General features: G+C 42.4%; 2 protein-coding genes and 1 pseudogene across 2 annotated transcripts; 1 reads left to right on the top strand and 2 right to left on the bottom strand.

The window, feature by feature from the left end:
- Positions 1 to 15,480: 15,480 nt before the first annotated feature.
- Positions 15,481 to 17,256, bottom strand: LOC136479553 (uncharacterized). Its single transcript, XM_066477384.1, has 6 exons — positions 17,225 to 17,256; positions 16,887 to 17,147; positions 16,410 to 16,803; positions 16,103 to 16,325; positions 15,940 to 16,025; positions 15,481 to 15,864 (listed from the first exon to the last, which is right to left on the bottom strand). The coding sequence occupies exons 1-6, from the start codon at positions 17,230 to 17,232 to the stop codon at positions 15,481 to 15,483; spliced, it is 1,356 nt and encodes a 451-aa protein (XP_066333481.1). The 5' UTR covers positions 17,233 to 17,256.
- Positions 17,257 to 22,126: 4,870 nt separating this feature from the next.
- LOC136483604 (F-box/WD-40 repeat-containing protein At3g52030-like) lies at positions 22,127 to 30,758 on the top strand (annotated as a pseudogene).
- A 1,282-nt stretch (positions 30,759 to 32,040) lies between these two features.
- On the bottom strand, positions 32,041 to 49,308 carry LOC136481630 (uncharacterized). Its single transcript, XM_066478963.1, has 9 exons — positions 48,685 to 49,308; positions 48,313 to 48,568; positions 47,944 to 48,166; positions 47,717 to 47,837; positions 47,111 to 47,320; positions 44,400 to 44,737; positions 43,995 to 44,196; positions 42,140 to 42,390; positions 32,041 to 32,192 (listed from the first exon to the last, which is right to left on the bottom strand). Exons 1-9 carry the CDS (start codon positions 48,844 to 48,846, stop codon positions 32,171 to 32,173), a joined length of 1,785 nt encoding a protein of 594 aa, XP_066335060.1. The 5' UTR covers positions 48,847 to 49,308; the 3' UTR covers positions 32,041 to 32,170.
- Between the last annotated feature and the right edge of the window lie 22,781 nt (positions 49,309 to 72,089).

Raw genomic sequence — 72,089 nt, 5'->3', positions numbered from 1 at the left:
CACCCTTATCCGCTTCTAAGCCACCTAACTACATGCCTTTTATTTTTCTAGAGAGTTATATTTCTTTATTAGTGCGTTATAGCTAGATGATGATTATCATGGTAGCTCCAAAATGAGTGTCCAAAAGTAATATTAAGATTGATAATAACAGACATTTTGCCTTGGTGTTTTATTTTTTTAGAAAAGTTAAAACAAATAAATAAAGGTTAAGATATAGAAAGATTTGAAATTTGCACAGTAGCAAAAACTTTAATTTGGTTTATTTCAAGGTTGATGCAATTTATTTGTTCTCACCTAAAATTATAAGATTCTTTTATTTTAAAGAAAGGTGGCGTGTCCCGTATTTTTGTGGCACTTGTGTCGCCGTGAAATCAGTTATTGTAAGTACAAGTGTTCCAATAGAAGGCATCACGACGGGGACATGCTTGGAAGTCTCTTTGACGTTGCTTTCCCAGAAGAAGCCATCTACGTTTGATCTGAATATTGACCGTTCAAATAGCCAGCAAAGTCGCCACACGGGTATACAGCCTGTTCGTTTGGATGTGGCTTGTCGTAAATGATCGTAAATTTTCAGCTGGAACAGTATTTTTCTCTCATACAAACCAACTAACAGTACTTCGTCACGAACCAGTAATAAAACGAACCAGCCAACCAAACTAGCTGATAGTTGGTCAAAAGGTCGGTGGGCCAACGGTCCGGGCATGGCATTCTGGCTCGGGCTAGGTATGGCATGGTCCAAAGGCCATCTGGCCTGTGTCGGCCCAACGTGCCTAAGCTTCGTCGCCACGGTGTGCTGATCTGGCCTGGCCTGACGAGCCAAGCATGCTGTGTCACCCCCGACCCTCATCGAGTCCTGCCCTCTGTGGGCCCATACCATGTCAGGTCGAGCGGCGCATTTGGTCGTCTATACATGGTGTACGATTGCAGGCAGGGCAGGTTGTTAACATAACCAGCCCCGCCTGCCTCGCAAAATTTCCCTTTGCGGCTGTTGTGGACTAACTACAATTTTTGTGTGGTCCAACGTGTTTGAACCCACCAAGCCCGTTGGGCAAGAGACAAAGCCTGCTAGAACCCGCAAGGCCCGCAAGAATCACAACAGATGAATGTCGTATCGCGTGCCGAAGACGTTGCCCATGATGTTGTTGAGAGCGGCAGCATGGAGGTGCGGGCGGCGGACGAGGTTGACTGCTCGGCGGCGACGGAGTGAAGCATGGTCTCTGTGTCGCCCCGGCGTCCCGGCTCGTGCACAGCGACGCGGCGCGGGGAGAAGAGTGTTGGAATGTGATCGGTTCGGCTAATCCCGAACTTAATTACGAGATTAATTAAGAGTTAAGCTTTCGGTCCACCCACTCGTCACTTATTTTCAACTAAATAAGAACTGTCGTGATCGGCGGCAGCCCTTAGAATTCTAAGGGTTTGGCCCCTGGCTCATAGCGCGATTATAAATAAGAGAGGCGCCCCTGGCGTCACACTCTCTCTAATCCACATGACTTTTCACATAACCGATCACTTAGGCGCTAGAGGGTCTAGGAAGGTCCGTTTCCTATCCAGGTCAGTGCCGGTGGCAACCAGGAGGGCGCTGCTACCTGGCATGTCGAGTTCGTCACCTGCAGAGGGTTCCCAAATCCTTGGCCGGTGATCTTCCGTCATCTATGTCATCACCAACAACTACATCACCACCGGAGGCGCTGATGGCGACTGCCAACACTGGTCTGGCACTATCTACTTAAGTATTTCCGCATTATATGAGTTGTGGTCATGTGTTAGACTATGTATCAGATCCTGTGTACATGTGCTACATGTTTTATGCTAAGATTAGATTCAGCAATCGGTATCAAGAGCCTACTTAGATCTACCATGACCCTGTTAAGTGCTAGTTCATGATTAGTTCATGGGCCATTTGCTAGGCAAATTTTGTTTTAAGTGCCGAAATTTGAGTTTTATTTTTTCCATAATTAAGTTTCATTTATTATTTATTATCAGCACATTATTTAAGCATTTTATTAAGTTTTGAGTTAATTAGTGTTACTTTCCATTATTATGAATTTATTTTCTATTTATTTAAACTTGCTCAGTGAGATATAGATCCACCCTGTACTTTTAAGATGGTCTCTGATTAAATGGAACCAACACAGAAGTTTGATCGGAGATTTCGCTCATAATTAATTTTGACTAACGTTGATTTAATTATGAGCTATTTAAGATGAATTTCGTTTGTTTTCTGCCCAACGGTGATGCAAATTGAAGTTCTTAAGCATGATTTTATTTCTAACCAACGTTGACTTAATTTCATGCTTTTAAGTTAACATCTTTTCTATACAGTATTAACTGAGACATTTTTGACATAATTTTTCAGTGAGCAATGTTGCGGGCCTCGTTAACACCATCGATCCCATCAATGGCACCAACTTTCCTGTATGGAAGGAGAAGGTGTTAGTCGTGCTCGGGCTCTCAGAGTACGACCACGCACTACGTGAGGATAGGCCTGTTGCACTCGATGAAAATGCAAATGCTGATGTATTAAGAGAGTACCAAACTGAGCTTAAAAAGTGGGAAAAGAGCAACATGATTGCTAGCATGATCATGAAGGCATCGATCTCGCCTGGCATAAAGGGAGCAATCCCTGATAAGAAGGAAGATGGTGAGGAGCTGACTGCAAAGGAGTTCTTGGCCTCTGTTGTGGAAAATTTCAAGAGCTCATCTAAGATTTATGCCAGCACTCTCATCATGAAAATGTGTACCTCACGCTATGATGGGCAAGGTGGGATTAGAGAACATATTATGAGCATGTGTGACATGGCTGCTAAGCTTAAGGCACTTGGTATGTCTATTTCTGAGGGCTTTCTTGTGCATTTTATTATGACTTCACTGCTAGCTCACTACACCCTGTTTAAGATAAGTTACAATACTCAGGAGGGGAAGTGGAGCATTTCTGAACTCATCAGCTATTGTGTTGAGGAGGAAGAAAGGCAAAAGTCTGAGAAGAAAGACATGGCTAACCTTGTTGCTTTTGGCAAGGGAAAGCATGCTAGCAAGAGCAAACAACCTAAGAAGAAGTTCAAGCCAAATAAGAATAACAACAACAATAACAATAACAACAACAACAATAATAATACTAAGAATTTTGGCAAGAACAATGGCAAGAACAATGCTAAGAATCATGCTCAAAATAATGACCCTAATGTTTGCAGCTTCTGTGGCTTGCCTAAGCACTTCCAGAAGAATTGCCCCAGCTTCAAGGAGTGGCTTAAGAAGAAGGGTAATGATTTTATCTCTTTTGTTGATGAATCATTTTTAGCTAATTATTCCCCTGATACTTGGTGGATTGACTCAGGTACCACTGTGCACATTTCCAATTCATTACAGGTGTTCAGTACGATGAGAACTATAAGAAGGGGGGAGTGAAGTCTTAGAGTCGTTGATGGACACGAAGTTGAAGTCAAAGGCATTGGGAGCTTCTCATTAGACTTAGCTAGGCTTCAATCTTCAGCTTGATGATGTGCTTTATGTTCATGGTCTTAAGAGGAACCTTATTTCAGTGTTAGCACTAGATACTTCTGGATACATTACTAAGTTTGGCAATAATAAATGCGTCATCAAGTTTAATTATATTCAGATTTTTGTCGCTCCTCTTGTTGATAAGCTTTATATGATATCTCCTGATTCTGTAATGAATGTGTGCGATAAGTCAAATAAGCGCAAGTGTAATAATGAGACATCGTTGAAATTATGGCACTGTCGTTTAGCCCACATTTCTAAGGGAGAATTGAACGTCTCATTAAAGAAGAGATAATCCAACCATTAGATTTTTCAGACTCAGAACAGTGCACCGACTGTATTAAGGGGAAATTCGCTAAGACAATTAAGAAAGGAGCTACTAGAAGTACGGGTTTATTAGAAATAATTCACACTGATATATGTGGACCCTTCCTAGTAACATCAGTGGATAGTTTTGATTCTTTCATTACATTCACAGATGACTTCTCTCGTTATGGACATATTTACCCCATACATGATCGTTCTGAATCATTAGAAAAATTTAAGATATATAAAGCTGAAGTGGAAAATCAGCACAATGTTAAGATCAAAGTTGTAAGATCAGATCGAGGTGGTGAATATTATGGGAGGCACGCTCCATGTGGCCAAATCCCAGGACCTTTTGCAAAGTTCCTCGAGGAGAATGGCATAATTGCCCAATATTCAATGCCGGGTGAACCTGAGCAAAATGGAGTGGCAGAGCGTCGCAACCGTACTCTTATGGACATGGTGTGTAGCATGATCAGCTATTCTAATTTGCCAGTTGGTTTATGGATGGAAGCATTAAAGATAGCAGCACACATCCTAAATAGAGTTCCTATTAAGTCAGTGCCCAAGACACCTTATGAATTGTGGATGGGGAGAAAGCCTACACTTAATTATCTGCGTGTGTGGGGTTGTGCTGCTGAAGCTAAGTTATTTAATCCACAGCTAAAGAAATTAGATCCTAAGACCGTGAGCTGTCACTTTATAGGATACCCTGATAATTCTAAGGGATACCGTTTCTACTGTCCTGATCGTCATACTAAGTTTGTTGAGACCAGGTAGGCTGTGTTCCTAGAGGATGCAAAAATCAGTGGGAGCTCGTAGAGGCGTGAGGTTAATCTTGATGAGATTAGGGCTGAATTACCTATACCTATGACTCAAGAAACAACACCAATAATACATGGCTTGTGCGAGAAGTTAGTGCACCTCCGCCTCAAACTACTAGCATTGAAATTCCAGTTGAGAATCCTAATGTGCAAATTGATGAACCACAGCAGGATGAGACAATAGTTGAGAATGAGATTTAGGCACATGAGCAGACTCAAGCCTCAACTAGTTGTGATCCCTAATGAACCCGTAAGGAGATCACAGCGGGAGAGGAGATCTGCTATCCCAGATTACTATGAGACTTATCTAAGTGAAGATCTATATGATGTTGGGAAAGTGGATGATCCGGCTTCTTTTAAAGAGGCAATAGCACATAAGAATTCAGATAAGTGGATTGAGGCTATGCAAGATGAGCTTAAGTCTATGAGCACTAACCAAGTATACGAATTAGTTGAAATTCCTGATGGGGTCAAACCAGTAGGCTGTAAATGGGTCTACAAGACAAAGCGTGATTCCAAAGGAAAAATTGGGAAATTTAAGGCTAGGCTCATAGCAAAAGGTTTTACACAAAAGAAAAGGGTTGATTACAATGAAACTTTTTCCCCTATCTCAAAGAAAGATTCGTTTAGAATCGTCATGGCGCTTGTAGCTCATTATGACTTAGAGTTACATCAGATGGATGTTAAGACTGCATTCCTAAACGACGACTTGCATGAGACAATTTTCATGGCACAACCGAAGGGTTTTGTTGTGAAAGGCAAGGAGCACATGGGGTGCAAGTTAAAGAAAGCTATTTACGGACTTAAGCAAGCGTCACAACAATGGTACTTGAAATTTGATGATGTCATTAAGAAATTTGGGTTCATTGAAAATCAGAAGGATAATTGTATCTACATTAAGACAAAAGGTGGACGATTCATTATCCTAGTACTCTATGTTGATGATATCCTATTAGCGAGTAACGATAAGAATATGTTATATGAGACAACGAATTTCTTGTCATCTAATTTTGACATGAAAGATCTTGGTGAAGCCTCTTATGTTCTTGGCATTGAGATACACCGAGATAGGACCAAAGGAGTATTAGGATTATTACAGAAAGCATATATTGAGAAAATGCTTGCAAGGTACAATATGGATAAGTGTTCTGCCACACCTTACCATTGGCCAAGGGTGATAAATTTGATGATTACCATTGTCCTAAGAATAAGTTGGAATTAGATGAGATCAGAGATAAGCCATATGCTTCTGCCATCGGAAGCCTTATGTATGCACAAGTTTGTACGCGTCCAGACTTGGCGTACGTAACCGGGATGCTTGGCAGATATTAGAAAAATCTTGGCTTGGTCCACTGGAAAGGTGCTAAGAAAGCTTTACGTTATTGTTAGGGCACCAAAGATTTAATGCTCACATATCGGAGGTCAGATACTCTTGAAATTGTGGGTTATTCAGATGCCGATCTAGGAGGGGGTGTGGATAATAGGAGGTCCACAACAAGCTATATTTTCACCCTTGCTGGAGGAGCAATTTCCTGGAAAAGTTGTAAGCAAAGTATTGCAACATCGTCGTCGATGCAAGCTGAAGTTATTGCTTGTTATGAAGCAGCAGGCTAGGCTGTTTGGCTTAAGAATTTTGTCCCGGGCCTAAGAATTGTAGACAACATTTCAAAACTTCGTACCATGTACCGCGACAATTAGGCTGTGGTACTATTTTTCGGTAACAACAAACCAATTGATGGGTCAAAACATTTGGACCTAAAGTACTATGTAGTGAAGGATAGAACCCAAGATCAGACTATTAAAGTTGAGCACATAAGTACTAAGCTAATGCTCGCGGATCCGCTTACGAAAGGTTTACCACGTAACCTGTTTAAACAACATGCACTAAGTATGGGTTTAGTGGAGAGCCTCTGAGACTGGGTAATAGGGCCATGTACTCTCAATAAGTAATAAGTGTTCTAACAAGGTATTACGGTGAACTATAGGTAATGGGGTCCCGGTGGCGATTAATGCTGCTGACGACGCATTGGTCTGGTCTTATTGTGGTACTAAGTGCGAACATAAGTGTAAAGCGAATATTAGTTACATAAGTGCATTAGCCGTGGTTGGAGAGTGAAAAATATGTAAAACGATTTTTATGCAGTTTTAGAGAGTAAAATTTAGAGTATAGGGGTGCCTTTTTTGTGTTCCGCTCCCGCGCCGCAAAGATCTAGCGCGTGTTTAGTTGAACCCAAATTTCCAAAAAAGTGCTACAGTACCCATCACATCGAATCTTACGATACGTGTATGGAGCATTAAATGTAGACGAAAAAAAACTAATTGCATAGTTTGGTTGGAAATTGCGAGACGAACGTTTTGAGCCTAATTAGTCCATGATTGAATACTAATTACTAAATAAAAATAAAAGTGCTATAGTAGCCCAAAATCCAAGCTTTACGCAACTGAACACGCGCCTAGGTATGGGCTGTCGATGCGGGACCCATAGGATACCCCGCAAGGGAGAGAGAAGATCTAGTCCAACTAAGATTCTTCCCATGTAATCTTAGTAGTATAACTATCAAGTAATCCTACTAGGAAATCTCATTATAAACCGACTAGGACTCTGGCCTCCTGACTATATAAAGGAGGGCAGGGCTCCTGAGACAGGGACGACAATTGTACAACACAACTCTTGACAATCAATCTAACGCAAAGGCTAACGCCGACTGGACGTAAGGTTATTACTCGATCCACGATCGAGGGCCTGAACCAGGATAAATCGACTGTGTCTTGCGTTAACCATCGAGTTCGTCATACGCCGAAGCCCGAACATACTGCCCCGGGTACCCCCGTGGCAGGCTATCGGTGGTGAAACATCGACAGCTGGCGCGCCAGGTAGGGGCCTTCGGCGACTTTGCATCCGAGAACTCGATGGACCTCGACAACATAATCTTCCCGACGGGATCAACTTTCATCTTCGGCTCATGGATCTGCGAGGCAGACAACAACGGCAAGCTTCAGAGCCATCTCCTCAAAGATCCAGATCATCATAAAGAACTTCATATTTCACCAAATACAACGGATCAGCTCACCAGAAGATTCGCACAGCTCACAGTATCCGATTCAAATCAGATTTCACGGCCACTCGTATCCGATTCGAATTCAAACATCAAGGCGAAGTTTCATCCGAGTGCTTTCAAGAAACCGAGTTCTTTTTTGGCAAGATTCCGGAGCACATCTCAAAACAACTCGGATTACCCTCAGAGTTCTTCCAAGAAGTCGAGTTCTTTTTTATTTGGGCTCGATAACATGGCAAAATCCTATCAAGGACAGTTCGAAAGACCTTTCAATCCAAGATGCGGGATACCACTGACAGGAGCTCAGGAGGGTCTCGTGCTAACAATAACATCCCAAGACTGCATCATCCACTGGCCAGGTTCTGTTCCTGAAGACAGCAGTACCCAACTAGTCGGCACGACGACGACAACAATTCTACCCTACCAAGAAGGAGACTCGATCTACGACACTGAGGCATCCACCAAAGTTATTAGCAACTCCGACAGCGTGAAAGCTAACGCCAATAACAGAGCGACTCATGCGCGAGAAGTGCTCATGGTTCGACGACCGCGGTCACCATTAAATCCCCCAGAAGCACCCGATGTCAGATCATCAGATGAATCTGAATCCAACATATCACCTTTTGCCCAAGGCTACGACGGAGAAACAGATAGTCAGAAACAAGCTAGAGAAAGAAAAAACAAGTTGAAGCAAGGGCGTCAACACCGTGCTAGGCAGCGCAGGGAAGCTTGGATCAGATACGAGTCAGAATTGGCTGAGTACGACAAAAGAAAATCGCAATGAGAAGTCGAAGGGAGACGCACGGCGAATACACCTTACGATAAGATTCGAGAAGCACTAGAAGAACTCGGAAAAACTTCACACCCCAGTGAGAAGTATGAACAGCTCCAGGACTTGCTCCGATCGACGATCCCAAAAACACACGAAGAGAGAGCTCGATCAAGACTACCCGCAAGATCAACAACCCACAGACAAGAAGATCAAAATCAAAGGAAATCCGCTTTCGAAAGACTTGGGCCAGGTGGAAGCCATGACGAAGGAAGTAGGAAGGAACATAATCAGGGCCACCGATTTGAACAACCCAGGAAGACTAGGAGTAAGGTACCTATCCAGACAATCTCGCAAGATTATCTCCGTCAGAACGACAACTGGCCAGAAGAAGGTGCCGAATCCGAATTCAAAGAAACCAAGACACACGACAGATTCCCCTGTTTCGCGAACAGGCTTGCATTAGTACGATTACCTCACAAATTCAAACCGTCTAACCACTCCAAGTATGATGGCAAAACCGAACCAAGGCAATGGCTCAGAATATATTCACAATCAATTGAACTAGCCGGAGGAGATGACGATATCAAAACCCTTTTCTTTCCCATGGCACTGGAAGCCATGCCTCTCCAATGGTTCGACAAACTAAACCCAGGATCTATCAGAAATTGGGAGGATTTGCAAAGAGTTTTTTGTGAGAATTTTGCAGGAATCATTACACATCCAATCACCCATGCAGAATTAAAAGGACTCAAGCAAAAGGGAGGTGAAAGTCTCAGAAATTACTATCGACGATTCGGCGAACTACGAGCTCAAGTGCATGACATAACCGAATGAGAAGTAATTGAAGCTTTCTCTCACGGAATCATGGCTAGGTGGCAATTTCAAGATTTCTGCAAAGAAAATCCGAGAAACAATGAAGAATTTAGACGAACAGTAGAAAAGATGATTACTGCAGAAGAAAAAACACGGGAAAGGTTCCCGGACAGAAACAACCCGGACAACTCGGACAAGCAAAATCATCGAAATAGCAGACATCAAGAAAGAAAACGTAGACCAGACAATACTGTGGCAATGGCCGACAAATCAAAGAAGTTTACCAAACCTAGAAGATATGATGACATTGAAAACATACGTTGCCCATTGCACCCTAGTGGGAGGCACACCATCGGAAATTGCTATACTTTCAAAGATCGATACACAAGAAAAAATAGTAAGGAAGACACCAAGGAGGACAATCAGAAAAGAGAAGAAGACAACCACGAGGACAAAGGATTCCAAAAACCTAGGGGAACGGTAGCAGTGATTTTCTCAGGGGCTCCGGATTGCAGAAGCAAACACCAAGAAAAACTAGCACTACGGACCATTATGACAGCAGAACCGGCTACACCAAGATACCTCAATTGGTCACAGTATCCTATCCAATTCACCAGAGAAGACCAATGGACTAGCGTAGGAAACGCAGGCCATTATCCATTGGTTCTGGATCCAACTATAGCTGGTATGACCGTCACCAAAGTACTAATCGATGGAGGAGCTGGGCTTAACATCATCTTTTTAGAAACTCTAAGGAAAATGGGACTACAACTCGCCGGGATGATTACACCAACAAGCACACCTTTTTACGGAATAGTACCCGGCAAAGCAGCCATACCACTCGGATAAATTACTTTACCTGTTACCTTTGGAACTCCTTCAAACTACCGAACAGAGTTTATCAAATTCGAAGTCGCCGACTTCGATTCATCATATCATGCAATCCTAGGACGTCCGGCACTAGCCAAATTCATGGCAATACCACATTATCCGTACTTACTGCTTAAGATGCCAGGACCCCACGGTATCCTTTCTCTTCGAAGCGATTTAAAGCGCGCTTTTGACTGCGACGTTCAGGCGATCCAAATTGCAGCCAAAGCACAAGCTGACAATGGAAGAAAAGAAATAGCCACAATCACGGCGGAAACAAGCCAAGAAGAATTAGAAATACCAGCTAAAAAACCCAGTATCATCGCACCACCAAAAGAAGCCGACGTCAAGCAAATCGACTTAGGCACGGGCGACACCTCCAAGACAGCAACTATCAGTGCTCACCTCTCGGAAAAATAGGAACTCACGCTCACCAACTTTCTTCGGGACAACAAAGATATCTTCGCTTGGAAGCCAGCCGACATGCCAGGAGTCCCAAGAGAGTTGGCTGAGCACAGAATTGATGTTAACAAAAGCTCCAAACCTGTAAAACAACGGCTACGACGATTCTCACCCGACAAGAAGGCAGCAATTAAAAAGGAAATAACAAAACTGATGGCAGCCGGATTCATCAAGGAGATCCTACATCCAGACTGGCTAGCAAACCCGGTCCTTGTACAGAAGAAAAACACGAACGAGTGGCGCATGTGCGTCGATTACACAGATCTCAACAAACATTGCCCAAAAGATCCGTTCGGACTACCACGCATTGACCAGATAGTTGACTCGACAGCAGGATCTGCGTTATTATCTTTTCTCGATTGCTATTCAGGGTATCACCAGATCGCACTAAAAGAAGAAGACCAGAGCAAGACATCTTTCATCACCCTATTTGGTGCCTACTGCTACAAGACCATGTCGTTTGGACTAAAAAACGCTGGCGTCACATACCAAAGAGCTATCCAGACTTGCCTTGGGAATCAAATCGGTGAAAATGTGGAGGCATACGTGGACGATGTGGTGGTGAAAACAAAAAACCCAGACACTCTAATTGAAGATTTACAGCAAACGTTCGAAAACTTGAAGAAATGGAGATGGAAATTGAATCCAAATAAATGTGTATTTGGAGTTCCCTCAGGGCAACTACTCGGATTTTTGGTCAGTCAGCGCGGGATTGAAGCCAGCACCAAGCAAATTCGAGCCATAACAGAAATGGGCCCACCTAGAAGTGTCAAAGATGTGCAGAAACTAACAGGATGCATGGCGGCCCTCAACCGTTTCATATCAAGACTCGGCGAAAAGGGGTTACCTTTCTTTAAACTACTAAAGAAGACAGACAAGTTCGAGTGGACAATAGAAGCCGACGAAGCTTTCAAAAAACTTAAAGAATACCTCACTTCATCGCCTATCCTAACACCTCCAAAGAAAGATGAAGATATGATGCTATATATCGCGGCAACTCCCACAGTAATCAGCACAGCAATAGTCATAGAAAGAGAAGAACAAGGGCGTGCGTATAAAGTACAACGTCCAGTATACTACATCAGCGAAGTACTGTCAGAATCCAAAATCCGGTACCCACATGTACAAAAACTACTCTATGCTTTACTCATTACCTCTCGGAAGCTTTGCCACTATTTCGAAAGCCACAAGATTACCGTAGTGACAGATTTTCCACTCGGAGACATCCTACACAACAAAGATGCCACAGGGCGCATATCCAAGTGGGCAGTTGAAATTGGAGCTTTGGACATCAATTTCACCCCACGGAAAGCAATCAAATCTCAAGCCCTCGCCGATTTCGTGGCCGAATGGACAGAGATTCAACAGCCCTTATCAGATACAATCCTCGACCATTGGAAGATGTACTTTGATGGATCACTCAAACTAGGCGGAGCCAGAGCAGGCGTTCTCCTCATTTCTCCAGAAGGAAAACAACTCAAGTACGTCCTTCAGATATTATGGCAAGCTACAAATAACGAAGCAGAATATGAAGCCCTCATCCACGGGCTACGAGTCGCGATTACCCTCGGAATAAAAAGATTACTCGTATACGGCGACTCAGCAGTGGTCATCAACCAAGTCAACAAAGATTGGGACTGCACCAAAGAAAACATGGGTGCTTATTGTGCCGAAATACGGAAACTTGAAAAACACTTCCAAGGATTAGAAATTTTACACGTTCTACGCGATTCCAACATTGCAGCAGATGTCCTTGCCAAGCTCGGATCAGACAGAGCAAAGGTTCCACCTGGCGTATTCATAGAAGAGCTATCAGTTCCCTCTATCAAACAGCCCGGTGAAACAACACATGAAATTCAGGCTAAAGGCGTTCAGATCTTGGTAATCAACACTTCATGGACTCAAGTTTTCATTGACTATATCAAAGAAAACAAATTACCAGCAGATAAGGCAGAAGCCACCCAAGTCATTCGCAGAAGCAAAAACTACGTTCTAGTAGGAGATAAACTTTACAGAAGAGCAGCATCATCAGGAGTACTCCTAAAATGTGTTTCGTTTCAAGAAGGTAAAGAGATCCTAGACGAAATACACTCAGGTTGCTGTGGAAATCATGCCGCTTCAAGGACACTAGTTGGCAAAGCATTTCGCACCGGATTCTACTGGCCAACCGCTTTGAAAGATGCAGAAGAGCTTGTCAGAAAATGCAAAGGTTGCCAAATGTTTGCAAGACAAGCCCATGTACCAGCTCACAATCTTATCTGCATCCCACCCGCTTGGCCTTTTTCCTGCTGGGGGCTAGATCAAGTAGGACCCCTGAAAAAAGCAAAAGGCGGCTTCGAGTACATCTTTGTGGCAATCGACAAGTTTACCAAGTGGATTGAATACAAACCACTGGCGAAATACAGCGCAACCAAAGCAGTCGAGTTCATCCAAGACATTATGCACCGCTTCGGCATGCCAAATCGAATCATCACAGACCTAGGCTCACCCTTCACGGCTACGGAATTCAAATGCTGGGCTCAAGACTATGGTTTCAGTATAGACTATGCGTCCGTTGCACATCCAGAAGCCAACGGACAAGTAGAAAGAGCTAATGGACTCATACTAGCCGGATTAAAACCAAGGTTATACGAAGAACTAGTGGACTATGGGTCCAAATGGATTGAAGAACTACCGAAAGTAGTGTGGGGGCTACGAACTCAAATAAGCAGAGCAACAGGCCACTCACCTTTCTTCCTAGTTTACGGGTCAGAGGCCGTACTACCCGCCGACTTGATCTGGACATCCCCGAAAATAGAACAATATGATGAAGGAGAAGCAGAACACACAAGAAGATTAGAACTCGACAGCTCAGAAGAAGTCAGAATAAACGCTACCCTCCAATCAGCTAGATACCTACAAGGTTTAAGACGGCACTACAACAAGAGTACCCAATCTCGATCACTACAAGTTGGAGACTTAGTGCTAAGAAGGATACAAAAGACTGATGGACGACATAAGCTACTCAGTCCTTGGGAAGGCCCGTTCATTGTCACAAAAGTCACTGGACCCGGCACATACAGGTTAATGACCGAAGATGGAAAAGAAGTCAGCAATACATGGCACATCAGCCAGCTAAGAAGATTCCATGCGTAAAAACAACTCAGGAAAAAATAGACATGCAAGCCACAAGGGACCTACGTTCACAATCAACGAAAGACAATACTCTCCAACAACATATGTATTAGTTTATACTCATGATCAATAAAGATGATATTCATCCACAGCATGTCTTGTCACGAACTCCAACGAGTTGTTTTCACAAAAAGCAAAATGGCTGAAAACATGCCTGAGCATTCCGGCCGAGAGCAAAATAGCTGAAAAGACGCTTGAGCCCGCCGATGAGGGTAGCTAAAAGCTAACACCCGAAACAAAAAGCAAAATGGCTGAAAACATGCCTGAGCATTCCGGCCGAGAGCAAAATAGCTGAAAAGACGCTTGAGCCCCGCCGATGAGGGTAGCTAAAAGCTAACACCCGAAACAAAAAGCAAAATGGCTGAAAACATGCCTGAGCATTCCGGCCGAGAGCAAAATAGCTGAAAAGATGCTTGAGCTCGCCGATGAGGGTAGCTAAAAGCTAACACCCGAAACAAAAAGCAAAATGACTGAAAACATGCCTGAGCATTCCGGCCGAGAGCAAAATAGCTGAAAAGATGCTTGAGCTCGCCGATGAGGGTAGCTAAAAGCTAACACCCGAAACAAAAAGCAAAATGGCTGAAAACATGCCTGAGCATTCCGGCCGAGAGCAAAATAGCTGAAAAGATGCTTGAGCTCGCCGATGAGGGTAGCTAAAAGCTAACACCCGAAACAAAAAGCAAAATGGCTGAAAACATGCCTGAGCATTCCGGCCGAGAGCAAAATAGCTGAAAAGACGCTTGAGCCAGCCGATGAGGGTAGCTAAAAGCTAACACCCGAAACAAAAAGCAAAATGGCTGAAAACATGCCTGAGCATTCCGGCCGAGAGCAAAATAGCTGAAAAAACGCTTGAGCCCGCCGATGAGGGTAGCTAAAAGCTAACACCCGAAACAAAAAGCAAAATGGCTGAAAACATGCCTGAGCATTCCGGCCGAGAGCAAAATAGCTGAAAAGACGCTTGAGCCCGCCGATGAGGGTAGCTAAAAGCTAACACCCGAAACAAAAAGCAAAATGGCTGAAAACATGCCTGAGCATTCCGGCCGAGAGCAAAATAGCTGAAAAGATGCTTGAGCTCGCCGATGAGGGTAGCTAAAAAGCTAACACCCGAAACAAAAAGCAAAATGGATGAGAACATGCCTGAGCATCCCGGCCAAGAGCAAAATAGCTGAAAAAACGTTTCAACTCGCCAATGAGGGTAGCTAACAAAAAGCAAATTGGCTGAGTCAACCGAAATTTAACTTCAAAGGATCCTCCAGCACTTCGTTCCGAAAAGCAAGAGGCTCGGGGGCTACATCCAGATAGGAATACTTTTTCCTCACAAAAGCACAAGCGCCACTCAAGAAAGCACTCGGACAACGAAGTTTGTCGAGGCAACTTTCTATACCGAGTCGTTTTCTATACCGAGTCGTTTTACACAGCGCAGGCGAAAGGTTGTTAACACAAAAGATCTACATCTAACAAGTCATAGCACGGACAAAGCACTCGACGAATCACAAAGGAAAGAAGAAAATAAAAGTACTCGACAAATCGAGGGGCCTCGTCAGAATAACACACAGAGTTGTCTTACGAAGCAGAGACGGGAACAAGACAAGATACTCAGCAAGTCAAGTAACTTCAACCACACCCATGCAAAGAATACATCAACAAAGATAAAGAATCTTCATTTAAAAAGAAGTGTAATATTACAAGAGGACGCTCAACCGAGTCAGGCGTTGTCATCAGAAAGAGAAATATCAATATTTAGACTATCTACAACCCTACTGGCTAGATCTTCAACCTCAGGTTCCATCCTTTCAATGGCGTCAAGATATTCTTGGCTTTCAGCTTCTTCTGCTATTTTGGAGAGAGGCGCTTCTGGAGCAAGGACCCGGACCTGGGCCAGCACATTCTTGGTACATACTTGGGCACACCTCTTCGCGAACTCTTGGAAACGAGTCGGAATCCGGGGAATAAACTGCGCCCAAGATTGCCCGTCATCCGCTGGAGTCCGAAGGACATCGGCCACCGAGCGAAAAGATTTCCACAAGGCATTCCAATTCTCGGTAGCCGTCGCCAGCTTCCCGGACAAGCCTTCAATGGTTTTTTGGGCCTGCACAAGATCTCTGTCAGCTCCACGCCTAATCAGCCTAGCAAAGGCGAGTTCTTCCTCAGCATGAGTGTTTACCTCCTCAGCTCTATTATGACTAGAACGGACAAGGGCCTTCATTTCATCAATACTCTCTGAGAGCTTTTGTTTCTCAACTCGGAGAGCTAAACAGAACATCAAAGAACAAGTCAGCGGAAAAAGAAGTCAAAATACAAGAAGAAACAGGCAGAACCCGCGGCACCTTTGCATTCATTCTTCACAGACTCCACCGCAGCATCTCTCTGTTTCTCCGTCTCCACTACCCGGGCGCGAAGGGCTTTCTCCTCCTTTTGGTGCAATTGACGCTCCGTTTCCAACTCAACCCGGAGAAGGTCAAGATCGGCTTTCAGAGCGTCCACCTCCGAAGACAACTTCCTCTCATTTTCAGATGAGAAAAAGAAGCCAGAATGATCACGAGAAAAAGACTGAGCAGAAAGAGGCAAAGAGAAACAAGGCGTAAGGATAGAAGAAAAACAAGCATGCGAAAGAGAAGTGGCAGTAAAATTTACCTGGAGCTTTTCACCAAAAGAAGTCGCAAGGGTCGACAAGCTCCCCCAGGCTGCGGTCAGCTCCGATAACCGATGAGTGGCATCAAACTGTTGCACCACGTCATCGGACAGGGAGGGGCCGCCGGAGGCAAAAGAAGGGGAAAAAGAAGCCGGCTGGGGCGAAGCAGGAGCGACCAGAGCAACCTCCAGGGAAGCCGGAGCCAAACCCCCAGAAGAACCCGGCGCGACGGCCACAGTTACCTCCGGAGCGACCAAGTCCGCGACTCCGCCAGGTAGCTCTGAAGCCCCCGCCGCGACTTCATCAACAGAATGTTGTGAGTCTCGAGGCTCAGAACTCGTTGGCACGGCGGGAGGCAGAGAAGAAGTCGATGAAGAAATTAGAGAAGACGAAGCACTGAAAAGTGATAAAAGGAAGCACCAATAAGAACCAGAGGAAGGAAGATAAAAGCCAAAAAGATGAAGCAAGAATCTACTCACCCGACTACTTTTTTCTTTGCGAAGCCAAGAGAAGGCCTCGCAGGGGGAACCACGACGGCGAAGACGTCCCCGCCACCCAGCGACGGGAGCGGGACAACCGACAGCGGAGCCGCGGAAGAAGTCGGAGCTGGAGCCGTGGAAGAAATCCACGCCGGAGGAGCAGTACGGCTCGGGGCAGAAGCAACCAAAGAACTCGACCCCGGAGCTTCGGAAGAAGTCGGCGCGAGAGCCTCGGAAGAACTCACACCCGACCTCCGATTACTTCAAAAAGTTCAAGACTAAAATTAAAAACAAAGAGGAAAAATTCAATGCGACAAGAATATAAAAAAACAACTCACCGCCGCATGCTGAGGGGAACTTCATCATCCTCTTCTTCCTCAGCCAGCGAAACCAGAGCACCTGCTGAAAAAGAGATGAAAAGTACTCGGTTCAAGAGAGAAACATGAAAATAAAAGAACAAAGAATACTAAATGTGCTCACCTAAGAGCATGCTAGCAACAACTGGAGTACCTGAGGGAGTACTTGGTTTGCGAGGCTTCTTGGAGACAAGCAAGCCAGATGAGGACCCGTCCATTCGCCCCCTCTTCGGGACACTGCGAGGACCGCGAGGGACTAGACGAGGAACATACTCTTCATATACATCATCAAATCTGAAAGAAACCCCAGGAAGGGCTGTAAAAGTTTGAGACTTACTAATTGCAGAAGTACCGGCTGAACGATCCCCAGTCTCCGCCACAGCAGGGAGAACATCAAGGGGGATCGGATCAACAAAGTTCCGCCCAAGCACCTACGAAAAAAACAAAACACCAAGACAAGGAAAAACTAAGCAAGAACGGACGCAGAAAGAGTACATAAAGAACTCAAATAAAAAGAAAAAGGAGGATAGGCAACTCACAGCTGGGGGCGGGTTGTTGGCCGAGTACTCAGGGACGGCAGGAGGAATGATGCTCACTCCTTTCAGCATTTTTTGGAGACGCTCGAGTACCTCCTCATCGGTCAGCTCAAGAGCTGGGACCATACGTGAAGAATCCTCGGCCCCAGAATACTCAAAGCCGAGATGTCCCCGCTCTTTCAAGGGCTGAACTCGACGACGAAGAAAACTTGAGACAATACCAAAGCCGGTCAATCCTTGCTGTTTCAGCGTGCTAATCCTATCAAGGAGTGGTTGGATCGCTTGAATCTCAGCAGGAGACTCAAGCTTCTTGTCCCACCGGTCGTTCGCCACAGGACCAGACCCGGAATGAACAACAAGAGAAGGGATCAGATTGGCAGCATAAAACCACTCAGCGCGCCAATCCTTGACAGAATCGACCAGGTCATAATCAAAAAACTTGATTTTGAGACCTTGGCAAAACTGAATCCCGCAGCCGCCAAGGACACTGGTTTCCTCGCGGCGGGGTTGAGGTTTCAGGCGAAAGAAAAAACGAAAAAGAGATAGAGAAGGAGGGATCCCAAGGAAGGCTTCACAAAGATGAACAAAAACAGAAAGATGGAGAACGGCATTGGGGGTTAGATGGTTCAAACTAACCCCGAAATACCCAAGAAACTGATGAAGGAAGACGGAAGCAGGAAGACAGAGACCAGCGCGGACAAAAGAAACAAAAAGGACAATCTCACCAGGACCTAGGGCCGGAACCCGATGCTCGCCCGGAACTTTCCATTCAGCGATGACTTTGTTCTGGATCAAGCCATCACTAACGAGCTCGCGCAGCTGGTCTTCGCTGGTTGTTGGAGCCGGCCAAACCTTCTGAGCTGCCCTCATGGCCACAAACTCCTGGTTTTCAATCAAAGACAGCGACGACTCCTCGTCCACGAAGGTCGCCTGAGATTTGCTTGCGGTCTTCTTCTTTCCCATGAATTGGTAGAAGCAACAAAGGAGCTAAAGAGGATGAAGCTAGAATGATGGTGCTAGGGCGATAACGACAATGACGGCGGCGGTTTTCTGAGAACTAGGGTTTAAAGGAAAGAGCTAGGTGACAAGGAAAAGGAAGATAAAAGGTCTTTAAATAGATTTCTCAGTAATACAAACGGCCCATAAGGCCCGTTAAAGCACATCGTGGGAAAGCAACGGTCCATTTACCGACGCAGCTAAAACGACGGAGGGCACGAATCCACACAACGGTACGAACCAACGGGCAGATTTCAGACTTATCCGCAACAACGCAGCAGGGTTATCAGATGACCACAGGAACAACTCGTTGAACCAAGAAGAAAGAAAGGGCTACCTCACGAGTAATAAAAGAACCCGGTTATATAAGAAAGAACTCGGTAGTCTCATGAATGACAGGAATCACAACAGAAGAGTCAAAGACAACTCAGAAGACAAGATTCGTTACATTACAATCGACTTCAAAAATACAAGATTACAAACCCTACAAGACCCAACGAACTCGGCACCACGAAAAGCAAAGTAGCAAAGAGGAACACGGGCACGACTAGGCTCTGGAACGACTACGTGTCCCAAATTGCTACTCGGAAGGACAGACCGCCATCAGCTACACTGTTTTCTTCAAAGGACGAACGCAGTGCATCCAAGGCGGAAATCGGCAGCACGGCAGGGCAACATGGAGCAGAGAAGGCCGGCGGGCATCTGTCTACCCAAGACCGATGTGATGCTGGATATGGTGTTGATCTGCACCAGACAGTCTCAAGACAGGCGACGAGGATCAACCCAGAACTGCCGGATGAAGGAACGAAGCCCACATCACAAGACTTCCTCCAACTACCACCACGTACATCCTGGCATAATGCTGTCGCGGGATTAGCCTACCTCTAATCCCTATCACAAGACTTCCTCCAGCTACGACAAGACACACAGGAACTACAAAATACGCCCGGGGGCTGCTCTACTTCACAAACTACCATGTTCATAACCAAGAAGGTTTCAACAGAATGTCCAATGGATGAAAGCAAGCACTCCGGGACAGTATTTATAGGCCAAAGGATCGGCGCACATAGACCAAGAGTACCAACGAAATAAGCCCAACAAAGGACACAGTGAAAAGACAGGACCCAATAATGGATGACTCAGGCGAGAAGAAACAGTACTCGAAGACGGGCATATTCGGAAGAATATACCAGCACAGTACAACCCGTGAACAAAAGGCATTTACGCTCAACCACCACCATACAACTACATCTGGCAACAGCAGACTATCAAAGAATACGCCAAGACCTCGCATCCGAGTTCTTCCTGAAACCAAAGAACCCGGACATAAGCTCGGAGGCTGCATGCCGCGAAACTACTCGGATAACGAAATAATTCAAGTCTCGGAGACTACTTCAGAACACAAATTCTTCAAACAACATAAAGGATCAAGACCCTCCAACTTTTTGTTCCAAATAGCAAGAGGCTCGGGGGCTACACTCAGTGAGTGCCCTTTTTCTTCGAAAAAGCGCACGTCACCAAAAGACTTCCTCAACGCAGACTACTTCAAGACATTACGACAAAAGAACCCGGAACGATCCATATTCGAGTTCTTTTTAATAAAACTTCAGCGAACAATCAGAGCAACTTCAAGACAAGATCCTCCAGCTCCTTGTTCCAAATAGCAAGAGGCTCGGGGGCTACAACCAGATGGATGTATTTTTTCTTAAAAAAGCACTCGCGACTCAAAGATCCCAAGAAGCGCTACAAGGTTTCACTCCAGAAAGCACTCGGATGACATTTTGTTCCTACCCAACAAGACTTGAAGGAGCAAAGCGAGACTTTCAGAGCTCAACCATGAAGTGCTCGGGGGCTTGTCGATGCGGGACCCATAGGATACCCCGCAAGGGAGAGAGAAGATCTAGTCCAACTAAGATTCTTCCCATGTAATCTTAGTAGTATAACTATCAAGTAATCCTACTAGGAAATCTCATTATAAACCGACTAGGACTCTGGCCTCCTGACTATATAAAGGAGGGCAGGGCTCCTGAGACAGGGACGACAATTGTACAACACAACTCTTGATAATCAATCTAACGCAAAGGCTAACGCCGACTGGACGTAAGGTTATTACTCGATCCACGATCGAGGGCCTGAACCAGGATAAATCGACTGTGTCTTGCGTTAACCATCGAGTTCGTCATACGCCGAAGCCCGAACATACTGCCCCGGGTACCCCCGTGGCAGGCTATCGGTGGTGAAACATCTTGTCGATGCGGGACCCATAGGATACCCCGCAAGGGAGAGAGAAGATCTAGTCCAACTAAGATTCTTCCCATGTAATCTTAGTAGTATAACTATCAAGTAATCCTACTAGGAAATCTCATTATAAACCGACTAGGACTCTGGCCTCCTGACTATATAAAGGAGGGCAGGGCTCCTGAGACAGGGACGACAATTGTACAACACAACTCTTGACAATCAATCTAACGCAAAGGCTAACGCCGACTGGACGTAAGGTTATTACTCGATCCACGATCGAGGGCCTGAACCAGGATAAATCGACTGTGTCTTGCGTTAACCATCGAGTTCGTCATATGCCGAAGCCCGAACATACTGCCCCGGGTACCCCCGTGGCAGGCTATCGGTGGTGAAACATCGACATGGGCCTGCTTCTTTCTTTTTCCTTTTGAAAGAAGAATTCTGTTTCTAAGCCCAGCAGGGAATAGCTGAAGCTGAACTGCTCAAAGCAGCGGCTCGAGCCTAAAGATGGCAACGGGGACCCGATCCCCGATTCCCCGCGGGGAATTCCCCTATTAGGGGACGGGGATGGAATCAAATATGCCCCCACGGAGATCTAAACAGGGAGAAAACGTCCCCCGTCGGGTTTGGCGGGGACGGGTCTGGGGGAGCATTCCCCGTCCCTGATACCCGCATCCCCGCCCCGTTTATATACAGGCTTTGCTCTCTTTCCTGATGGCCCAACCAGCTCACGAAGGCCCAATGTCTTCTGAGTATATATAACAGCAATAACCCTAGTTCTACACCTTTGTGATGATTAATATCCTGCTTCTTGCTATTTAGCTATTTTTGGATTGTGATTCGTGGTGTACTCTAATATTGTGTCGATGAACTCATGTGAATGATGATGAATTAACCTGAATGGTGATGAACAAATGCGGGGACGGGGATCCCCGACGGGGATTTTTCCCCTCACGGGGGCGGGGATGGGGGAGAAATCGTCCCCGTGAGCTTTGGCGGGGACGGGGACGGGGATTTTTTTCTCCCCGCGGGGACGGGGATGGGAGGCAACCTCCGACGGGGAATTCCCCGTTACCCTCTTTACTCGAGCCACCGGCTGTCCAAGCTCAAAAAAAAAAAACACCGGCTGTCCTGTCCACAAGTCCTCTCTGGTCCGGTCCGGTCTCGAACCGGCCGGAAAGAGATACAGAGAGCGCAGCGCGCAGTACACCAGCCATGGAGGCGAGCGGCAGTCGGGGCCGGAGCGGGAGCGCGGTCCCCAAGCGCCGCAGAGGCGTCGGCGCGGCTACTGGCTCCGGGTCGACGGCGCAGTCGCTGAACGACGACATCCTCCGGTCCGTCTTCTCCCGGCTGGACAACCACTTCGACCTCGCCCGCTGCTCCGTCGTGTGCGGCTCATGGTGAGCTCCTCCTCCTCCCCCTTTCCCTTCAGTGGTCCGCCTGGTTGCTGCAATCAGGTCCCTTCGTTATACGATATCTTGTTTCGAGTTCATCCATAATTTTGACTGTAAATCTGTGTGCCTGCTGTTAGTGAACTCATTCGGGGGTTTCTCTTCTACTCCAGTTCTATCTTCTTTGGAGTGGGAAAAAGACTAATTTTGATGGTAAAAGGGGTACCATTTTCACCAGGAAACTGGGTAATTTTAGTGGAATTATTTGCTACTCATCATAGACGGAGGTTTGTTATTTTAGTGTGATTATTTGCTACTCATGATAGACAAAGATTTGTTATTTTATTTTATTGGAATTATTTGCTACTCACCACGCTGGACTACTTTCTATCTGTGTTTTATGTGCTATTATGATGTAACCTATTTGCTGCAATAGAACACACCTGAACCATTATATTAGGTCTCTTGTGCTACAAAGTTGGTGTAGCCATAGGCTTGTGGCTCTCCGATATGTGTTTTGGTCTCACCGTTTATTTTAGATCCTGATCTGAACCATGATACCTTGAGGAGGTTAACTTGTGTTATGTATTAATAAGGATGTTATTTCTGATTCTTGGTACCAATTTTTATACCATAATGTTTTGCGATAGAGTATTATAGACCATGTTTTTTTGTTTGACCTTTTCTGTTTCATGCATTTCTCCTGTTTCGATTGTTGGATGAGTGCTCTCAAAACTGAGGCTATGTATCTGTGTTGATTAACATTTGCAGTATGTGTTTCTCCTCGGTTTTATATGAATAGGATAATTGAAACAGCTCATCTCATGAGGGATCTGTATTACAAAAGGAATCCATCAGCAAGAGGTTCAAGCTCTAACATATCTGTAAAAAGTTACTTTGAGATGCTTGCCATGGATGAGCATGCATCCTCTTTCTCTAGAGGACCTGCTGAAGCTTTTCAGTGGATTGGGCACCCAATACGGTAAACACTCATGTTATACCTCATATAATTGTGTAAAATGACAGGGGTTCCCATTCATTAGGTCATCAAACATCATGTCTTTATATTCTCTACTATGACAAATCACACTATATTTCTGATGTACTGTACATCATATGAGTAGTGGCTCAATATTTATATTTGTTTTCTTTCAGTTTCTTATTTTTTATTTCAGGGCTACCTTGTGCCGTATGAAGGGTGGTTCAATTTTAACTGGAGTTGGAGATAAGGTGGAACTCCGCCTATGGTGGGGCGCCTTTGGTGTCCCAGCATAGCAGGTCCCAAGCCCTGGTAAAGGAGGAGGGTTGTGTTAGGCGTGGCGAGCCAATGTAAAAACTTAGCCACTTTAATGGAGATGAAACCCGAAAGAAAATCGTTGGGGCGTAACCCTCTTAGCGACGCGCCATATCGGAACCCGGGTATGGTGTTAAATGGGCAAGGGCCGGGTCGTCACCCCCGTGACGCGCCGTGTCGTGATCTGGGCATGGTGTCAAGTAACCAAGGATCGGGTCGTCGCTTCCTTAGTGGCGCGCTACATCGGCGCCCGGGTGTAGTGAAAAATGAGCAAGGGTCTTCGCATCTGAGTCGACAGGTGCGAAGGGTAAGGAAGCTAGTCGAACCAACTAGGATCCGTTTAGGTAGTTGGAATGTAGGGTCACTTACTGGTAAGTTAAGAGAATTAGTTGATACCGCGACTAGGAGGTGTGTAAATATATTACGCGTTCAAGAGACTAAATGGAAGGGTCAGAAGGCGAAGGAGGTGGACAATACAGGTTTCAAGCTTTGGTACACAGGGACAGTCGCGAATAGAAATGGAGTAGGAGTTTTGATTGATAAGAGCCTCAAGAATGGTGTGGTGGGAGTGAGAAGGCAAGGAGATAGGATTATCTTAGTCAAGCTTGTCGTTGGTGATATGGTCTTGAACGTAATTAGTGCGTATGCCCCCCAAGTAGGCCTCGACGAGAGTGTTAAGAGACAGTTCTGGGAAGACTTAGATGGCATGGTTAGAGCTATACCTAGTAGTGAGAAGCTTTTTATAGGAGGAGATCTTAATGGGCATGTAGGTACTACAAGCGCAGGTTTCGAGGCAGTTCATGGAGGTTTTGGGTATGGTAGTAGGAATCAGGAGGGGGAGGAAGTTCTGGACTTCGCGGTAGCTTTTGACCTGATGATAGCCAACACTTTCTTTAGAAAGAGAGAATCTCATCTAGTGACCTTCAGTAGCGGACAATACTGTAGCCAGATTGACTTTGTCCTCGCAAGAAGAAAGAACAAACGAGCATGCTTGGATTGCAAGGTGATACCAGGAGAGTGTGTTGTTTCTCAACATAAGCTTTTGGTGGCAGATTTTCGTTTTCAGGTACGGGCCCGTAGGGATAAACAAGCTAAGATTGAAAGAACAAAGTGGTGGAAACTGAAAGGGGAGACGTCAGAGGTATTTAGGGAAAGGGTTATCAAAGAGGGCTCTTGGAAGGAAGAAGACGACATAAACAACATGTGGGACAAGATGGCAACCAACATTCGGAAGGTAGCCTCAGAGGTGTGTGGAGTAACCAAGGGAAGGGGACGCGAGGCTAAAGATACTTGGTGGTGGAACGAGGAAGTCCAAAGGGCTATTAAAGAGAAGAAAGAATGCTATAGACGCTTGTACCATGACAGGAGTGTGGACAACATAGAGAAGTACAAGGTGGCAAAGAAGACTGCAAAACGAGCTGTAAGTGTGGCAAAGGGTACAGCGTACGAGGATCTTTACCAACATCTGAGTACGAAGGAAGGAGAGAAGGACATTTATAGGATGGCTAGGGTTCGTGAGAGAAAGACACGGGACTTCAACCAAGTTAAGTGCATTAAGGATAAAATGGAGCACCTCTTGGTGAAGGAGGATGAGATCCGACATCGATGGCAAGAGTATTTTGACAAATTGTTCAATGGTGAGAATATGGACACAACATTTCAGTTGGATGACTCTTTTGATGACACCAATAGGCGCTTTGTGCGGAGAATCCAAGAATCTGAGGTCAGAGAGGCGTTGAAAAGGATGAAAGGAGGTAAGACGATGGGACCGGATGGTATCCCAATCGAGGTGTGGAGATGTCTCGGGGACATAGCTATAGTATGGCTAACCAAGCTGTTCAACCATATTTTTCGATCGAACAAGATGCCTAATGAGTGGAGGAGAAGTATATTGGTACCGATCTACAAGAATAAAGGGGATATTCAAAGTTGTACGAATTACCGGGGAATTAAGTTGATGAGCCATACTATGAAGCTATGGGAAAGAGTTATCGAGCATCGCTTGAGAGCAATAACGCGGGTCTCTATGAACCAATTTGGTTTCATGCCCGGAAGGTCAACCATGGAAGCCATTTTCTTAGTAAGACAAGTTATGGAGCGGTATAGGGAGAAGAAGAAGGACCTACACATGGTTTTTATTGACTTGGAGAAGGCTTATGATAAAATACCAAGGAATGTTATGTGGTGGGCTTTGGACAAACATAAAGTCCCAACGAAGTACGTCGGGCTCATTAAGGACATGTACAACAATGTTGTGACTAGAGTTCGAACAAGTGATGGAGACACGGATGACTTCCCGATTAGGATAGGACTACATCAAGGGTCAGCTTTGAGCCCTTATTTGTTTGCTTTAGTGATGGATGAGGTCACAAGGGACATACAAGGGGACATCCCTTGGTGTATGCTTTTCGCGGACGATGTAGTGCTAGTTGATGAAAGCCGGACAGGAGTGAACCAGAAACTGGAGTTATGGCGGGAGACTTTGGAGTCCAAAGGTTTTAGACTCAGTAGAACTAAAACTGAGTATATGAGATGTGATTTCGGCACTACTACTCGGGAGGAGGAAGATGTTAGTTTGGAAGGTCAAGTAGTGCCTAGGAAGGATACCTTTCGATATTTAGGATCAATGCTACAGAGGGACGGGGATATTGATGAAGATGTTAGCCATAGAATCAAAGCAGGGTGGATGAAGTGGCGGCAAGCGTCTGGTGTCCTATGCGACAAAAGGGTACCACAGAAGCTAAAAGGCAAGTTTTATAGGACGGCGATTAGACCTGCTATGTTGTATGGTGCAGAATGTTGGCCTACGAAAAGACGACATGTTCAACAGCTAAGTGTCGCGGAAATGCGTATGTTTCGTTGGATTTGCGGTCATACAAGAAAGGATCGAGTTCGGAATGATGATATACGTGAGAGATTAGGGGTAGCGCCAATTGAAGAAAAGCTTGTCCAACACCGGTTGAGATGGTTTGGACATGTACAACGGAGACCTCCAGATGCACCGGTGCGTAGCGGAATCCTAAGCCAGGACAGTAACATGAAGAGAGGCAGAGGAAGACCGAAGTTGACTTGGGTAGAGGCAATAAAAGGAGACTTGAAAGGATGGAATATACCCAAAGACTTAGCCTTAGATAGGAGTGCTTGGAAGACAGCTATTCACGTGCCTGAACCTTGATTGCTTCTGATGGGTTTCAACTCTAGCCTACCCCAATTTGTTTGGGACTTAAAGGCTTTGTTGTTGTTGTTGTTGTTGTTGTTGTTGTTGTTGGAGATAAGGTGGGTACTGCATCATATCATGTTCGTAATAGTTTTCATCAACATAAGTATCAAATTTAATTTGGAGTTATGGTAAGTAAATTACAGTTATTGTTTAATTATTATTATTGAGCTAGACACTGTAGACATTGCAACAACCCATCTATATTTAGAAATGTCTACATGTATGCCTAGCAAATTCTTTTTGAAGTAATGGTGTAAAATATGGCTCTACCAGACAATACCATAACTACACATAACATGATTATGCTATTGTGGGTGGCATAGTTGGCTTGCCCTATTGATCAATCAAAGTTTCGATAACTGACTATGACTTCAATTGATCATTTTCTTCTCTCAGTCCCTAATCTATTTCTCATCACCAATGGTTCATAGTTTTAAGAATATGTATACATGATTTTTTGCCAGATTCTCCGACTTTGGTCTGCTGAAAGCTGCAAATTTATGAATGAGTACAATGTGCCAAATTCTAAAACATTAGTCGACTTCGATTTTGATGAAAATAAGGTAATCACTGTTGGTGTGCTTCCAGTTTCTGTTATTTGGGTATCACATTGCTGTGGTCTTTGTGTTTGATTGCAAGATCAACGTTACCTGTGCATCACCTATTTATATGTCGCAATCTTCATCTGTTCTTCCAAAAGAACAAATAGTATAACACATAAACTGGGTGAGTTTGTATTCCATTTGTTGTAGCATACCATCCAGACTTTTATTTTGTTAATGGAAGATGTACTGAACACTGATGTTTTTATTGAAATAGCTTTGTTTTAGAATTTTCAGCCATATCATGTCTTTTCTAACTAAAGTGTTAACTCCTCATTTACATACTAGAAATTTGATTTGAATGCTCTGTGAAGATTGTAGGTTTAACTAGCTCCCATGATTTGCATATGGAGACGCAGTGAACCAAGAAGCAGTATTTCAATCTGGTGGAGCCTCATTCAATCATGGGTTATGCATGAGGTGAGGAGACTTGTTTGATTTGTTTCACTTTTTCAGATTAATTACAAGATTGGGTGTTAGCTGCTAGCCACCTATTACCAATTTTTTGAAGTTGTGCTTGAAAGTATCCAGTTGCACTGGAGGAGTCATGCATAAGCTTTAGCAAATCCCACCTTTATTTGATTAGCCTAGAAAATGATGTTTTTATTTTTTAATTAGCATTTATGTACCTCATGTCATTTCCTGGTGTAGTTATGCTGATCCAGATGTTGTAATTGGTTGTGAGGATGGTCGAGGCCTTTGTATATGATATGTACAGCAGGAGTTGCTCAAGCATTTATCGGCAAGTGTTATTCCTTTTAAACTGTTAGCATTTATGTTCCATGAGAACAAGCTTCACTTCATTCAGCTGGCACTATTGCAAATATGTAGATTTGAGTAATTTTAAAACTTGTGCGAACTTTATTTTCCACACCATTAAAGTTGAGAATAATCAAATAGCTGTAATTGTAAGAGTAGTGAAAACAAAGAAATTATTAATATTTCTACATAAAGAAATTTTGTATCTCGAAGTTAATGTATAGTTCTGTTTTGTATATTACTGTGTCGTGGAATTGATGCCTGTTTAATATTTGTACTACAGGCTTCATTCCTCTCCTGTGACATGCTTGGCATTAACAGATGACCAGCTGATTGTTGGTGGTTCGACATTTGGAACTGTAGCTATCGCAGATCAAACCTCAGGCCAGAAGTTAGGTGTTCTGAAATCAGCTTATGCACCATTGGGTAAGCATTCAACTACGTAAGCATGGTTATTAGTTGATGACTCTTAAGGATGAGCAATGACTAAGGCCTAGAATTTTCCACACCCAAATAATATGGAACTTTTGTAACACCATTGAAGGTGTTCCTTCTAGCTATAGCCCTGATCCCGTAGATGTTACTTGTTAACTTAAAACAAATTCCTATGATGCTTGTCTCATTCCCTTGTTTCATTTCAAGGTAACAGCAGAACTTTTCTGATTGCTGGCCGTTTATAGGACATCAAAATTTTAATCACAATATGCAATTTGTTAAGAGGTAAAAGATATATTTATGGTTAGATGTCAAAAGAATATATTATTTCAAAGCTCAACAATTTAACATATACCATTTTTCTCTTGGCTTTCCTATACAACATTGCTGGTGTCCCAAATGTCAAACCAAAGAAACAGTGACGATATTTTTACTTTTGAGAACTGTTGTGTGCCTATGTAAATGTTCTTTCATTTATTAAGTAGTGATGTTGTATATATGCCTAATCCTGTATTCTCTACTTATGTTATTTTAATTTTTAATTGTCTAAAAATACAGATCATCTAATCTTGGTTTGGTAGATCAATTTTTTTAGTGGCAGTTGGTTATCATTCATTGGATATTTTGAAGTGTAACTAATCAAAACTCATGGTAACATAATGTTGTGATTTCAACAACTAAGTTTTGGTTTTCTTTTTCATTATTTCAGCAATAAGATCCCTATCTTTCTGCACAAATTCACACATGATATTTGCTGGGTCATCGGCTGGTTATGCTCATTGCTGGGACTTAAGGTTAGTAACAATGATACTCACTTGGTTGTCAGTTTGCCAATATATAAGGCTGTATCAAATATCAATGAATCATGGGACATTTCAGCATTGTTTCTGCAGTCATCCCAAAAGAAACGAATTACATATCTGTTTGTCCAATCGAATTACAATTCCCTCTCACTTTGAAGTTTGCATAATTTGGATAAACAGTTGCCAGTAACTATAGATTAAATTTTTGTTGCAGCTTTTGATAGAAAGGATTTAATTCCCCTGTGAGTGATAGTACTTTGAAGTATTATAAAAGGTCATATTACTTTACAAGTTCAATTATATGTTTTGTTGAGTTTACTTGACTGATAGAGTTTTTCCATTACCTAACTACTATTTGTATTGAACTTCTATTGGACAACCATTCATGTTAGCAAGTTGCTCATTGTAAATGATGGTTTGTTTTTTCTTATCAATCTAACAAATGTTTGGGAAAAAGTTACTTTTAGAGTACAAATGCTGCCAACAAGAACGTTTGCAACACATCCATTTGCTGAACTGCCAGTGCAGAGTCAAGCAAAATATTACTGTAGTTTCATCATAGCTGTTCATTAATTCCCAGTTGTTCTTGCTCTAGGACTTTGAGGCCTCTCTGGGAAAAAAAGAGTCAGTCCAAACGTCATCTACAGCACATGTCATTTGCCTGGTGACACGGCAACGCTGGTAGTTGGAGGCATCGACGGCGTGCTTCGCTGTTATAGTGCCAAAGAACCGGTGAAACCATTCGATGTCTTGTCGTGGACGCTGATCGCCCAGCAGAAGCCGCATCTAGATCTAGGCAGCAAATAGATAAGAAACCTGTTCGCAGGATTGACCCTGATGCACAGGTTGACAGCATCCCGAGACGCTTGCGCCCTCAGATTACCAGCCTGTCGGTTGGTATGAAGAAGATTGTGACCACGCATGGCGAAAACTACATCCGGGTTTGGAAGTTTCGCCCAAAAAGCTTGTGAAAAGGGGCCAGTTGTCGGTAATCTAGTTATCTGGTAGCCCACTATTTGTAACCCTGTACCTGGTGTGGTGTGTCACCTGCATTTGTAAGAATAGCCTGAAACATAGGTCGTTGTACACTTGTACTCTTTCTCTTAAGATAAGATAGCAGTTAAAAAACGTTTGTACTCGTTTTTTTTAATAAATGCTGTATGAGAAAAAAACCGTTTGTACTCAGCTTACGGCCGGTAAAGTAACCTGGTAAGCTAATGCGTGTTGATAACTGAATTTGTCTTAAGCAACATATTCAAGCCGTTGTAGTCCGAACCTGAACTTATCCATACATTGATTATTGTCGGCAACAGGATTAGTACTTTATTAAAGGAAAACATTGATAAAACTATAAAGGCATAGACTCATCAAGATCAAAATTTATGTATAAATTGTAATTGTATTTAGTTTATATGTACAAGTTATGATTTTTTTTTTCAAAATGTGCTGCACATTTACTTCGAGATTAATATAGATCGACCTTTTGACATGGGTAGGAAATTAATTGTCGTTCCCTTAGTGAGATATACTATATCCATTCCAAATTATAAGGCATTTTGACTTTTTTAGATACATTGCTTTTACTATGTATTCAGACATAGTGTATATCACCTTTTTCTCAGTAATACTGCTGGCCTATTTTTGGGCAAAATGCACTGATTCGAATTTCCTTGATGTTTGAGAACCAATCTCCTTGGATTCTATATATGGAGATAGTGCCCCAGTGCAAACGTAAACACACCAGTTCCTCCGACAATAGCCCATTCACCTTGAACCTTATTTTGATTTCCTATCGCCTTTAAACTAGACCCCCCGAACCTAATAATTCAGGAACACATGAAACAATAAAGTTAAGCGTTTAACAGATGCACCAAATAAATCAAGTCCATAACAAGCCATGTGCATGCCACAAAATGTACTAATCTGGATTTTAGTAACGAAAAATAAGTGACGATAGAACAGTGCATAGAAATAATACAGAAATATATTGAAAATTATGTTTAAAGTTGGATGAGCACATTAAGTACATACCTTTTATCGGTAAAAACTATGCTGCTCCAGTGGAACCAGTCATCGTCGTCCATACAAGTCTCAGTATGCAGGCCTTGTGCACGTGCAACAATCTTTGCACTGGGGCCAAGACCATCATATATGGGGTAGTCATGAACATTGGTGCAACCAAACAAAAGAGGCTGCTTTGGATCTGCTATATTTGCTTGGTTGTGGTTTGGTCCATCGATGGTCTGGTGCATGTACAAGTTCCGATTATACTCAAGGGACTGTGTGGTGACAGGACTTATAGCATTAGCCCTGAAAAGCTACAAAAAGTGATGGATTATTAAGTGATGGATTATTAACTATTGTCAGTGCTAATATAAATATTTTAATACTACAAAAACCATCTTTAATGTTTCTCCACCATGAGTCTAGTTAGGGAAATACATATACCAAGACAAAAAATAATGTTATGGTCACCTTTGTATCAGTTGGAATGTTCTGTGGCGTGCAGCAAAATGCACTGATACGAATCTCCTTGATGTTTGAGCACCAATCGCCGTGTATTCTTCGGATGGAAATATTACCCTGTGCAAAAGTGAACACTCCAGTTCCACCAACAATAGCCCAGTCGCCATCGACCTTATTCTGATTTCCTATTGCCTTGAAACTGGATCCCTGGAATCTAATGCATTAATATAAAACCTTCAATAAGCTTGCAATTGTTCTAGTAATAATAAACAATATATTATAATTTTTTAGTGTTATATGGTGACTCAAATCCTACTTATAATAGGACTCAATAGAGATGTGCTATTAGTACTTCTAGTTCTAATAGTACTTGAGTGTACAATCCTATACTAGGAGTAGAACTCCTACTTGCATGTATGGGAGCTTTGAAGGGGCCTATATAAACAAGGGGTAGAGGCTATAGGCATCAATTAAGCCAACACAAAGGGTCTCGTCCAAGGCTTATAGGAGCAATTAGGAGCATTCAAAAGGATTTGGCTTGTAGTTTTATTACACCAGATTCTTGTACAGGGCAAGGATCAGTACTGGGTCCTAAAGGGTCAAGTAGGGTTGTAAGAGAGTGCCAATCACTTGTACTCTTTTGGAGTTGTGCTAATACAATTTGCGGTCAGCTTTGCCAAATTCTAACCTCTTCTCATGGTTGCTTCAACATGGTCATTTAGGGTTTTCTACGTGGTTCGACTAAATTGTTCTTGACACGGTGCAACCTTGTGTCATACTCACAACATCCTTTCAAAGATCTGAGGGCTATTGTGAATAACTAGGGGTATCAGATTCTAACATTTAGGATACCGACTTTTACTATTAGAGGCAGTTTGAAAAGTTAGTACAAATCATCAAGGGCCCAAAGTGAAGGCACATCTCTAGAAACTGAGTTTCAGATGTTGTTGTCTTAGGACGGCAATCGCCGGAAATAGGTCTATTTCTCAAGGTAGTCATATTAAATGACAGGAGAATCTTATTTTTAGAGTTGTTGTACTGAGGGCTAGTTTGGTAGAGCTCCACTTCGTGTTTCTTGAGCTCCACTCCTTGATTCTTTGGTGGAGTGATTCTAGTAGAGACAGGGTGGGGAGCAGGTGAGAAGTGACTATAATGGGGATTAAGTGGTAGGGAGCATATTTTTTTAGCTCCTAGCTCATAAATGATGTCAGTCTTGTCAGCTCCCCACCAAAATCCAAATGCATTTTAACTATTTTGTAGGGCTACACAGAATCCGCTTCGAAGAAGCTACGAGCAGAGCTCGATCTACCAAATAGGCTCTAAGTGACGGTCTCTAAAACTAAAACTATGGCTATAATTAGAAGCGGTTGTCTTAAACGAGCACCTCTAAAATGCACCTGCAGAGGCGGTCAATGTAAATGCCAACCTACAAAAATAATTTTAGGAGACATGCACTTTTATTTATGTAGAGGAAGTCGATCATTTATGGAGACGGTTCCTATCTCTAGAAATCGATTAACAGAGTCAGGTAAATGATTTCATTTACATAGAGGACCTCTTAAGAGGCCTGCCTCTAGAAAGGCCAAAGCTCGAGTCACACAAACCTAAATCCCTCACATTTCTCTTTGTTTGTATCCTCTCCCCACATTCTCTCGGTCGCACCCCACGACTCAAGATGAGATGCCACCACCCACTCCCCGCACAACTCCTCTAGCGCTGCTAGCCCATTTGTACCTTAGATCCATCGTGTGTGGCATCAATCCATGTGCCTCTAGCTTATCCTCGCCTTAGATCCATCATGTGCGCCATTGATCCAAGGCCGAGCGCCACGCCATCGAACCCCATTGGCATGCGGTTGTGTCAGGGCCCAAGCTCAGTCAACACGTGGGACGCATTTTGACAGCACACAGGACCCAACCTCTTCGGTGGCTGTGGTGGTTTAGCGGGCCATCACTCTCCCCGAGGCGGATCTCCCACAAACACGAAGGCCCCATTCCCCTATGGCGGCGGTAGTTGGGTTGGTGTCCCATGATGGATATAGAGAGGAGGACAACACATATATTGATGGAACTTGCGAGGAGCACGACATATCGGTGGAACCAATGAAAGGTCCTTGTTTGGTTTTGGTAATTGAGTGACAACCTTAGGTGGACTAATATGTGTTTGATTGAGATACACAGGTGATTAGTCCACAAGTACATCATGTGTGAGCAACCTATGCCATGGAGGTGAAATGGCTTAGATATGTTGCAAGGCTCACACATGTGATTAAGGAGCTCATTGCATATGAGACATGACATTGAGTCATGTGACTAAGGTGGAGAAGATCAAGACAAGACTTAGCTTGATGGACTGGTTGCAAGTGTGCAGGGCAAGTTGAGTGATGACTTGGCACCGATGGACCGAAGCAACAGTGAAGAGCAAGTGAAGTCAAGATCAATGAACCAATACGGTCACGTGATGATATAAAGTGGATCATGTCATTTGTGATTGATTTGTGCATGTGTTGAACCAACATTGGAGGAGATGGAATGGAATGCGTAAGGCAAAGGTATAACCTATGGGGTATTTCATTTCACCGGTCATAGGTGTGTAGAGAAGTTGATGACCGGGTTTAGGATCGATAGTCGTACTATCAAGAGAGGCAAACTTATTTGCATATCGGTCATCTAGTGCCACTTGAGTGATCTAACTTCGCATCGTTGCTAGGATCGAGTGGCGTGGAAAATTGAGTGACTAATCCTTTGAAAAAAATTTATGAAAATGCTAACATACTGTAACACCCCAAAATTTGCCACTTTTGAAAATAGAGTTAAAATGATTTATTTGTGAATTTTTGTGCACATGGAAACATAGGAAAATAAAAATTTTCAGTAATTTAAAATTTATCATAAGGTAGAAACGTGTTTGTTGCATTCATGTCGGTCTCATCTCGTGTTTCTATGTGTAAAATGTGTGTTTTTTATACGTTTAGGAGACGAATATCTATCTCTAGGAATTTTCCAGCTTCTTTCTTGAATTTAATTCCAACCTCTTTCACCTTAATCTTTATGTTCTAAGTTCCCAACAATATTTTTATAAGCTCCAAATACTTTATTTGGGTTCATCATGTTCCAAAGTGTCTCTGAGAATTTTCTCCAAATTTTCGGAGGTCTCGGAGTATTTTTCATGGCTTAAATATCAATTCTGGACTTTTCTAGGATTATTTTATCCACAAAATTAATTAATTCCGAAAATAATAAATCTCTCATTTATCCCAACGCTCAAAGCCCATGTGCAATAATCCTAATAAATCTTAAAGGCCCATGTATTTATTTACTAATGGGCTTCAATGATTATTTAGGCCCAATAGTAAATGTGGAGGGTGCAACATCAATTAGTACCATATTGTTAGTTGATGTAGATGTGGGGAGTTTTTCTTCCTATATATATCTACCAACCCCTTGGGCAAATTACACCAAAACTGCCGTATGGGGAGCCTCTAGTTTGGGAAATCCCTCGTGTAGTAAATTATATTTTTTCCTCCTTCCCTCGCCATCGTCGCCGTCGCCGCTGTCGCCGCGCTGCTCAGCCCGGCCGTGCCCCATCGTTGCCTTGACATGCTCATCATCTTCTCGAGATCAGCCGGTAAGACCCATCGTCGCTGTCTTTCGTTGTCTGAGAATAGTCCAGCACTTTCGGTGGCTCTCACCATATTTATCTCTCATCTACTCGGTTGCTTCTCGTTGTTTCTATCGCAGCAGGACAACAAATCGAGCTGCTCTTGTCCTGATGCAGTGCGCCTACTTGATCAAGCGCCCTACAAACTAGCAAGCATGCCCTAGTTTGCCTCGCCCGGCAACGTTTCTATCTGTACATGACCAACACACACACACACACACACACACACATATATATATATATATATATATATATGAGAGCAAACATTGCTGGCTTGCTGCCGTCGCCGCTCTGCCGACATGCATCATGGCGAGAACTGCTGCTGATCTCCATCACGTGAGGAGAAGACCATATGACGCGCTCGACCGTCGCCACTTTCTGCGTGCCCGGCCGCCCGACGTCACTGTACGTACATGTCTTTCCTGGTCACCATGGCTCGCTATGCTCTCCCTGCCCGAACAGGTGAGGAAGCCAAGCGTTTGCTGCTTGCCGAGCCCTAAGGTATGTGTTCCAACTAGCCAGCAAGCCGTCATGCAGATGCCCTGCAAATCTTTCTAGCTGGACATCATATTCCTATATTCATCTCTGGCAGTGCATGCATACATCGTTTCGGTAAGTTGCTGTGCCTGGCCTGCCGATCTACCTTCAGTTGTTGCCTGTGCCGAGCTGAAGCATGCAAGCCGCGTTATGCAGGCCTGGAAAGCCATGTACGGTATGGGCTCTAATGTTTTGCCTATAATCCATGTACTGTATGGTCGTTTTGTTCAAATGATTAGCTATCGGCGTACGTATCCATTGGCCAAGCACTGCAGTCCACCGGAGCCCTTTGCTCTCTGCTGTCATCTTGGTCTCATCCATCAACGCCAGAAGATACTAACGATCCATGTCTCATATATGAACAATAATCATCAACCGGCAGTGAGCCTGCATGCCTTGCGCTGTTCCAATCTGCTAACTAGCTTGATGACGTCATATGAGGTCATGCATGAGTTTTGTGGCCGCTATTCTTTAAGAAAACAAATCCAGAAATACAATGGAAATACACATCATCCTGAGCCGTCCGTTTTTAGATCAATGGCCCAGATTAGAACTTACCCCTTCGCTGTTCTTTTTGCTAAAGAGACCCTCTGTTTTTGACAAATAAACATGCAGTCCAAAACATGTTTACAGATTTTGTTTTCTTCATTTGAAAGAGCATTTTGTTTCGGTTAAGTCTAAAATACGTTTTCAGCTATTTACAGAATTGCCACTAATTTTGTTTTAGCCATAACTTCTCCGTTTTAACTCCGATTTGATCCGTTCAAATTACGTTAGGTTCATAATTTCATAATCTACGTGTTCATACTACTGTTAAGTATGTTTTTAACTTTTAAAATTCGTGATTAGATTTAATCTATTATTCGATTAAAAGAAATCTTGTTTAAATCATATCTTCTGCGTCTTAGATCCGTTTTAGTCCATTCAAGTTGCGTTAGATTCATAGCGTCAAGATCTACGCGTTAGTAATAGTGTTTATCATGTCACTAATACTAGAATTTCATGGTTTGAATCATATCTTAAATAACAATTATGCAACTGGATTTTATAAATAGAACATGATTTGTTTCACTTTAGTTTTATAAATCAAATCTAAATTTGACTTAAATTATAATCTCTATGAAATATCTTTTATATGTTTAAAACACATGAAGCTAATAGTTTTATATTTTCTCCTATGAGCGAATCTTTCGGTAGATATAGATTAGCGTGTTTTTCGCGCCTGTGTGTTCGTAGCGAGACGTAGATTCGTTTTACAAACTTTTCATCTTGATTTTATGTTTGGTGTACTGTTCTAATTTAGATCTATTGTTTGCTTCATGTATGATTGTATGGATGCTTGTGTGGTGCTTTATGACTTCGTTCAGTCGGTGAGATATACGTGGTGATCAAGAAGAAGAAGAACGCTGAAGATTAAAGCTTACTGAAGGATCGGTGTTTTAAGGCAAGTATAACATGAGATCTTCCTTGTTACCTATTCACCTTTAATCATTTAATTCATACTGCATGTGTCTACCTTGACTGCCATTAAGGAATTCCTAGTACTTTGTACCTTGTGCCTTGTTACTTTTGGGTTATTGCATTGGGTAGTATGATGCTAGTGCTCAATTAAAGACAATGATCTTGTAACTTGACTAATGGTATATGCAATAAATATTAAAAGATGCTTTTTAGTAACATGGAACAAGGGGCTAGAGCATTGGGCTATTTTATGGTGCCCTAGATTCCTCTCCCTAAGGACTTATCTGTAAGTGATCATCCGGGACTTATAGTACAGCTGTGAGGGCTATATGGCTCTAGCTTTAGCTCAGTATGAGGACCTATTCTAGCTTGTTAGTGGTTACTTTTATGGCGCAAGAGGGGTGTGTTCCGGGTTGGATATAGTGCGGCCTCTGTCCGTCAGTGTATAGGCTACGTGTCATTGTGCCTGCCGGAAGGGGAGCCCTACATTCGCAAGCCACAGAAACCTAGCGGCCCTAACTTGTTAGACGAACCTTTGAAAGGCTTCATAGTGAACCCTACCGACCTTCCTTAGTAGTGGGTCAAGAGGCTGATCACCTCGGGCGAAAGGGTAAATCATGACTCACAGTGAAAGTGTACAACCTCTGCAGAGTGTAAAACTGGTATATCAGCCGTGCTCACGGTCACGAGCGGCCTTGGAACCCTTACGGAATAGATGATGAACACTAATGATATGGATGATGAAGATGATCACTAATGGTTAATGATGATGGACACGGATGATACTGATGATGAATATGCTCATTAATAATTATTGTTTATGCTATTCATTATTCATGTTTACCTGATCATGTGTTTATGGGCTTATGATAAACTTGTTGCTACTCAATTGCTAAAATCATGACTCATTAAAAGCTAATCACAGTGAACCAGTGTCAGCTTTTTGAGCCTCATGAACCCCATGTTATATTTGTTGAGTACGACATGTACTTACACTTGCTTTATTTTACACATATTTGGAAAAATCCCGGATGGGTACCAGATTGCTAGAGTTTGGAGGAATTAGGCTTGTGACCAACTAGTCAGTTGTCCCTGTGGAATTGGAGTCTTCACTCGAAGATCGGAGTTGTCTTTCCGCTGTCTATACTCCAAGGTTATACTCTCTATACTAAGTATGTTATATAATTGAGCATTGTCTATTGATATTACCCTTATTTGTAGCTATATGTGAGATTTGACTTCCTGGACTCACATATGGTGTGTATCTGGTTTTGTTCTTAAAACTGGGTGCTACACATACTTGCACAAGTTGTTGTACACTTGGTGGTGTTGGCACATTTGCAAAGGAGAAGAAGTTGGAGTTGATGTGGATCAACTCGGTGAAGAAAAGGAGGAGTTCTAGGGGATCGGACTCTGCCTCGGCAGGGACCAGACTCTGCACCCTACCTTCGATGAAGCAGTGCGCAATGAAGAGCGCCCTCAGTTCATTGATCGGACGCTGGCTCAGTGGAGGACCGGACGCGACGCTGGTGCGTCCGGTCGTAGTGACGTACACTGACGTTGTGGCGTGAGGCATGGCGGTGACGTGTGGCAGATGGAGAAGGACCGGATTCGGGCCATGAGTCCGATCGTGTCTAAACTGACTCGTCCAGTCGCAATTTAGAGGCTCTAGGAGCTCTCGGGAGTCGACCTGACTCGGTGGTGGCGCAGCGTCAGGTGCCAGAGTAGTGCGTCCGGTCAGTGTCTCAGCAGCACGGGCAAACTTGTGATCGAACACGGCTTGGAGCATTTTAGGTTGGGCCAGCTGTGTATCCAATCATTCTTTGACCTTTGGCACGTAGAGCCAACCGTTGGGATTGGGCGTTCGACGTTGAACACAGACGACACGTGGACGGTGGAGAGTGACCGGATGCAGGGACCTGTGCGTCCGGTCGCGTTGTGAAGAGCGTGTGGTCGCCCTGAGTTTCGCCCAGTGAAGGGGTAATGACTCATTTGAGCCATGTGATTATAAATAGAAGTGTTGGCCGGCCTTTGGATGGATGCTGAGCACACTAGAGCCTTGGTGGCTTGTGTGGTAGTGCTTGGGAGCCCTCTAACTCACCTGTGCTTGATAGTGATCATCCGATCGAGTGAGTGAGCGATTCTAGTGCGATTACATCGTGAGGTTGCATCGAGTGACACTAGGTGTTCAAGTTGCAAGCCGATGGTGCTTGTTACTCTTGGAGGTTACCACCTCCTAGATGGCTTGGTGGCTTGTGACTCTATTGAAGCACGCGAGAAGATTGTGCGGTGCTCCAGAGAAGGATTTGTGAGAGGGATTGTGCTCACCCCACGGGGATCACGAAGAGCAACTTTAGTAGAGCGTGTCATTGAGCTACCCTGACTTTTGGGGTAGGTTCTTGCGGTGCCCGACGTGTGGGCTTGGTGGGTGATGCCAATTAGCCGCCGAACCACCAAGTGAGCCGCCGAACCTTGGGATAAAATCATCGTGTCATCCTTGTCTTCCTGTTGGTTTGCATCCTCGTCACACAAGTTTGTATTTACTTTTCATACATTATGCTTGTGTAGTTGCTCTTGTAATTAGTTAGCTTGTGTAGCTTGCTAGTTACCTTCTTGCTTGTGTAGCATAGAAGTAGCTCCCTTGCGTGACTAATTCGGTTTGAGTAACCTTGTTAGTCACATTGCTTAGTTTGTGTAGCTAAGTGATTTGCGCTCTCTAATTTGGCTTGTGTAGCCGTGTTATTGAGCATTGCTAGTGAGCTTAGGTGGCTTTGTGTTTTTGCTTACTAGATTGTGTATGATCTCTCCCAGTTGCTAAAGTACTATTGCATAGGTTTGTGTGACCTTGCTTTAGAATTGATTAGGTGAGCTCTAGCTAGCTTGGTACCTTTGTTGCATAATTAGGATCTTTGTAAGGTGCTTGAGAACTTAGATAGAGGGGTGTAGTCTTGGCTAGACCGATAGTTTTAATTCCGTATTTATTTAGGCTAGCCAGGGCGTTTGAGTTTTAGAAATGACTATTGACTCCCCTCTAGTCCGCCATCTCGACCCTACAACCGGCGAGGAGCACGATGTATTGATGGAACTGATGTGGAGCATGACGGATCAGCTGATCTGCCAAGAAGCATAATGGATCTGGTGAGGAGTACCGCCAATCAACGCGAGCGGTGGCGACATGGCTCCTCCATGATTCCACGAGTGGTCTCCGACAATGGTGAGTCCATTTTTCCTCCATCGACACTTGGTCTTTGATCTTATTTGTGTGCCCTTTTGGTTGCCTCTTGTCTATTTTCCTCATAGGGATGACGAGTTGGTTGGCAACAAGGGTTAGCTCTTGTCTGTTTCTCCTCACAGGGATGATGGGTTGCTAGGAAACAAGGGTTAGCACAAGGACGACATCATAGCATGGACAAGATCGACGATCCATAGGGAGGAAGCCTCTCTTCAGTAGACAACACAAGAGGCAGATGAAGAGTGCCACCGCAAGCACCATCAACGACTGTGACAGTGATGGTTGTTTTAACCATCCACCTCCAGTTGTTTCATTTCAGAGTCAGGCTTCGTGGTCACCTCTGCAAATCGGTGCTTTATAGAGAGTAGGAGAGTCGGTCTCTGGAGAGGCTTAGAGTCTATCACTAAAAAGTGTTGTTGTGGTAGTGATGCCTTACAGATTGAATATTGGGTTGTTGTGTCCTTATAATCTTGATGAACCGAAGCACTTGAGGTATTGTTGAGATTTTGGTGAAGGGTCTTGGTGACCTTCTGGTCCTGCCCTCCAAGGCTGGTGTGAACCGACGATGACTTGGTGTGCGGGAGATGAGAGGGGACACTCTCCTTGATAGACAAGCTCCATAGCAGGTGGCGCCAAGGTGATCGGATGGAAGAGTCGGACAATAGTGGTGAGCCTTAGTGGCTTGCAACACTTTTTTCTAGGTTGCACAAGCCTTTGTAGCGAGCTAAATGATATAAATAGAGAAGGTTTGGTGACCGGGAGTATATCTCGGTGGAGCTCCATCATCGACTAGGGGTGGTGTTTTTGCAATCATTACCATGCATCTAGCCATGATATGCATTTAAGCTTCCACACTGTGCTTGACTTTGTTACATTTACCTTTCCTAAATTAGGATAGGCTAGTTGATGAGGTTAGCTCTGGGTTGTAAAATTTTTTGTGGTTACATAGAGTAAACTAGGAATACCTAAAGTGCACATTTTGTGTTTTTTCTAGTGTTGATCAAGAAAGCTCTATGTTTCAGTGACAATGGCCAATCTCGGAGGCCTTTGTGTGGAGGCAGTTGCCTTACCTGCTTCACGAAATCGTTTGGATGTGCCCCCCTAAAAGTAGGTTTTGAGTTGTGAAATTTTATGGCTATGTACAGAAATCAATATAGGTACCAGTATAACCGGACCACAGCAATCAAACATAATGGAATAATGTAACGGTGCATATATAGAAGAGAAAATTTGTAGAATGGCGGTGTTTAAAGTATGGCCAAACCTTTCATCGCTAAACACTATGCTGCTCCAGTGGAACCAGTCATCGTCGTTCATATTTGTCTCAGTATGTAGTCCTTGTGCACGAGCAACAATCTTTGCGCTGGGGGCATATATTGGGTAGTCATGAACATTAGTGCAACCAAACATTTGAGGTTGCTTTGGATCTGCTATATTTACTTGGTTATGATTGGGTCCCTCGACGGTTTGGTGCATGTACAAAATGAGACTGTAATTAGGTCCATCGTTGGAAGCCTGAAAACAAATGAATGAAGATCGAGTTGTTCATCACAGTGTTCGATAGAAATATCCTGTGTATATTAAAATTATACTAATATGATACACTACAGCAAAGCAATATATATACTCCTCTTATATATTTTAATACAAGTCTTTTCGCCAAAAAAAATGTTAACACAAGTCAATTGTTAAAAGAGGCTATTGACTCACTGAATCTCAGCAGAAAGAAGGCAGTTACATTAAAAATGAATTGGCATATTACATGTCGACAGGTATAACAAAAGAAACTTGACACAAGGGGATTTTTTTAACTTTCTCACGCAGAGAAAACTCCGAACCCCTACCCCTCCCTACACAGCGGCACCATAGCCCATGTGAGAATGACCACGACTGGGGCCGGGCCTTAGACCTGTGCTTTGGCATAGAACAGACGAGGGAATTTTTTTAACCCCAGATTGAAATTCGTTTCCACAGAGAGTCGAACTCAGGATTAAGGAGTGTTACTCAGATTACGTGACCAACTCAGCTAGAAACCCTTTCGCAAACCATAGGTATAACGTACATGTGCTGATGGATCCGCCTCCTTTTCTTAAATGTGACGTGGAGATATGTTATTGAGGTTTCATGAACTATTACTGCCATATTGAATTTGTACATTTCAATCACATGGAATAAGAAAAAAAATTACCCTGAACCGTATTTTTTACATCATTATAGAACTATACAAAAACAGAGCATTTTTCAATAAGTATCCATGGAAAAGTGTGATCTGCACGGTGTTTGGTGCGGAGTTGTCTAAATTTGAGTTTATCCCATTGACAAGAAACTAGTAGCTACACATATTATAATTAGAAGAAAAATAATATATACTAATATTTCAAAAGAACATTGTACTAGATACTCATATTAGAAACATGCTATATACTTGCTACTCATATTCGATACCATCCCTATTTCCGAAGAATATTGTACTCGGAGAGACTTTTTAAGTTACATTCTCATGATTGGTGACTAATCAGTATCTAATATCAAAAAGCAAAATTTTATTGTGTCAAACTCTTATGACCTGTGTCACATGTGCTCCCTTAGATCCATTGCCTCGGACATTGATTGACAGAATGAATCGACAAATAGAAAGCAACTGAACTATAACTTTCATATAGAAGATGTCAATATCCAAGATTGTTTGATAATTTTAAATTTTAAATTTCAAAATCTATAAACTTACAACAGTATTTTGGGACCCTAAACAGTTTTAATTCAAAAACTTTTCAAGTGCAAAGTTGTAGATCGCGTCGAGGGCTACAATTTTAATATAAAGTTTGACTTCATTAGAGTTTACATGAAAAAATTATGAATTATTTTTTGATATAAAGTTTGTAGATCACCCTGTTTTGACCCAGATGAGACTCAAAACCAAGTTTAGAGTTCGAAATGAGACCACGGTCCAAGTTTAGAGACAGGCGGTGATGACCTTAAAAGTTCAAGGACTAGGTTGACATGATTGGCCAAATTTAGGGACCCACAGATATCAGTACAGAAGTTTAGGTACTAGGATGACATCGCCGGCTAAGTTTACGGACCATCGGTGAATTTTACTCAAAAAATATTATCATTACCTCTGTATTAGTCGTCTGTGTTGTGCGGCAAAGTGCACTGATTTGAATTCCATAGATGGTTGTGAACCCACCTCCTTCTTCGATTCTGTTGATAGATATCATGCCCTCTGCAAAAGTAAACACTCCAGTCCCACCAACAATAGCCCATTCGCCTTGGAGTTTATTTTGATTTCCTATTGCCTTAAAACTGGACCCCCCAAACCTAATTCAGGAATATCAAACAAACAAGTAAGCTTGCAGCAGATGCAGTCAACAAAATGAAGTCCAGCGACTAGTTATGTGCATGCATAATAAATTGTTATTGTTGTTACTAGTATTTATTTTAGTATACAATAATTAACATGTAGAAAGAACAATCCTATATAGAAGGGCGACGTTTAACGTATTTAAGATCAAACACCAAACCTTTCATTGCTAAACACTATGCTGCTCCAATGGAACCAGTCATCGTCGTCCATACAAGTCTTTGTATGCAGGCCTTGTGCACGTGCAACAATCTTTGCACTAGGTCCAAGACCATCATATATGGGATAGTCATGAACATTGGTGTAACCAAACATATGTGGCTGCTGTGGATCTGCTATGTTTACTTGGTTATGGTTTGGTCCATCCATGGTTTGGTGCATGTACAACTTGAGATTGTACTTAGGTCCATGAGACTGGGGGTTGACAGGACCACATTGTGTATCATCCTTGCAAGTGCTGCCTTGGAATGCATCATTTGTCATGCCGTCATTGAATGGCTGCACGTAATACAAATTAGATAAAGATTTATCTAGAAACAAATTATTGTTGCACCATTATATATAGAACTAATAATAAGACTATACCCGTGTCTAAAATAGTTTCCATAGAAACGATGTTCATTCTTGCGGTGGTCCATAAGCTATTGTTGTATTTTAAAATTTTTAATTGATTGTTCGAGATAGGCGTTTTAAGCATCCACCTCTGGTTGTTTTATTTCAGAGTCGGTCTTCGCGGTCAGCTCTGCAAATCAATGCTTTTTAGAGACCTTGTAGGAGAGTCAGTCTCTATGTCAGCCTTTGGAGAGGCTTAGAGCCTGTCTCTAAAAAGTGTTGTTGTGGTAGTTATGCTTTACAGATTGAATATTGGGTTGTTGTGTCCTTATAATCTTGATGAATAGAAGCACTCGAGGTCTTGTTGACATTTTGGTGAAGGTCTTGGTGACCTTATGGTCCCGTCCCTTCGAGCTTCGTGTGAAGCGACAACGACTTGGTGTGCCGGAGACGAGGGGACACCCTCCTTGATAGACAAGCTCCGTACAAACCATGCCAACATCCGAGGTTGTTTAAAAATACTAAACTTTAAATTTCCAAATCTAAGAAGTTAAATGAATTGTTGGGGCTCTAAACAATCACGGATAGAAAATCTTATCGACTACAATCTGTAGATTGCATCGAGCTCTACAATTTTGGTACAAAGAAGTTATGAATTTTATGAGATAACTTTTTCTAGAAGTAAGTCTCTTAAGCATGCCACCTCTATTAACCAATTTTTTCTCAAGGTGGACCCATATAATTATCTGCCTCGGTTAATAGCAATTTTTATAGGACGGGCATTTTAAGAAGTCAGAGTCTATTAATCGATTAACAGAGGCGGACGTTCTAACACGACCGCCGCTGTAAATAGTTGATTAACATAGGCATTCTTCTTTGGATGCCTGCCTCGAGGTAGCTCCTAAAAGTATCTGTTTCTGTTAATCAGAGGGTCTATCTCTCGACGCTGCTCAGCCATCAGGTACCACAAAAATTAATGCTCCATCAGAGTCAATTACCAATTACCAAACAACCTTGGATTAGTAAGGGCTTATAAATAAGTCCCTCTACACTCGCACTTTCACTACCATGAGCAAATTTCTCGGTAAAAAAATGGTTGAGGTTTTTTGAAGATGCGTGAAGATAAACTAAAGCACCTTGACTTGAAGCACATGGACTCGGTCTAAAAAGGCAGCTAAAGTATGAAGGATCCTGGACTCGGTCTTAAAAGGCTTGATGGATAGCCTATGGAAATTATTAGCATCCTGGTCTAGATTATGATGGAACCTTGAATTAGATTGTGAAACCTTTGACAATTTGGGTTGCTTTTAGCATCACCACCACACATAGATGGCCCATTCACCAATTGAATGTTATAAATACATTTCTCCATGTCCACCTTAATGATCGAGATAGTGTACGACTCCTACATTCAGCCTCCAGGATTTATTGATTCCTCAGTCCATCATTATGTGTGTCTCCTCAAGAATTCATTTAGCCTCAAGCAGGCACCACCGGCTTGGTACCAGTGGTTTGCCTCCTACGTCGCCACATTGTGATTCATTGCATCTATTTCGAACACTGTTGCTCCTCTATGTTGATGAGTACTTTCAAAACTCTCTCTAAAAAAAATGGTACTTTCAAAACTGTACTACCCAAAAGTAGTTACTTCTGAAAAAAAACAGCTTCTGATTTATATCCCTTTGGCTGGCTTTTATTTTTTTTAAAGAAAAACAACTCCCAAAAGCCCAACGAAAGGAGCATTGCAGAGTGTCACTCTGCTTTGTGCTTCTAGGCACTCTGCTCCAACCCCGTGGTAGGCCAAGCTCTCCGCTTTTGATGGTGCTCTTAGTTGCTGATCTCGGGCAACCATTACAACTGTGGATGAGTGTATTAACAATATCAGCCTTGTATGTCGTACGTTTGTCTGTATATGTTGCCTAGTAGCTGATTCCCTAAATTTTTATATTGCGTAACTAATCAATCCTGTGATCATGGATTCCTGTAGAATAATCAGAGGCTGGAGTGCTGGACGAGCCGTTATCTATAAATGGCAAGTGTGCCGTGTCTGGCCTTTGCCGCAATTCCCTCTACTGTCTATGCACCAAATATCAGATGCTGAAAAATACTGAATATATACTTTGATTTTCGTCTCTCGTGGTAGGACGTTTAACTTTCTGCAGCTCAGTAGAAGATTCCTTTTCATGCAGAACAATTTAACGACTTCACTTAATTTATCCGCCAAATCGAAGCAAGAAACTGAAAACGGTGCTGTGCCCAAGCTCTAAAAAGCCATTCTTGGAAGTTAAAGGATTCTATGTGTGTCATGAGTTAACTTACATGTGTTGCTGATGAAGTACAGAGGTCGGTTTCAATAAAACCATATGTCTGCTCCATTTCATAAAGTGTCTCAATTATATACTGTGTATCTGGTCTCTTCGCTGGGTTAAAGTCACTGCACTCTACCCCTATCTTGGCGCATACCCTTACCTGGTTCAGTTCTGTGTCTTGATTTAATGTTTCGAACCTATTACCCCAACTTTCAAGTACCTAAAACATTGCAAGTAACCATGAGTTAGGGTTTATCATAGACTTGGAAATTTTATCATGTGCAAGTAAATAAAATATTGTAAAGACTTCTGACGTATAAATATGCCAATACAGACATAAGACATACAAAGAAAGTAAAGCATGCCAAATACTTTGGTGCTCTGCAGTGTTTACTTTGGTGCTGCTGGGTTGTAACATTTAGATAGTTAACTAGACTTATTACATCTGTACATTAAGTAAAACCAATTTCACTGGCTTGCATAAGAATTGTTGGAAAAATTAATATATTGTATTAGGGTTACAATTGTATATTGCACAAAACCATATTGTTTGATAATTGGAAATTTTCTTAACATTGTAGCCTTGTCTTGGATTGGTCATGTGCAATATTCTTACATTCTCAATCTCAGAATACCCCTTCTTTCCTGTCAATATCTCCATGATTATAACACCAAGGCTGTATATGTCTAACTTGAATGTGATTTCTTTACTATCGGATTCTGGTGCCAAATATCCCCTGCATGGCAAAGTTTGTGGCCAGAGGAATTAAGAAGCAAATTAAGAAATGAAAAAAAAATGTTCTCATCAATAAGCTTTGATTTCAAGATGCATAGATAGCTTACAATGTTCCAAACAGTTTTGAAGCTATAGCATGGCTTTGGTTTTCATCAAAGCATCTTGAGAGACCAAAATCAGCAATTTTGGGCACCATATTGTAGGTCAACAGTATGTTTGCAGGTTTGAGATCTAAATGAACTATTTTGTTTTGGTGCAGATAATGTAAACCCTCACATATTCCCTTTATTATTTGATAGCGTATCCTCCATTCGAGTCCACGAGATGCATCTGCTCATCCGTTCATGAAAAAAAAGGGGGATGGAATAGGAACAGTATCATAATCCGAACAGACAACCCGTGATTGACAAAAAAATGGGACCTAAAGGGAGCATATGGACCTCATTTGTCAAAATATAAGATGGACACAGACATACCAGTAATATACCGATGAAGACTCCCATTTGGCAGGAACTCAAAGCAGAGCAACCTTTGTCGTACGTCAGCCATGACCGTCCTTCCCTTGTACGTCTCTACTCTCCCTTGTGTGTCGGCACAATATCCTAGGAACCTTACTATGTTTTTGTGCTTCACCTTTATGAGACTGCTAATCTCATGGCTGAAGTTCTTCTCGTCCATATCAAGTTCTGGGGACAGTCTTTTCACAGCAACTGTGCCACCCTGAAGCTGTCCCTGCAGTCACAACACATTGCCGTGTAAACATGCCTGAGCAATTGAGCATGAGCTTTTACATCTATCAGTTGTGATCAAGACTGAAGAAGATTGAGAGATACGAATATGATATGTACCTTGTAAACAACTGCAAAACCCCCTTCGCCAATTTGCTGATTGTCTGAGAAATTATTGGTGATGGCTTTCAGAAGTGCTAATGGCAGACCTGTCGGCTCTATGCTTTCATCAACTATCATGCGTTCCAAGAGATTGTGCACAACACTAGCTTCACAATCCATTTTAGTCACAGCCAATGCGGAAATGAATTTGTAGAACTAATCATTAATGTCCTGACCTAAAGACACAGGCAAACCGTCAGACCAAAACAACAACTACTGTTTCTCTAGCTTCACAATGTCCTGTCCTGCAATCCTCCGGTCAAAATTTTCAGTTTTCGCTAGCCAGTTTCTCCTGCGGGAAACAACATGTTCTCCGACATGAGAGAGTAACTGGATTTAAGGGGCAAACCGTCAAGCCCGTCGATGCTTAAACGCAGATCAACTAGCAGCTGGTTAGTAGCAAAAGGCACTAGCTAGGACGCTATTGGGCAGTGGCGTAGAGAAATCATTGGCTGAATCGATTACTAACCAGAATGAAGATGGAGGATGCAATCGCAAAATCAGCTGCCTTCAGATCTGGATAAGAGAAGAACAGGGACTCGGCTTCACCGGTGAGAGTTGATTGAAGAAGAAGGGAAGCTACCGCTGAAGATTGGCTAGCTGGAGATGTACGGACGGACCCCCCAGTTGTTATAACTCTAGCGGCCTGTTGCGAGCAGAGGTGATTGTGGATTTGGATAATCCAAAGTACAGTTGGACTTTAGTTGATTTGATGAATGGATTTGGATGGAATCTATTCAGATTGGGACGTTTATAATCATCGGATATTAACTCAAAAAATTTAGTGTCTATTTGGTTTAGGTGCACTTGACTACTTAAAAGGTACACGAGCTTTTAATATAGTTTTAAGTTTATAACACGGGGCCAATATATATTTGTCCACTTACATATCTATGTACGAAGTAGCTAACAATTATATTAAATCATCTCTAAAAAATTCCGGTCAATCTCACTAAATTTTAAAGTGTAAATATTATATTTTGAATTTTAGGATACGGCTTTTGATGTGGGACTCACATATATATGAGTCCAACTCCAAATATTTTGCTAAAGTTTTAAGGTGCAAACATAAGGGTTTTAATTTTACGGTCCCGCTTTTGATATGAGATTCACTTATATATCTAGTCACACCGATCAGCATAAAGTAGTGGACAATTGTATTAGTTATCTCCAACTAATTTTAGCTAATTTCGTAAAAAGATAAAGGTGTAAACCTGATATTTTAGTTGTAAGGTCTATTTTTTTATCCATCAGAAGAATGAAAAACGTTGGACTCTGAGACGTACCCAAATTGATTATGATAAAAACCACATCTGATTCTCTGAAGATTCATACTCAAATTGATTGGAATCACCTCTGATTCTCTGAAGATTCATACTCAAATTGGTTGGAATAAAACTTCTTTGACACGTAAGTATAAGACCTCTGATCTTGACGAGTTATATAATTTTTATATTCATCACTTTTACAGCTGAAATTATTTAGTGGTTGAAAATCATGTTTAAAGTTGTCATTTTTTAAAATTCAAAATTTGAATTGTCCAAAACTAGTGACAAAGATAGATGACCAGACTAAAATGATAGGGCATGATTTTAGAAAATTTTAGAGAAAAACCATCACATTTGGAGTTAGTATGATGGAGAAAAACTAGTTACAAATTTTAGCCACAGATGAAAAAGAGAAATCACACTTGTTCATCATTGATCATCATGAACAGTTGTGATTTTTCTTTTTAATCTCTGGGTAAAATTTGTAACTACTCTTTCTCCCTCGTACTAACTCCAAATGTGATGATTTGTTTTCCTAAAATTTTCTAAAATCATGCCCTATCAAGTTACTGTGTTGATTTGGTCATTCTTTTCGTTTGATAAAGTTTGAACAATTCAAATTTTCAAATTTAAAAAAAATGATAAGTTCTAACAAGATTTTGAGATACCAAATGATTTCAGCTGAAAAAGTGATGAATACCAAAGATGTATAACTCATCAAGATATAAAACTTTTATTTTGGTTATTTCTTCATCTGACAAAGTGATAGTAAACATTGTTCACAAATCAACATGTCTCTCATATTGTTCATGAAACTATGAGTGATATGTGAATTTATGAATAATGTTTACTAATACTTTGTCAAATGAAGAAGTGACCAAAATAAAAGTTATAGATAGTGATGAGTTCAACAACTTTTATGTTCACGACTTTTGTAGTTGAGATCATTTAAGGTTTCAAAATCTTGTTTGAAGTTGCCATTTATTGAAATTCAAAAATTGAACTGTTCAAATTTTATCAAATGAAAATATGACAAAAATAAAAGTTGTAGATAGTGATGTGTTCAACAACTTTTATTTTAGTCATTTCTTCATTTGCTAAAGTGTTAACAAACATTGGTCACGAATTCATGAATCTCATACATAGTTTATGAAACTAAACGAGAGATGTGTCAATTTATGAACAATGTTTGCTATCACTTAAATAAAAAAAATGACCAAAACAAAAGTTGTAGAACTTAATAAGTTCAACATATTTTATATTCATGACTTTTACATTTGAAATCATATACTCTCAAATGAAGCTGCTACTTTTTGAAATTAAAACTTTGAACCGTTCAAACCGAGTCACATGAAAATATGATCAAAATGAAAGTTGTACATCTTGATGAGTTCTACAACTTTGATGTTTACAACATTTTCATTTTAGATCATTTTTTTGTCTTAAAATTCAATTCGAAGTTCACAAATTCAAATTTAAAATTTTTTAAATATATTTTTTATTTGACAAAATAAAATATATCATTATATCAATATATATAAGCAAGTAATTTTTTATGTATACGGAAAATATAGCAAATTATTTTTATTACATTTATACATTTATATATACATTTACACATTTATAAAAAATATGTAGAAGTAATATTTAAAAATATGCGAAAATATTTGTAGGGGCGGCTGAATCAGAAACCGCCCCTACAAATGCATTTGTAGGGGGGGGGCTGGTCTTTAGAGCCGCCCCTACAAATGACTCTGGGTATATATTCTATAGCCCGCGCCTGGTCAAAATCTCACCAAGTCTTGGGCGTCTTCTTCCTCGCAGACGCCGTCAGGCTGCCAAGATTTCTCCCGCCACCCCACCGCTGCCACCATCTCCGTGGCCTACCGCCGCCTTCCTCCCATAACCACCTCCGTCCCCCAGGCCTCCTCCGTGCCCCAAACGCCGCCTTTCCCCAGGCTGCCATGGCGGCTAGGGTTTGCGAGGGCTCACACGGCCGGTCGGCCTACCGCCGCTCGGTTTCAGACCTTGACCTCTGACCTGGCCGGCCCGTGCCCGCGCTCTGACAACCTCACCGGGGACTAGGGTTTGTGCTCCCCCGGCCCGGCTGTGCGCTATGGCTGCCATCCCCGCCACCGCCGTGGATCCCTCTCCGACCTAGAGCTCCGACCTCACTGGCTTGCGCGCACGCTCTGACGACCTCGCGGGGCTACGGTTTGTGCTCCCTGGCCTGGCCGTGCGCTCTGGCTCCACCACCGGCTCTCCCTCACCGACCTCTATCTCCAACGATGTCGTCGGCCCACGTGCTCTGACCTCTCTCGATGCTCCCTCGACGACCTCGACCTCCCCTGGTGCTCCCTCTCCGACCTCGAGCTTTGACTGCCGCCATACCCCTTGGTATGCCCCAACCCTTCGCCTACATTTATCCCCTTCGCCTCAATTCCTGCAGTGATGGGTTACTGAGGAAGAACAGAGCATGCACTTATAGTTCTTTTTCTAGTTAAACTGAAATAATTGTGTGAATTTACGGTGAAACTGAAATAATTGTGTGAATGGAGGACATCTATGTTGATTATTAGCTTCTTTGAGTTCCAGTTAATTTGAACATCGGGAATTTTGCTAAGATTATAGTTCTTTTTCTAGTTAAACCAAAGCTGCTATTTTTTTGCAGCTGAACAGTAGGCATTATGGTATTCATTTCTTTGTTTATTAGAAATATGGTTGATTAGCTATTTAATTGGCTCCTGTAAATCTTTACTTTGCATCAGTTTGGTAATGTGATACTTTGCATTAGCTGTGAACTCAATTTGGTGAGGTGTGGTGGTGGCAGTAGTATTATTGTTCTTGCTGCAATGGCCTTGTTTGAGAACATGAAAAGTAAAGACATTAAACATTTGTGCTTGTCCAGCAACCCAACTAGTTATATGTTTTTTGTTTGAGAACATGGATGCTTAAAGCAGTGTTTTTGTTGGAAAATTCACACCCTATACAGCTTCTTTTGGGCCAATTTCATAAGCTTACCAGCTTGTCATTTTTTATTCTGAAGTTTCATGGCTCCAAAAAGTATGAAAACTTTACAGTATGCTATCTTGAGTATCTAGATTTTGCAGTAATTTTCTTAGGCCCAAATATGTTCTCTAAGTATGCTAACTTGTTTAGGCTTGTAACTTTTGCCTTTTTCATATCTCCTGTTGTAGTTGTCCAAAAATTATGAAACTTGGTTTATATGCTAATCTGAGTATGTACTTGCTGCTATGAAATTCTCAAGTCTATATCTATTCAGAAAGTAGCAGTTCTCTTTTAGTAAACAATACACATGAATGGTCACTCTATCAGTTAGCTGAAAATGAATAGTTAGCCTGTGGTCACTCTATTAGTTAGCTAAATCACTACAACATGAACACCCCTCTTGCAACGCATGCATATTAGCCATTAAAGTACCTATAGTATGATAATAGTTCTAGAAAATGTTTTCTGATCATAAAAAAATAAATATTAGTGTACTGATAGTAAATTCAGACCACTCTAACTCTTAAGATTATCTTGCAAAAGCAATGAAATTTAAGATAGGAGCTGTAATCTGGAGACTACAACACAGAAAAATTAAGAATACACCTTCCACGCAAACTTCTGTATAAAAGAAGGAACTATGTGTTACTTGCCTGCTACTAGTAGTGCTAGGGACATTCTGATTCAGATTATCATCAAGTTCTAATTATTGGCCTGATCCAGATTATTTTTTTGGTGGCAAATTTGGTATAGAGGAACACATAAATATTGTAACATATGTAGTACCTGATTATTAACTGTAGAGCCCCTTAGCTATATATCTGCCAATACGCTGTATTCGAGAAAGGATTTTGATCTCTTCTACAGAGCTGATGCTTTGTCTTGTGTATGAATCTACTATAGCGAGCTGGTGGGTTGTCCATGCATGCAGGGGGTACATGCATATATATAGAGCAGTTGAGATTCTGAAGTGGTCAGACAGCTGGGCCAGCTTGCTCTACTGAAATTGTCTCAGGGTGTAGTGCCTCCCGTGAAAGCAACAATTTTGATTTGGTCAACACGGTTTTGAGTAGATCAATATCTACTACCATGGCCCCCGTCATGCATGACAATAAGACATCGTTGCTGACTGGTTCTGTCACTGTTAATTTTGTTGGATAAGGTCTTTGGCAAGTAAGTGCCTGTTTACTTTCCAAAATTTTGCAAAATTTTTCAAGATTCTCCGTCACATCGAATCTTTGGACGCATGTATGAAGCATTAAATATAAATAAAAAATAAAACTAATTACACAGTTTAGACAAAATTTACGAGACGAATCTTTTAAGCCTAATTAGACTATGATTGGACACTAATTGCCAAATAACAACGAAAGTGCTACAGTAGCATTTCCCAAAAAAAAATCGCCAACTAAACAAGGCCTAGCTAAACTCAACAATAGTATGTTATTAAAGCTAGACGGATTCGATAATAACTCATTTGATTCGTTTCATACCATTCATACTGCTGGCTTTTAATGAAGTTGGCTCCCAGAATACCACGCTGTCTTCCCCGAAAAAGGAAGAAGCTGATGTTGTCTAGCAGAAAATATCATGAAAAAATACCAAAAAATAACAGTTTCTTAGTCCCAGGCATGGCCTCGTCAGGTTAGTTACCCCAACATATATGTGTATATTGCTTCAAATAGACAACTGCTGATGGTCAGAGCATGCTAACCCTGATAGCTACCGTGTCAATACAGCCATGTTGCTCTACTCCGTGACTTGTTCCCATCCTCACCTAACATTTCTGCTGCTACTACACATATTATACACGCCCACACCCTCTCTCCACCAAAGCATCAACTGCACAAACAAATTCATCAGCTAGCACCAGTTCTAGAAAATACCTTTGCTGATTTGTCTAAGATACTTCATTTTGAGAACTGCAATATACCTTTACTTCATACAGATTGGCCTAGTGTTTTAGAAAAAAAATGTCCGTCTGGTGGTGAATCATAACTGAACCACAACTGATTTTGTGCTTTTGTGTTCTACGAAATTGCAAAACAGGCATGGTACTAATTTTTGAAGAGATGATAGGGTGAATGGCTAACATTCTCCAATCAGAAAGAAACTATGGTATTAATCATGAATGCCTGAGGCCTGCTCCTCTTCTGGGCAGGTTTGCTCTACTGAAATTGTCTCAGGGTGTAGTGCCTCCCGTGAAAGCAACAATTTTGATTTGGTCAACACGGTTTTGAGTAGATCAATATCTACTACCATGGTCCCCGTCATGCATGACAATAAGACATCGTTGCTGACTGGTTCTGTGACTGTTAATTTTGTTGGATAAGGTCTTTGGCAAGTACCTAAACTCAACAATAGTATGTTATTAAAGCTAGACGGTTTCGATAATAACTCATTTGATCGTTTCATACCATTCATACTGCTGGCTTTTAATGAAGTTGGCTCCCAGAATCCCATGCTGTCTTCCCCGAAAAAGGAAGAAGCTAATGTTATCTAGCAGAAAATATCATGAAAAAATACCAAAAAATAACAGTTTCTTAGTCCCAGGCATGGCCTCGTCAGGTTAGTTACCCCAACATATATGTGTATATTGCTTCAAATAGACAACTGCTGATGGTCAGAGCATGCTAACCCTGATAGATACCGTGTCAATCCAGCCATGTTGCTCTACTCCGTGACTTGTTCCCATCCTCACCTAACATTTCTGCTGCTACTACACATATATATACACGCCCACACCCTCTCTCCACCAAAGCATCAACTGCACAATCACATTCATCAGCTAGCACCAGTTCTAGAAAATACCTTTGCTGATTTGTCTAAGATAATTCATTTTGAGAACTGCAATATACTTTTGCTTCATACAGATTGGCCTAGTGTTTTAGAAAAAAAAATGTCCATCTGGTGGTGAATCATAACTGAGCCACAACTGATTTTGTACTTGTGTGTTCTAGAAAATTGCAAAACAGGCAAGGTACTAATTTTTGAAGAGATGATAGGGTGAATGGCTAACATTCTGTAATCAGAAAGAAACTATGGTATTAATCATGAATGCCTGAGGCCTGCTCCTCTTCTCCTCGCGCTGTAAAAATGCCACAAGTAGTTGAAACTGTTAAGTCAATCGTTTTCTGTGTAGGCACCCCCCCCCCCCCCCCAATTTTTTTTGGTAGCTAAGTCAAGTGTTTTCTATGACAGGATTTTTGTTCTCGGATGTAAGCCTCTCTGTAATTGCAATCCTTATTGTGTTCACTCTATTGTACTTATTCAGATTATCATAATTATTGGCCTGAGCCAGATTGGTTTTTTGGGTGCAAATTTGACAGAGAGGAACACATAAATATGGTAACATATGTAGTACCTGATTACTAACTGTAGAGCCCCTTAGCTATTTATCCGCAAAATATGTTCTATTCCAGAAACACCTCTTCTCTGGAATTGAGATCTCTTGGACCAATTATTGTTAACCTATTATGTGCCGTTATTGTCCTACATTATTAGCACATAAAAAATTACAAACTAAGTAGAGGGGGCATACTAAATTCAAGTAGTTGCTGCCAGTACCTTTATCTGTTCACAGTATTTTCTACTTATGTAGTGAGTAAACTTTTACTTCTTGCTTCTGATGGAGTCTGGCTACTAATTTTTGTACTAATTGTTATACAATTCTAATAGTCTTCTCTTTTTTTGATAATCTTAGCATTGCTGCAGCTTGGGGCATAGGACCAGTGGGCCAATGCTGTTTTTTGGCTATTTTTGTCATCAGCTGCTGCTCTATGTTTGCTAAGTAGCTATTGCTTTTTTTTGCCAAATCTCCCATCTCCTCTCCTTTGTTTTGCCGATAATGAAACTGTCCAAGTCCATACATTATATGGAATATGAGCTGATGATCAAGAACTTGTGAGGAACTTGACATCATTACCAGTGGCCCCTACATTACCTTCTCCTCTCTTCTCTGTTATGATGCCTTGATGCTCCAAGTTCATGATCAAATGATGATTGACATGTTTCTGAGGCCTCTACTACTGCTACTACTCGTCTTTTTGATATATTGTTGTTTTATAGGACTACTTTGGTTTATAGACCTTTTTGATTTCTTATACCTTCTTGTGTACCTAAAGCACACTTTCTTGCATCTATTAGAACAAAGCGTGAAATAATGTCGTGGACACCAGACAATGCAGCCCGATGCCCTGAGCATGATGAGCAGCCAACCTATGAGGAGCAAGCACTAGATTATATATATTCTTGTGAAATGGACTTGTAATGGTAGTTTATATAATGCTCTTGTGCTTGTGGTCAGATTTGAATTATTTATGTCATTTGAGTTATATATATATATATATATATATATATATATATATATATATATATATATATATATATATATATATATATATATATATATATATATATATATATGTATGTGTGTTCTGGTCGAATTTGAATTATAAATTTGAATTTTTTTTACGGAAAAATGTACTGTAGGGGCGGTTCTAGACTGAACCGCCCCTACAAACAGGTATTATAGGGGCAGCTGGTACTACAGCCGCCCTACAAATCTATTTTGTAGAGGCGGCTGGTGTTACCAGCCGCCCCTACAAATCGATTTGTAAGGGCGGTCTGGGAACCGCCCCTACAAATGCATGATTTGTAGAGACGGTATGGTAGGGGCGGCTAGCCGAGCCGCCTCTACAGAGCCTCACCAGCCGCCCCTACTAATCCTGTCTGTGGTAGTGATACAGCTCCTAACCCAATATAGGTGCTGCGACCCCTAATTCATGTGAGTTATGTAACCCTAATCAGTATGTTCATGTGTACAGGACCTGTGTTTCAAAATTCTAACAGGTAACGTTATAAGAGGGAGGGGCAAACAATAGTAAATCCTGAAACAACCCTAAATCCTTTCGCAAAAAAAAAAAAATGAAACAACCCTAAATCACAATAGGCTACAGACTAGGGGATCCAAATACTAATTTTGCCGCAGACCCTAATACCAACCCAAGTCTGGGATCCAAATGCTAATTTTGCCACAGACCCTAATCCCAAAACAACTATAGACCATATTCACAGTACTTGCTGCGGCCACAAATGCCAACCCGTGCCAATGCTTCTCAACACTATAGTTACTATCCCTAATCCTAATGCTTGCTAAGAACCATAATGCCGACCTAAACTATGGACTCTAATCCCAATACTTGCTAGAAACCCTAAACTGGTTACGACCATATAATCCCAACCAATGCCATGACCCCTCATTTAAACCCTAGCTATTATCCCTAATCCTAGATAGTATTATTTGTCGTGGTAAATTATTACAAAAAAACATTATAGCTGACCCAAAACATGGTAAGCTGCCGACTAGGAGTTAACTCATTATAAATACTAAAGTAGCGGCTCCAAAACATGACAAACTGTCAACTAGGGGGGCCATATCCCATCCAACTTCGCTCTACAACCCAACACACCCTAAATGGATGATATTTTTATTTTGTATTAATTTTGCTAGGTATTGTAATAACTATTTGAGACACTAAATTAATACAAATGATGAAGTCTCAATTTGGAAAGTTTTAAAACCTCATCAAGTACTACATCTTTGCTTTTGGTTATTTTTCCATCTGAAGTCATTTGAAAATTGTGAAATTCAAAATGTGAAAACTTCTAGCAGAATTTTTGAACCATGTGAAAGGTCCGAGATGGCTAGAGGGGGTGAATAGCCTATTAAAAATTTCTACAACAACACTAAGACAAATGGTTAGACAACTAAATGGCGAAGCAAATGTTGCACTAGCATTATAAGGGTTGTCAGCCACCTATCCACAAGTCTAGTATGCTATGATCTCGATGTATCACCCAATGGCTATGTCACTATTAGCTAAACTAGTGAGCTATCTAAACAAGTAATTCAACTAATTAGTTCTATGCTACACTAGAGAGCTACTCTAATTAGCTAGGCTACCTCTACACAAGATATCACTATAAATGTAAATACAAGAGAGGTAGAGGAGATATACCGCCGTGGCAAGTGACAATCAATCAATATATCAATGAAAACCTTGGAGACAAGATGACACAAGATTTTTCCTCCGAGGTTCACTTGCTTGCTGGCAAGCTAGTCCCCGTTGTGTCGATTCACCCACTTGGAGGTTCACGTGCTAATAGGCATCACACGCCTAACCCACAATCGGGTGCCGCATAACCAACACAAGATGGGGATCACACAAGCCACGCGCAATCCACTAGAGTACCTTTTGGCTCTCCGCCGGGGAAAGGTCAAGAACCCCTCATAATCACCACGATCGGAGCCGGAGACAAGCACCGCCCTCCGCTCAATGATCTTCGCTGCTCCAAGCCATCTAGTTGTGGGCAAACACCAAGATCGAGTAACAAGTGAAATCCACAGCAAAACACAATCATCAAGTGCCTCTAGATGCAATCACTCAAAGCAATGCACTTGGATGCTCTCCAATCTCACCAAATGATGAATCAATCAAGCAAGATGAGTGAGAGAGGATTCACTATGCCAGATTTGCACATCACTGCCGGCCTCATCACTGCCGGATTTGTGAGAACCGGCAGTGATGTACCTTCACTGCCGGTTATGAGCTTAAAAATGAAAAAATAATTGGGGCTGGGCTAAAACCGGCAGTGAAGGACCACATCACTGCCGGTGTGTGGCTTGAACCAGCAGTGTTTTGGCGGGCACTCATCACTGCCAGTTTAAGCCAAGAGCCGACAGTGATTGGGCTCTATCACTGTCGGTTCTAGCCAAGAACCGACGGTGATAAGCCTACAACACAAAAAGGCTACAGCCGTCCTCTCCTTCCTCCTCTCTTCCATCCCGAGAACAGGGGCGCGCGTTTGGACCCTTCCCTCCATTGTTGCGGCTGCTCTTCACCATGAAGCTAGTGCTTGGATTTTGAAGAATGGCTTGATCTTTTTGCTTTAAGGTTAGTAACAAACATCCACTCCTTTGATTTTGTTGCTTAATTAGCTTCGTTTTGATGGCTACATTGCTTGAATGTCATTCTAGTTCTTTCTCCATTCTAGAGAGCACTTTTCCAATTGGACGTTTGTGCAAGGCTCAAATTGTGGTGAATCCATCATCTAAAAGGTTGGTGTCTATGAACACATTTAAATTCCTAGCTAATTATTCCATGGTGGTCAAGATCATCATTGTTAATATGTGATGCTATAATTAGTTCTTAGAAGTAGAGTAGAATAGTTGTTCTTCAATATTGTGCAATAATTGTTTTTTACTACGATTTTCAATTTACAGGGCTAGGGCTACCAATTTCAATTTTTCAATAATTAGTGTACAATAATGTTTTCCAAAAATGGTACTTTCGAGCTACAATTGTTGTTCATGAAGCTCGATTTCCTGCAATAGGCACAAAATGAATGAACCAACACGTATGTTTTCGTAAAATGGAAAGTACTAGAGCTTAGTGTTTCTTACTTGGCCCTAGAAGCATGAGAGTCCTTAGGCAGCCAAATCATGCAGAACTGCTCAACCAGCTCCCTCCATGTCTTAGTGTCGATAATCCCAGTGACTGGTGGACCCTCCAATGGCAGCCCAAAAATTATGGTGACATCCTGCTGCGTGATTGTCATCTCGTCGTAGAAGGTGTGGGTCTCTAGCCTCCATCAGTCTAGAGCCCAGAGTTGACTATCTGGGCAAGCTCGAGGAAACATGTTGTACGTACGGCGCATACCACTCGTCCCAGAGGTGCGGCATGTGGGTGCATGGCCTCAAGGGGTCCAAGGGTGGTGGCGGCTTAACGTCTGTTAGCAGGTGTTCTCGGTGCTTGTCTTCGTAGAACCTCTCAATCATGAGGTACACTAGATGTTGCGTCATCCTTCTTCACAAAGACATAGAAACAGTTAGAAATGTTGTAATAAATAAAATGCATTGAAATATAACCTATACATACTAACTATATATAACCTAAAAACTAACTAACTAAATATAAACTAATAAAACTAACTAAATCTAACATGAAATGTATACGTACGAATCGAGGCCAGAACATTAACACTAGTTTCTCAACATAATCGATCTACCTATACTATTTTGCATATCTACCCACATTAATTTTTTATACAAACCCTAGTGTCAAGATTATTTTGCTCTGGCAATACCTAGCAACTAATCCGCGTAACACGAATCAGATGGTAGCACACGAGAAACAACGATTTATACTGGTTCGGGGCGCGGTGCGTGCTAAACCCTACTCCAGTGGTGCTACTGCTCTTGTATTCGTATACTCAATTACAGGGGCTGTTGCTCCTAGCTACGAGGTAGATGGAATAGGTGGAAGATGGATTGATCCTAGCTATCGTCCCGATACACCTGCCTTGGCTTTCCTAGACCTCCACGTTGGTTGATCGCGTCATCCCTTGCGGGCCTCCTCCTTGGCGGCTGCTGGGCCGATAGCTTGGCGATGGTCACATATACAGGCGGTGCAGGTACCCATGTCCCATATATCTTATAGTTGCCCCATAGGACTTAATGATAAGCTAGCATGTAGCCTTAGTCCTCAGAACGTCACAATTGCCCCTGCAAGTTCAACATACTGTAAGTACCAGTGAGCACCTTCGGGTTGCTGAAGTTTCGAGCAGTGCAACTAGATATACCCAAGCATTTAGGGAGCCAATATGTTGTTGTTCGAGTGCCAAGGGCATTTCTCGGGTAGCGAGAATCTTCTTCAAGCATCAAGTGGGGCGGCGGTATGCCATACATCAAGGAACGTAGTTCCCCGATAGCTGTAAGTGCCTGGCTCAGGTGGTACACCATATATCAGGAAACGTAGTTTCCTAGGCGTAGCCCTCGGGACGTTGTTAACATCACGTTTGGGTGGTGGCACCCGATAACTGGAAGCGTGGCTTCCAGGACGTCAGTTGGCGCTGTGTTAGGGTGAAAACACCGCTGTACTTGGGAAGTCGGTTCCTGAGGTATTCCGGCGTGTAAATTAGTGGATGGGGTAGTTGCAGAACAATAATGAGGACGGGGTAGTTGCACCGCCGTTTCTTCGTGTGTCACTATGCCAGTTGATTTTTGGACGACCTGATTCCGGTCGTTTGGTTAATAGCACTAAGGGCGTCACGTTTTTCTTTGAGACCCGTTAAGTAAAACATCTCGAATTTTCATGGGCCTCATTAGGGGAAAGAGCGAGGTCATTGTCTCGAAGCCCTGAGGCCAATATAAGAGCATCCCGAGCCATGAATTACTGTGGGCGAGTAACAAACACGTGAGCAGCTGTGGGAAGTTGCGCATATTACTCTTTGAGCTGGTAATGGGTAGAACGAGTGAACGTCCGCGTCCTAATGAATAGGGGCAATAGGACAAAGCCTGACCAGTGAGGCATGTTATAAAACTCTTTTTCTAGATTCCAGGAGCTCATACTTTGGTTACAGTCGTGGGCCAACCAGTTTTCCGGTTTCCCACAAAGGGACACACATTCGCTGAAATAAGGTACTTCAAGGTCATCCGAGCATTGGGAGATTTACGTGACACCGAGTGTCAGAGGTTTTAGGGTTGGACTGGCAACCCTCCCGAATACCCCCTAACTCTAGTAGGGGTAAGGTCAATAGTGAATGAGTCACTACCGCTTACACCTGTTGTGAGGGTGAGCCAGACCGAGGTCTCGATCTGAGTGTCAGATCACTCGCCTGCACCGGCTCGGGTGATGGTATGTCAAGTTTTGGGCCATTGGGCCCCACGGTTCTCGTGGTTGTGCGGTTGCGAAGCTAAGGCATTGGTTTCGGTGGCTCATTTCCCCACGTGTTTTTCTCAGAAGGCATCCCCTCAAAGATTGTGGGGACGTGGCCTAGCCTTAATTGACGACACCACTCAGAGAGATTTTTCGAATTCCAGTGGCTGTGTGCGTCCCCTGCCTATAAAAACAGAGGAAGAGAAGGAAAATTAGTACATCTGTATTGTAGCTTTTGCATACTCACCTTGCTTGTCACAGAACGAGTATTCGAGCGGTCATTGCTGACGATGTAAGCGGAGGCAACATGTCGATGTAGATGGTGGCGGCATGACCGACTCGAGGTAGCCCCCGAGGGAGTACGGGTCATCGTCGATGGAGAGCCTGGAGGTGGCGTGTTGACGTAGCTGATGGTAGCGAGACGACGTAGCTTGAGGCGACGTGACCGGCTCGAGGTAGCCCCCGAGGGAGTACCCGAGGGTCATTGCCGACGGAGTGCCCAAAGGTGGCATGCTGATGTAGCGGGTGGCATCGTGACGACGTAGCCAGAGGTAGCGTGATCAGCTCGAGGTAGCCCCCAAGGAGTGCCTGGAGGCGGTGTGTCGACGTAGCTGGTGGCAGCGTGACGACGTAGCCAGAGGCGACGTGACCGGCTCGAGGTAGTCCCCGAGGGAGTACCCGAGGGTCGTTGACGAGTTGACTTGTCCTGTGCATCTTAAAACATGAAGACAAGATCATTGAGTATTTATTCGGTAGTTCAATAAGATAGACATGTGGTAAAGTAGGTGTTAATTTCCCTTTATGAGCTATTTTCACTATATTATGCACTTTTTCAGCTATTGTATCCCCGTGCTAACCGTCAAGATGCGACACATGTACCATTGGGTTTGTGGCGTAGGTCGTCGCTGCTAACAAAGCAGACTACATTGAACATGTGTCATAAAAGTACTTAAAGCAGTTTTAAGGGTTGTTGTCTTCTCTCCTTGATGTTGTTTTCCCTTTATGAATTGCTTGGCGTGTTATGCACTTTGTTGACAAGACTATAGCCCCCCATGCGTAGGACGTTAGCCATAAGATGGCGTGATCCGTATAGCGTTGGGTTGTGGCGTAAGTCATTGTCATGACAAAGCTTTACACATAGAACGTATCATGCAGGTACTTAAATCGCGGAAAAAAGCAAACATGTCCTAGAGTGTAATTATTATGTGTAGTAGCCCCCAACTTTTTACTAAGTTTGAAGTTACTTAGTAGAAAGTAAGTGCAAAAGATAACATAATAAAAACATTTGTGGAAGCGACTTAACTGAACCAATGAGACGTTGGTGCCATTGTTGATGACTGTGGTGATGTCGAGTGTTGCCATGACTGTCGCGACGAGAGCTGTCATGAAGTTGGGAGTCATGACGAGAAGGAGAGCATGACAACTCGAGGAAGCTTGTCGACGACGTGCTCGAGTGGTAGTTGTCGATGATGTTGTCGAAGGCGGCGCGATCGGCCCAAAGTAGTCCATCGATGGTGCGCCCGAATTGCCGATGACGTTGTCACCTTACATCCAGCTCAGTGATGTGGATGATGAGTCGATGAGTGTCGTCGACGGGGACGTCACAGGACGACGATGATGGCGCCACCACTGCTATTAACAGTTACCAGGGCAGATGAAGATATCCACATATATGCATGCATGTTAGAATATTCAATGGAAAAAACAATGGCTTAGCTTGTTTGGACTGATGACGTTTGAGTCATGTCTCATGAGTGTAGATCGGTAGCAAGGGAATTTATTTCCTACATGTCTGCTCGAGGCCATATGTGTATGTAGATGCATGCCAAAACACCGTGATGGTTTTTTTACTTATCTTGCATGGTACTGTAGATGGTACGTCGTCTTTTATTTGTTGTTGATCTCAGTCAAAATCACGATGTGTGTCGCCATGAGTTGCCTCGGGACGTCGAGTCATTAGCGAGAGCCACGCGAGCCGTCGATGAGAACTGACGAGAGCTGCCGAGGAATGACGGCGAGTTGACGGCGGGTGTTGCGCCATGCTGACGACGTGTCGACGGCATGGGGGCGATGGCGAGAGTCGCATCTGCCATTAATAATCAAGACAGTTAGAAATATCCGGAGACATGTAGATAAAAATATTTGATTGCTAATAAAAGATTGGCTTACCTTTTGGTGCCAAAGACGAGCTTGGCATCCTAGAATGTGGGATGATGCGTTGCCGCTTCCTTTGGGCATCGAGTCCCATCGAAAACTCAGGATGACGAGTCAACGACGCGAGTGGCGATGAGTTCCACCGTGGATGGCGACGGGTACAGCCGTGGTGAGATGCCGCGACGATGCTGCAAGGTCTGACTTTCACTACTATGATAAGCATTTGTAGGGGCGGCGATGGTTTGTAGAGGCGGCTTGGCCAGCCGCCCCTACCATACCGTCTCTACAAATCATGTATTTGTAGGGGCAGTTCCCAGACCGCCCCTACAAATCTACTTGTAGGGGCGGCCATAGTACTAGCCATCCCTACAGTATATTTTTCCGCTAAAAAAATTCAAATTTACAATTCAAATTCGACCAGAACACACACACACACACACACACATATATATATATATATATATATATATATATATATATATATATATATATATATATATATATATATATATATATATATATATAATTCAAATCTGACCACAAGCACAAGAGCATTATATAAACTACCATTACAAGTACAATTCACAAGAATATATACGATCCATCATTAAATAGACATAATTCACAAGTCTAATTCGTTTCACAAGTCCAAACCGTCCCACAAGGTAAGACCAATGTCAAATTTCATACACATTGTTATCAATGGCCTAGAGCTAGCCTTTCAGTCTCACGAAGGTGTTGGTACTGAGGATTTCTACCTAAGTCAGAATCTCGGTCATGGTAGGTGTCTTTGACATGTATAATCTAGTCCAATATGAAGTTGCAAAAGTCGCCGATGAGCTCTAAGAGTTGGTCATCCTTGTATGGGTCTCTTTTTATTTCTTTCTCTTCTTTCCACTACAAGAGAACAAGTTTTGGTTTAGTATTTCATATCATGTGCGAAGTTTTTATACTACGAGTAAAGAGGTTCAAACTTACCCTTAAGGGATGTCTCCTGTAGGCACTGGTGTTACTCATCATAGAACATATATAGTCCGTCTCTGTGGCTATTGCCTCTGCTCTCCTTTCCTCTACTCCGTCTTGTCCGGCAAGATGTCGCGGACGTCGACGTCGTCTTTTCCGAGTTTCAGGAGAGACCTGTATATACGACAGGTCAAAGTGTTAGCAGAGGTAACACAGCCAATGCTTTAGCAAAATTTACAAGCTAAGGCTTTATCTCTACCTCCTCGTTTGGGTCAAAATCCTTGTCCAAATCTACCTCCGTTGGCCACCTAGCTTCACGTGGGAAAGGGTCACTTCTGAGTCCTCATCATCATCATCCTCTTCTTCTTTGCCTTCAGCAGCCTCTCCTACTCTTCCTTCTGCTCCCCCTTCCTCCTCGTCACACTGCTCCTGAGTAAGCATCACTTCTAGGTCCTTTTCTAACTCGTTATCGAACTACTCCTGAGTAAGCTAGTCCTCTAGTACTTGCTCCTCATAGGTTGGCTGCTCATCATGCTTAGGGCATCGGGCTACACTGTCTGGTGTCCGCGACATTATTTCATGCTGTGTTCTAATAGATACAAGAAAGTGTGCTTTAGGTACGCGAGAAGGTATAAGAAATCAAAAAGGTCTATCAACCAAAGTACGTAGTCCTATAAAACAACAATATATAAAAAAACAAGTAGTAGCAATAGTAGAGGCCTTAGAAACATGTCACTCATCATTTAATCATGAACTTGGAGCATCAAGGCCTCGTAACACAGAATAGAGGAGAAGGTAATGTAGGGGCGGCTGATAATGATGCCAAGTTTCTCAAAAGTTCTTGATCATCAGGTCATATTTCATATAATGTATGGACTTAGACAATTTCATAATCAGCAAAACAAAGGAGAGGAGAGGACAGGGGAGATTTGGCAAAAAAAGCAACATCTGCTTAACAAACATAGAGAGCAAAAGGTGTAAAAAAAAGCAGCTGCTGCTTTCCAAACATAGAGGATAGGAAATGTGGCAAAAAAAAAAACAATAGCTACTTATAAGTAGGGGGCCATTCGAGCTTACCGTGCGCACAAGCTAGGAAGATTCTAAGTCGGCCAAATATTATTTGCATTTTATTTTACTACAGATACTTCAGTGGCATACTGCAAACCTCTTTTACAGCATTGAAGTAGAGTAGAGAAAGGACATATTTGAATAACTACACCATCTGTTTCCTGAACTAGACATACTTAGTGAAATGACAAGGCCTAAGAAAATGGACTCGCATGTCAAAATGGAGTAACAATAGCGTTTGACCTTTATATTGTATTATGTAAAGAGCGAACATCTGTTGTTGAAAAATGAAGCGAGCCAGCTATTGTTATAGGTGGATGCAAAGTCTCAAATGGTGCTTTTTGCGAAGACCAATAAATCAGGCTCTGATGAAGGACAAGTGACAGAACCCACAGTAGCTCAGAATGACAATGCAGCTTTAAAAAATGCAAGGAGCTTCGATCCTGTTGAAGGCGATGAATTCTGTGACATACTAAGAATGCCCAGACTGGTGCATGATGGGAGTAATTCTGCCAGTGAAGAAACAAACCACAGTGCAAAAATATCACTATCGGCTATATATACAGCAGGCTGCTGTACTTGCACAATGCTTGCATGTGAGCCGGAGGAGTCGTAGTGATGAAATGTCTGGTATGTCTGTTTTAAATGACAGTTTTGGTTTAGTTGTTTTTCACATATATGCATGGAGAATAAAGTAGCTCCTTTAGTAATAGCATTTAGTTTATTTTGATCATTGGAAGGCATTGAAAATTCTGAATTAAAAGTGTCAGACATTTGTTTTTTTGCATGGAGGAATTTTAGATTCCAAATGAAAAAAGTTTGTTTAGTAGATGGCATTGAAAATCAAGCTGTCATAGTTTGACATGCCATTTCAGTTTTTATTTGTATGCGGACCATTTCTTTTTACTTAATATTGCATACTCCCTTAGACAAAAGTATGAAGTAGATCTTATCTTAGCACATGAACCCAGAAGGCATAAAAGATTACTGGACTACCCTAATTCATGTCTCTTACAATGTTGAATGCATGCATATGAGGATGCAAAGTGATAGATTAGTGTTCATTAACAGTACATAGGAGATTACAATAATACTCTTGACTATTATACCTTAACAGTATGTAGGAGACAACACATCTTTTGCATTGGAAGGTGAAATAAGCCTAACATTTATGGACAAGACCATTATTCAAACTACAGACCTTGTCTTTTTGGAGAGAGGATACAATTTTTTGAAGTACTACAGTATTTTTCCATGCTATGTGTTTAACTGGATTTTAGTATATAATGTAAGAAGGGACAGCTAAGAGACTGGCTACTAGGAATACCCGCATAAAGCCTACTAGCAAACAAACCATCATCTAACTGAGGAGCGTATCTCTAAGCCGGAACACAACCAGCAGAGACTAAGCATCGAGGCTACAAAGATCATTGCAGAAGTATAATTGCAACAGAAACAAAATAAGACTTCAGTATAGTTGTACTTCTATATATACATAGTATACAATATACATGCAAGAATTGAAAAGCGACCGGTTTTCGTTCACCACAGCAATGGAAGGTGTAAAAAAAAGTGAGTGCAAACGGAGTTGTAAATGGTGATTAAAATTTATCATGTCTTAAAAGTCGGATAACCAGTGCGCCAGCCTTTTACAGTTAGGCGAAAAGGAATTGTCGCTGTCGTCCTCCACTAAATGCGCGGATGCGTACGAGCGGGACACACACACACCGCAGAAATGCAATGTTCTCTGCAGACAACCTATGATTTGTACAATTGTACTACTGAGTGTTATGAAATGAAATCCCATATGACGAAATCTTAAAACGCCAGGTTAGTGCCTACGTACGTACTCTACAATGTCATTTAATGATGAATGACAGACGGAAGTTACACTCAACTACTATTCCAGAAGGATGATTTTACAGTGCTCTCCATCTTACAAATTGGAGCCCAACACAAAGATAACCGTACCTGTAGGCTGCAGAGGGCACTAGAATAGATTACCAGTATCACAATACTCAAACCATTAGGAGCTGTTACTACTGGAAGTCAATTCCTTGAGCCTGATGGTAATAGCTTATTGTTTTCTTCATGCAATTATAATACTTTTGGCCTTTCTCCCATTTCTTATACACCACTTATTTAGGTTTGTTTCCCAATCACATTCGCAACCCTGAGGACAAAACTGCAATGATGTCTATTACACAAGCAGTTCTTGATAACAAGGCAGACTTAGGCATCATATTTGTTTCTGTCACATCCAATTTTAAGGATAAAATGGGATGCAAAATCTTATGTGCGTCCAGAGATCAGTCACACACATAAGCCGATAAATTATAAATAGTATCATTACAAGTGTTTATTACATCACGAATATTAAGACAGAGTCTTCACATAGATGTAGCGGAAGTATAACGAAAAGATCTCTCGTGGAAGCTCCATTTCATAGGGACGTCGACTGGTTGACCACAAGTCTAGAAGTCCTCAGGAAAATCATCATACCCATAGCCATCTGTTACCCATCCGGGATTTTTATCCAAATAATAAAAATAAACAAGCGTAAGTACATGTCGTACTCAACAAGTGTAACATGGGGTTCATGAGGCTCAAAAGGCTTGACACAGGTTTAACAGCATTCAACTTTTAGTTGTCACAATTTTAGCTTAAGAGTAGCAACAAGTTGTTTCAATTCCCAATGCAAAACACATGATCAATGTAAACATGAATAACGAATAGCATAAACAGATAATTCTTAGTGTTCATCTATTCCGTAAATGTTTCAAGGCCGCTCGTGACTGTGAGCACGGCTGACATACCAGTTTTACACTCTGCAGAGGTTGTACACTTTCACTGTGAGTCGTGATACCCATATGTCCGGGTTAATTACTCCCAAAACACTTCCAAGGTGAGCAGACAGGGGTCACTATGAAGCCTTTCAAAGGTTCATCTAACAAGTTAGGGCCATTAGATTCACTCGGCAAACAGATGTAGAGCGCCCTTTCCCGATGGCACATTGACACGCAGCCTATACACATGGGGACAGAGGCCGCAATATACCCGATTCGGCAAGCCATTCTTACGCCAATAAAGGTAACCACGAACAAGCTAGAAAAGGTCCTCATACTGAGCTAAAGCCAGAGCCATGTAGCCCTCACAACTGTACTGTAAGTCCCAGATGATCACTTACAGATAAGTCCTTAGGGAGAGGAATCTGAAGCATTTAGAAAGTAGCTAAACACTCCAGCTCCCTGTTTCCAAGTTGCTAAAAAGTCATATTTTAATGTTTATTGCATATACCATTAGTCAAGTTACAAGATCATGGTTGAATTGAGCACTAGCAAAGCTACCCAATGCATAACCCATAGGTGACAAGGTAAAAGTTCAATTCTAGGGAATTCCTATCAAGGTGACACATGCAACATGAATTTAATGAATTAAAGTGAATAGGAAACAAGGATGATCCCATGCTATACTTGCCTTGAGCAAAGTACTCCTGCTGGTCCTGCACATCAAAGTAGTACCCTTGATCTTCTACTAATTGCTCACCGTCTATACTCGATAACACAACAACATACAAGCATCCAGGAGCAATCATGCAAAGCAAACAAAGCTATAGATTAGAACAATACACCAACAACATAAAATCAAGATGAAAAGTTTGGAAAACGAATCTACATCTCGCTACGAACACACAGACGCGAAGATCACAAAAATCGGAGCTAAAACAAAAAAAGTTATGAATTAAACAAGATTTCCTATAGTAAAATAATAGATTAAATCTAACCTTAAATTTTAAAAGTTGAAAACCTACATAACAGTAGTATGAACATGTAGATTACGAAATTACTAACCTAACGCAACTTGAACGGATCAAATCGGAGTTAAAACGAAGATTTTATGGCTAAAACAAATCTAGTGGCAAAACTGTCAATAGCTGAAAACGTATTTTCAATCTAACCGAAGCAAAGTATGCTTTTAGAAAAAGAAAATGGAATCTAGAAATGCGCTAGGGACGGCGGGTCCTATAATTAAAAATCCAAGGGACCTTTTTGCAAAATAGTCGACCGAATCTGTGATTGGATATCGGCCGTTGGATCCCGATCTAACGAACCAAAATAGATCAAGCGGGGAAAGTGACGCTAGCGAGGTGGATGGCGGCGGTGCCGTGGCGGACAAAAGGGAGCTCGCCGGAGTAGATGGTTAAGAGGCTACGGCGCTCGGTTTTTCAAAAGGAAAATCCCAGGAGGTAGAGGAGGGAGTGGGGAACTCACTGGACCCAAGAGAAACGAGCGGGGAGCACGGAGGGCGGCGCGGCGCTTCGGCGAAATAGCGAGGGCTCTCAAGCTCGCGGCGACGGTAATGTAGGGCTAGGGCGACTGCGGCTTCTTTCTAAAATGGAACAGGGAGAGCGGCGGGCGCGGCTCTGGTATTTAAGAGGCACGGCACAGGGCTCGTGGCGGAGGCGGCCTCATGGCGACGGCGCGGTCGTGTTCGAGATGGACGCGGCGCGGGGAAGGAGGAGCGCCTGACTGGTGGCCCCGACACGTCAGCGGGCAGAGACGCGGTGCGGCAGTTTGGCTGGGCCAGGCGCCTTGCTGGGCCGCTGCGGTGCGGCGCGAAAGGAAGTGAGGCGATGCTAGGCTTCGGCCCGAGCGGAAGGGAAAGGGACGGCCCGCGGGAGCTAGGCCGGCGTGGAGGAAATGGGCCACGGGCGCAAAAGCAGGCCTACAGGTCGAAAGCAAGGAAAAGGAGAAAGAAGAGAAATTTATTTCCTTTCAATTTTTTCAAAGCAATTCAAAATGCAATTTCAATACAATTCAAAATCCGACTTCGAACCAAACAATATAAAATTTTATGCAACAGCATGAATGCACACTCATGGTCATTGACCTATATTTGATTTTAATTTAATAAAATTATTATTTTCCTAAATTTAAGTGCCCACAAAAAAATGCATAACAAATCAATTTCCCTTATTTCAAAGTTATGCAAATTTTAGGGTGTTACAATTCTACCCCCTTAAAATGAATCTTGTCCTCGAGATTTGGATGATGCTTACTCAAATAACTGTGGGTATGTTTTCCTTAGATCCTCTTGTCTTTTGCAAGTAGCTTCATCTTCTGTATACCGATTCCACTGAACCTTACACATCTTTATAACTTGGCTCCTTATAACTCTTTCT

This window comes from Miscanthus floridulus, chromosome 9 (assembly GCF_019320115.1).
Source record: "Miscanthus floridulus cultivar M001 chromosome 9, ASM1932011v1, whole genome shotgun sequence".
Lineage (NCBI taxonomy): Eukaryota > Viridiplantae > Streptophyta > Magnoliopsida > Poales > Poaceae > Miscanthus > Miscanthus floridulus.
This window is presented reverse-complemented; position numbering and strand designations above follow the sequence as displayed.

Bases quoted from the DNA above. Each gene is read 5' to 3' on its own strand.
- LOC136481630 (XM_066478963.1), bottom strand. From the start codon at position 48,846: ATGGATTGTGAAGCTAGTGTTGTGCACAATCTCTTGGAACGCATGATA. The intron at 47,838-47,943 runs GTAAGCTATCTA...TTTGCCATGCAG, and splicing joins TCAAAACTGTTTGGAACATT to GGGATATTTGGCACCAGAAT. The intron at 44,738-47,110 runs GTAAGTTAACTC...TATTACGTGCAG, and splicing joins GTACTTCATCAGCAACACAT to CCATTCAATGACGGCATGAC.
- LOC136479553 (XM_066477384.1), bottom strand. The intron at 16,804-16,886 runs GTGAGTAGATTC...ATCACTTTTCAG, and splicing joins GCAAAGAAAAAAGTAGTCGG to TGCTTCGTCTTCTCTAATTT. The intron at 16,026-16,102 runs GTGCCGCGGGTT...TGTTCTGTTTAG, and splicing joins TGTGAAGAATGAATGCAAAG to CTCTCCGAGTTGAGAAACAA.